The sequence below is a fragment of the Nycticebus coucang genome, chromosome 5, assembly GCF_027406575.1.
Source record: "Nycticebus coucang isolate mNycCou1 chromosome 5, mNycCou1.pri, whole genome shotgun sequence".
NCBI lineage: Eukaryota > Metazoa > Chordata > Mammalia > Primates > Lorisidae > Nycticebus > Nycticebus coucang.
Genome location: NC_069784.1, coordinates 112,161,337 through 112,233,425, shown reverse-complemented (window position 1 = coordinate 112,233,425; position 72,089 = coordinate 112,161,337). Strand labels below are relative to the sequence as shown.

The 72,089-nt window shown below is 41.4% G+C and overlaps 1 protein-coding gene across 2 annotated transcripts; it reads right to left on the bottom strand.

Moving 5' to 3' along the window:
* Positions 1 to 23,174: 23,174 nt before the first annotated feature.
* On the bottom strand, positions 23,175 to 61,774 carry MYB (MYB proto-oncogene, transcription factor). 2 transcript variants are annotated; one of them, XM_053592570.1, is made up of 16 exons: positions 61,537 to 61,723; positions 57,475 to 57,592; positions 54,849 to 54,920; positions 53,169 to 53,261; positions 52,701 to 52,921; positions 50,536 to 50,770; positions 48,893 to 48,973; positions 47,545 to 47,649; positions 45,877 to 46,131; positions 44,597 to 44,959; positions 42,022 to 42,164; positions 40,635 to 40,749; positions 40,424 to 40,549; positions 39,495 to 39,605; positions 38,124 to 38,231; positions 23,175 to 24,519 (listed from the first exon to the last, which is right to left on the bottom strand). In XM_053592570.1, exons 1-16 carry the CDS (start codon positions 61,557 to 61,559, stop codon positions 24,403 to 24,405), a joined length of 2,286 nt encoding a protein of 761 aa, XP_053448545.1. In that variant the 5' UTR covers positions 61,560 to 61,723; the 3' UTR covers positions 23,175 to 24,402. The 2 variants fall into 2 exon arrangements, with proteins under 2 accessions (XP_053448545.1, XP_053448544.1); XM_053592569.1 differs by lacking the exon at positions 44,597 to 44,959 and having other exon boundaries at positions 61,537 to 61,774.
* Positions 61,775 to 72,089: the final 10,315 nt, after the last annotated feature.

The window sequence follows — 72,089 nt, the reverse complement described above, 5'->3', positions numbered from 1 at the left end:
TGTCCTAAAAGCTATAATGGGAGTGAATCTCCTCACACCTTGAATCTCTATGACTTCCTCTTCAGCTACTGTCTGGAGAATATTCTCTGACAGGTTAAGGTGACCAGTAGACTCCATTAAGGGTAGCTGACCTTGGCTTGGTGCCTGTAGCTCAAGCGGCTAGGGCACTGGCCACATACACGGTAGCTGCAGGTTTGAATCCAGCCCAGGGCCGTCAAACAACAATGACAACTACAACCAAAAAATAGCCGGGTGTTGTGGTGGGTGCCTGTCGTCCCTGCTACTTGGGAGGCTGAGGCGAGAGGATTGCTTAAGCCCAAGATTTTGAGGTTGCTGTGAGCAGTGATGCCACAGCACTCTACCCAGGGTGACACCTTGAGACTCTGTCTCAAAAAAAGAAAAGAAAAGAAAAGAAAAAAGGGTAGCTGACCTGGGACTCGAGTTGCATCTCCAAAATCCTTTCATAGCAGTACCTAGATTTGTGTTTGATTGATTGAATAAGCCGGGCCCAGGAGCTCTGTAGGGGGCATCTTTAGAATTCTGCCAACCACAGCTACCAACGTGGAAGCACTTTGCCCCTTCTGTGGGTCCCGGATGACAGTCCCATCTCCATGCTCCTGGTTTCTCCTCAGGAGACTCCAGCTTTGGGGGTTAACTTGGTGCTTGCTGTTTGGAATTTGTCTGCCATGCTCTGTTGTCATATTCTTGGTCTTCTTTGAAAGGGAGGCTTACAGATTCTTCCTACTTTCTTGTGAGGTTAAAAATTCTTTAAAAAGTATGTTTATTGAAATTTATACAGGATCTAGTTATATGGGACTGGGAGGGCATTTGGGAGCACATCAGCTCCTGTAATGATGGATTCAATTTCAATGCCCATGGATGCTTTACTAAGTAAAAGAATCTGTCTGTCTCTCCCCCCCCCTTTCTCTTTCTGAATTTATTTAATTACAAATGACAGTGTGACTATTCAACAATCAAAATGAACACCAGGGCCGAGTTCAGTGGCTCCCTCCAATAATCCCAGCACTCTAGAAGGGTGAGGAGGATGGATTCCTCATGTCAGAAGTTTGAGACCAGCCTGAACAGGGGCAAGACCCTGACTCTACTAAAAACAGAAAAACACTAGCTTTGTGGTGGGTACCTGTAGTCCCAGCTACTTGGGAGGCTGAAGCAAGAGGATTATTTAAGCCCAAGAGTTTGAGGTTGATGTAAGCTACAACACCCTGGCACTCTACTGAGGGTGACAGAGTAAGACTTTGTCTCAAAAACAAACAAGAAAAATGGACACCAACCACAAATGTGCAACACCAAAAAATAGCAGGCCTGTTGGGCTTCGATATGTAGGAGTTACTGTATTAAGTGCTATAGGAGATACAAAGGCGAGAACAAAAAGAAAATCTGACATAAAATTCTCGTGAGGAAGATGAAGTGTGTATTTAAACAGTAATGAAAGATACAAATAAACTGCTTTTTCAGGTCAGAGAAGGGGAAAGATTATTTATAGTTAAGGAGTCCAGAAGATTCCATGGAGCTTGGAGTGAGGCCTGTTGAGACCAGACATCCGAGGCTGTTCATGTGTCAGCCAGAGAAAAGCCATTTGTCAAGACCCTACTGTCACTCCCTCTGTAATATGCAAGCTAATGTGCTGCCAAACAGAAAAGGTACTTTCCTATCTAATGTAAGAGTAACTCTGTCTTCTGAGTCAGAGCCAATTTAAAGTATTTCAGAATAAATCATGACATCCAGACATCAATTTCATGGCATTTCATGTTATCAAGAGACCCAGAGACTAGCCGACAGATTATGTGTTGCTATTTTATTCTCTATCCAAAGTAATATTATACAAAATATTCAGATATTTTCATACCAGTTTTCCATCTGCTCCTCAGATTTCTTTGTCTCAGGCCTCTCTCCTTCTGATGGGTGAGCCTGAAACGGAGGTTCTGTTTCCACAGGGCATGAAGATGTGCTGACCTTCTGAATGGCCTCTTTCAAGGTTAAGATGATTGGGGTGATGACTGCTTCAAAAGACTGTTTGCAAAAATGGCTACAACTATTCTGGTCCTTCCACAGAGTGACTTTGTAGCTCCTCCCATCAAAGGTGGAGTCTGTTTCACCTACTTTCCAATCTCAGCTGATCTGTGGCAAAGCTTAGAGGGACAGAATGCAAAAGAAGTGACACTGTGTCTCGACGCCCGTACCGCAGTGAGTAGGGCGACAGCAAGGGGGATACAAGCCCAGCCCAGCCTGCTAAACAACAATGACAACTGCAACCACAAAATAGCCAGGCTTTGGGGCAGGCACCTGTAGTCCCAGCTGCTCGGGAGGCTGAGGCAAGAGAATCGCTTGAACCCAAGAGTTTGAGGTTGCCATGAGCTGTGACGCCACACAGAGACTCTGTTCCCCACCCCCCAAAAGAAGTGACAATGTGCCTGTTCTGAGCCCACGTTTCCAGAGACTGTGCACACTCCTGCCTTCTTTCTGCCTTGGACGAGCCATGTCGAGGACAAGCCTAGGCACCCATTTGGTTGAATCCAGAAGCAGTTGCTTGAGAGACGCCAGTTGAGATCAGCAGAAAGAATTAATAGTTGTTTTAAATTTATTTTTCAATTAAAAAAAATGTTTAGAGACAGGTTCTCTCTGTGTTGCCCAGGCTGGTCTCAAAGTCCAGAGATCAAGGGATCTTCCTGTCTCAGCCTCTCAAGTAGCTGGGGCTACAGGCATGAGCCACCAGGTCTAGTAATGTCTGTTATTTTAAGACCCTAAATTTTGGGTTGCTTTGTTCTATTATTGTAGTTCCATTTCTCTTCTAAGGCAGGTCAAAAGTGCAAGTCCCACTCGGTTTTTTGCAGCAATATTAAATAGTAACCTGGGACAAAGATTTCTCATAGGAACTTCCATGGCATGTTATATTCCATTTGTTCAAATAATGTAAAAATTATCTTTCCGGTAAAGGTACATACAGATTTTGTGCAATTTACTTAGTTAAAAGTTACAGTATTTATTTATTTTCTAAGAGAGAAAAAAAATGTATGTTGAATTTCAGATACTTCACACCGAAAGAGGGGGATTTAATTGAGGGTCTCTGGTGGTGCCATTCACACAGCAGCGGCCAAATTTGGGAGGACCTGTCTGAAGCAAGTGGATGACAAAAACGTCTTAATTTTTAAATTCTTACATTTGATTTCTTTTCATAAGTAATATTTATCAGCTACTTTATTCTTTAGAGCATTTAAACCTTATAACTTTAAGATGTAGGTATTATCGTCTTCCCACCCCATTTCACCCTCAGAAGACTGAGGCTCAGGGAAATTAAGTCACTTGACCTAATGGAAGAGGCAGGGTATGTTACCATCTGACCCCTAAACCCATGCTTTTTCCACATGTAAATGAATGATCAGTGGTTTAGAACTTCATAGTATGTTTCATTTAAGGTCTTCAAAATGTTTTTTTTTTTTTTGCAGTTTTTGGCCAGGGCTGAACCTGCCACCTCCATCATATAGGGCCAGCGCCCTACTCCTTTGAGCCACAGGTGCCGCCCAGGTCTTCAGAATGTTCATCACTTCTCTTCTTGTACAACATCTGTCTTTAATTTGGAAAACATTGAGTAGAGAAATCATTAACATATAACAATAAACCATTTAATTATTTTTAAAAACTTACCTCCATAGTCTTACCCGTATGCTCAACTTTCAAGAGTCTTTAACCCGCTAACCTCACTGCTACACTGTGTTTGCCATTTTTTTTTTATATTTTATTAGGAGTATTTTAAACACCAGAAAAGTTTGGAGATTTTTAAAGCAAACACCCATACACTCAACTGCCAAATCGACAATTAACATCATATTGTCTATCCATCCAGCCATTGCTATCTATCCATCATTCTGCCTTCACCTTTAATCGGATGACAAAAGACTGGTAAGTATTTGCTTTGTGAACAAAAGTTTGTCACTTCACCTTGGTACCAGGTTCTGCAGACAAAAACCACCAAAGATCTGAAAGTCACCTTCAAAGGAAGGATGCCAATAAAAGCAGCAACTGCAGTGAGTTTCAAAATGACTTACACAGTCCGAATGGAGGCACCGCCTGCCTGCTCATTGAAGAGCTGGCCTGGAGCATGCTCCTTTACTGAAGCTCTAATTCTGAGTCATATTTCAGCTTTTTTTTTTTTTTTTTTTTTTACAAACTCCTGAGTCTTTCCTCTCAAAAGTGACACAAACAATGATTAAAGATAAGATGGGGAATCACAGACTAGGGAGATGTAGAAGGGCAGATTACCGCCTGGCTCTGCTGAAGGACTCAGGGGTCAAGGGTAAAGGTGAGCTCCCCTGAGTACAGAGAGATGTGGAGAAGAGGCAGAATACGTCCAAGAGAATGGTCTGTGTAGATGTCAGGAGGAAGAGCTGTCACCCGCTGCAGAGGTCTGGAGGGGGGGCCTGCAAATATTCCACTACTGTTTTAAACGACAATAATGTCCACTTAGTCTTATAATTGAGTTTATTTTCCCAGCACAGGCTAATTAGTATTTTCAGTCTGCTCACTTAATACAGAAATTAAACCAAAGGGCCCAAGTACTATAAATGGATTTGAGACTTATGACTTAGGGAGATCCATAGATTTCAATATATACTGATTATTGGGGGTGGGGTGTAGTCCCATGACTGCTCCCACTGCTAAAGCCACAACCACCCAACTTGGGTGAAGCAGATGTTAAAGAAATGTTAGCACCTACCAGAAGAGTGCTCAGAGAAAAGCAGCTAGAGGAAAGAGAGAATTGGGAGGAACACAGGTAATGCTCTTGCAGTAGGGGCCCTCAGGAAAGATTCTACTCCACCAATCTGTTACTGGTGCAGTATACTATTCATGGATTTCCTCATGGACAAGATTACTTGGACCTTGGCCTGAAAAAATAAGGGCCTCTGATAATAGTAAAAAGAAAAATTCAAAAATTAATCCCCAAAATTAAGGATGTCAAAAACAACATGTCATCCTTATTGGTTATGGAGATCTCAAAAATTAAGGATGTCAAAAACAACATGTCATCCTTATTGGTTATGGAGATAATATGAGGCTATAGCCATTCTGAGAGAGAAGGCGGGAGCTTGGAGGGGGCTCTCCAGAAGGGCCTGCAGAACCAGAGGGACAGCAATTGAGTCTTGGGAATGAGACTAGATGGAGATTACTGGGCCATCAGAATTGCCATGGTATCCCCCATAACCCTCCAGCCCAACACCTGAATATTGCTGCTGCCCAAACTGTTTTTGTTTCTTCCACACTTCTTTTTGTGTCCTTACAGAAGGGCTCTGGTGGCCTTCAGCGAATGGAGCTGAGGCCACTTGGGTCTGAATATGTCTGTGGTCTTCGCAATCTTAAGTAGCTCAAACAGCTGGAAATGGAGACTTCTCCCATTCTAAGGTGTGGTAGTGTTCTGCAGGTGTGTGTGTGTGTGTGTGTGTGTGTGTGTGTGTGTGTGTGTGTGAGGGAGCTTTTCAGGTGATGCAAGTATGTAGCTGAGATTGGGAGCCACTGAGGCAGCTGGAAGACTACAAACGGAATGGGGAATTGAAACTTTCGAAGGAAGCCAGAGCATCAGGCTGAGTCACATGAAGCTGGCCATGTATTTGTAGGTGTTAGCCTACAACGTGTTCTTCCATATAGCTCCCAACCTACAGCAGCCAGGGTGTGTAGCCAACACAAAATCATAAGCTCAATTAGTCTGTTTCACTGAAGCAGAATTTTTATCATTAATATTGCTATTATGATTTTTTTTTTATTGTTGGGGATTCATTGAGGGTACAATAAGCCAGGTTACACTGATTGCAATTGTTAGGTAAAGTCCCTCTTGCAATCATGTCTTGCCCCCATAAAGTGTGACACACACCAAGGCCCCACCCACCTCCCTCCTTCCCTCTTTCTGTTCCCCCCCCATAACCATAATTGTCATTAATTGTCCTCATATCAAAATTGAGTACATAGGATTCATGCTTCTCCATTCTTGTGATGCTTTACTAAGAATAATGTCTTCCACGTCCATCCAGGTTAATACGAAGGATGTAAAGTCTCCATTTTTTTTAATGGCTGAATAGTATTCCATGGTATACATATACCACAGCTTGTTAATCCATTCCTGGGTTGGTGGGCATTTAGGCTGTTTCCACATTTTGGCGATTGTAAATTGAGCTGCAATAAACAGTCTAGTACAAGTGTCCTTATGATAAAAGGATTTCTTTCCTTCTGGGTAGATGCCCAGTAATGGAATTGCAGGATCAAATGGGAGGTCTAGCTTGAGTGCTTTGAGGTTTCTCCATACTTCCTTCCAGGAAGGTTGTACTAGGCTATTATGATTTTTAATTACTTTTCTTCTAGGGCTTGGATCACAAACTTGTTCTGTAAAAGGCCAGATAGTAAATATTTTAGGCTTTGCAGGCACCATGGTCTCTGCTGCAACTATTCTATCTCTGCCATTGTAGCGGAAAACCAAGCATAGACAATATGGAAGTGAGAGGGTGTGACTCTGTTCCAATTAAACTGTATTTACGAGGGGGAGACAAGATGGCGGACTGAAGCCAGCTTTCAACAAAGGCTCCCGTCCAGAAGGAGAGTTAAGGGACAGGAATTTAGTAAGTATCCTGGTGGACTTGAGCCTCACCAAGAGAGAAGGCTGAAGAACGCACATCAACACCGCTGAGGCAAGTTGTGATCACAAGGACGCAAACAAAAGGTACAAAATCCACCACCAAGCGGACGGGAGTCCCCCTCCCCCATGAGACCGGCTCTAGAGCCCCATAATTGAACAAGCGGGCAGAAATTAGAGCCCTTTAATTTCCACGGTCTCTCCACGGGAGAGACCTTCTAAAAACTGGACCTACCTCCCCTACTAGGGTGCCGTGGCGTTCTCCTGCCGGACATAGGGCTGAATAAAACTTTGGGAATCCTCTGCCGGCAACCCTGAATCCCCGGCGCTCCCCTCCCGCCCACTGAGGTCTGGAGGCCTGTCCCCCAGGACTTCGGATCCTTGGGTGATTTCTCAAGGGGAGTGGACAGTCCCCGAGTTGCGACTGGTCAGCATTGACTCTGAGGCGCGCGAGTGAGGAGAGGGCACCGGGCTGAGGGGAGTCACGCCTCGCGGCACTTCCCTGCGGTGCAGTGCACCAACCCTCCCCAGGCATACGGGGCCCAAGACTGAATCAGACTCTGGCCTCCCCGCTGAGAGCTGAGAGCCCCTACTCTCACTCGGGGTCTGAGGGCCTATCCCCCAGGAGTTCGGCTCCTTGGGTGATTTCTCGAGGGGAGTGCACAGTGCCTGAGCTGCGTCAGGTCAGCGCCGACTCTGGGACACGTGAGCGAGGAGAGGGCACTCTGCTGAGGGGAAATCAAGCCTTGGCGGCACTTCCCTGCGGTGCAGTGCAGCAACCCTCCCCGGGCATATGGGGCCCAAGACTGAATCAGACTCTGGCCTCCCCGCTGAGAGCTGAGAGCCCCTACTCTCACTCGGGGTCTGAGGGCCTATCCCCCAGGAGTTCGGCTCCTTGGGTGATTTCTCGAGGGGAGTGCACAGTGCCTGAGCTGCGTCAGATCAGCGCTGACTCTGGGACACGTGAGCGAGGAGAGGGCACTCCGCTGAGGGGAAATCAAGCCTTGGCGGCACTTCCCTGCGGTGCAGTGCAGGAGCCCTCCCCGGACGGTAGTATTGCATGAAACTGAATGAAACTCTAGCTTCCCCCCGCCCCACTCCCAATCGGGGTCTGGGGGCCCATCCCCCAAGAGTTCTGATTCTTGGGGGATCTCTTAAGGGGTGTGGACCCAGCACAAACTGCGGCCGCTCAGTGCTGACTCTGGGGCGTGGGACAGAGGAGAAAAGGGTCGCCTGAGTGCCCACACCAGAGCAGCAGTTCCCTGGAGGTAGATCAACAGCAGTTTTTTCTTTAACGGCAGAACGCTCACTTCTGGATATTCTGAGGCCACACCCCCTGTCTCCCTGGGCAACCAGAGGAGGCCACCGGTGACACGGCTCACAAACCCGGAAGCCTCCAGGGCGGGGCCGACCCAGAGAGGTGTTCAGACGCAATTCTCCAGCAGCAAAGACGTTTGAACTCAAAACAGCCCGTCTCCTGTAGGCGACGACAAGAACAGAGACAGAACCTCACAAAGTTGTCTGTTCTGTTCTGTTAGCAGCATGCATCAGGGACGGGGCTAAGCCTGAGTGAACACCTCCTTCCCATCACCTGCATCAAACACTCAAAGATGTCAGGCCCCATCTCCTCCTGCTAGATAGCGGCAGTCTGCGGGGGCCTGGCAGACTTCCTTGCGATTCAGGCAGGTGCAAACCCCTGGAGTGTCTGTTCACTGCAGGCAGCTGGGTTAGCCATCTGCAGAGATACCAGTGACTGGGTCCGATGGAGGGGCAAAGTGGGGAAGGAGACGTCAACCTTCCCAGACTGCTCTGTTTGCTGGGTGGCTCCTCCTGACTCCACGCTGCACTGGGGTGAGCCGTGTCAGAGGAGTCACCAGGCCCCTGTGATCCAGTTCCCAGAGACCTCTTGAACCCTTCCACCCGAGACAAGTGCTGATTGAGACAGTTGATTCGGACCTTTTGAACTGGGCTAATAGACTGAGGACTCTTCAGGCGGTGCCCTGGGTGTGCGATTGTAGGAAGGTTTGATTCTCCTTTTCCAACTGGGGCCAGAGGTGGGCAGGCGGGGTGACTTAATTGCTGATTTTTCCACACAGCTGAGACTTCAAGCCAGAGTAGAAGTTGCAATAGGATCGAACAGAAACCAGCTGAAAACAAGACAGAACCACTTTGCTCCACCACACCAGACAGGGCCCCAGTTTCTCAGGCCACAACACTGTACGGGCCCTCGATAAAACCCCAGGGGAAAAACCAAAGGGAGTAAACCATGGGGCGGAATCAGCGGAAAAACTCTGGTAACATGAATAACCAGAATAGATCAACCCCCCCAAGAAAAGATACGGCAGATGTGATTGAAGATCCCATTCATAAACAACTGGCTGAGATGTCAGAAGTCGAATTCAGAATTTGGTTTGCAGACAAGATTAATAAAATGGAATTAGGAATTCGAGGAGAAATTCAAAAATTGTCTCAAGAATTTAACGAATTTAAAGACAAAACCACCAAAGACTTAGACACACTGAAACAAGAACTTACAGCCCTCAAAGATATGAAAAATACAGTAGAATCCCTCAGTAACAGAATGGAGTAAGCAGAAGAAAGGATTTCTGACATTGAAGATAAAGTCTTCGAACGCTCCCAATCTCTCAAAGAGGAAGAGAAATGGAGAGCAAAAACGGATCACTCACTCAGAGAGCTCTCAGATAATTCGAAAAAAAACAACATAAGGGTTTATAGGAATTTCGGAGACTGATGAAGTAGCTGCCAAGGACACAGAGGCCCTTCTACATGAAATTATGAAAGAAAATTTTCCAGACATGCCTAGAGAATCTGAAATTCAGATAGCAGACAGCTTCAGAACCCCAGCACGATTCAACCCCAATAAGCCATCTCCCAGACATATCATAATTAGCTTCACTAAAGTTAACATGAAAGAGAAGATTCTCAAAGCAGCTCGGCGAAAGAAAACTATAACGTACAAAGGTAAGAATATTAGAATAACTGCAGATCTCTCTGCTGAAACTTTTCAAGCAAGAAGAGCCTGGTCATCAACTTTTAATCTCCTAAAGCAAAAAAACTTTCAACCCAGGATCTTGTATCCAGCTAAACTGAGTTTCATCTATGATGGAGAAATTAAATACTTCAATGAGATTCATATGTTGAAAAAATTTGCCATAAGTAAACCAGCTCTTCAGGATGTTCTCAGACCTATCCTCCACAATGACCAACCCAATCCTATACCACAAAAGTAAACTCACTCAGAATCTTCGGATCAAACTCCAACTTCCACACTGGCGAAAGGATTAAAAATGTCCACTGGACCTTTGAAAAACTCGATACCCAAAATTCCACCAGACTTATCAATACTCTCCATCAATGTGAATGGCTTAAACTGTCCTCTAAAGAGGCATAGGTTAGCTGACTGGATACAAAAACTCAAGCCAGATATTTGTTGCATACAAGAGTCACATCTCAACTTAAAAGACAAATACAGACTCAGGGTGAAAGGATGGTCATCCATATTTCAGGCAAATGGTAATCAGAAAAAAGCAGGTGTTGCAATTTTATTTGCAGATACAGTAGGCTTTAAACCATCAAAAGTAAGGAAGGACAAGAATGGTCACTTCATATTTGTTAAGGGTAATACTCAATATGACGAGATCTCAATTATTAATATCTATGCACCCAACCAGAATGCACCTCAATTTATAAGAGAAACTCTAACAGACATGAGTAACTTGATTTCCTCCAGCTCCATAATCGTTGGAGATTTCAACACTCCCTTGGCAGTGTTGGATCGATCCTCCAGAAAGAAGCTGAGCAAAGAAATCTTAGATTTAAACCTAACCATCCAATATTTAGATTTAGCAGACATCTACAGAACATTTCATCCCAACAAAACTGAATACACATTCTTCTCATCAGCCCACGGAACTTACTCCAAAATTGATCACATTTTAGGTCACAAGTCTAACCTCAGTAAATTTAAAGGAATAGAAATTATTCCATGCATCTTCTCGGACCATCATGGAATAAAACTTGAATTGAGTAACAACAGGAATCTGCATACCCATACAAAAACATGGAAGTTAAATAACCTTATGCTGAATGATAGCTGGGTCAGAGATGAGATTAAGAAAGAAATCACCAATTTTTTGGAACAAAATGACAATGAAGACACAAACTATCAGAACCTCTGGGACACTGCAAAGGCAGTTCTAAGAGGGAAATTTATAGCACTGCAAGCCTTCCTCAAGAGAACGGAAAGAGAGGAAGTTAACAACTTAATGGGACATCTCACGCAACTGGAAAAGGAAGAACATTCCAACCCCAAACCCAGTAGAAGAAAAGAAATAACCAAAATTAGAGCAGAATTAAATGAAATTGAAAACAAAAGAATAATACAACAGATCAATAAATCAAAAAGCTGGTTTTTTGAAAAGGTCAATAAAATAGATAAACCTCTGGCCAACCTAATCAGGAAAAAAAGAGTAAAATCTCTAATATCATCAATCAGAAACAACAAAGACGAAATAACCACAGACTCATCAGAAATCCAAAAAATCCTTAATGAATATTACAAGAAACTTTATTCTCAGAAATATGAAAATCTGAAGGAAATAGACCAATACTTGGAAGCACGCCACCTTCCAAGACTTAACCAGAATCAAGTGGAAATGTTGAACAGACCCATATCAAGTTCAGAAATAGCATCAACTATACAAAACCTCCCTAAAAAGAAAAGCCCGGGACCAGATGGTTTCACGTCAGAATTCTACCAAACCTTTAAAGAGGAATTAGTACCTATATTACTCAACCTGTTCCAAAAGGTAGAAAAAGAAGGAAGACTACCCAACACGTTCTATGAAGCAAACATCACCCCGATGCCCAAACCAGGAAAAGACCCAACAAGAAAAGAAAATTATAGACCAATATCACTAATGAATATAGATGCAAAAATATTCAACAAGATCCTAACAAACAGAATCCAACAACACATCAAACAAATTATACATCATGACCAAGTTGGTTTTATCCCAGGGTCTCAAGGCTGGTTCAATATACGTAAATCTATAAATGTAATTCAGCACATAAACAAATTAAAAAACAAAGACCATATGATTCTCTCAATTGATGCAGAAAAAGCTTTTGATAATATCCAGCATCCCTTCATGATCAGAACACTCAAGAAAATTGGTCTAGAAGGGACTTTTCTTAAACTGATAGAGGCTATCTACAGCAAACCCACAGCCAATATCATATTGAATGGAGTTAAATTGGAATCATTTCCACTCAGATCAGGAACCAGACAAGGCTGCCATTGTCTCCATTGCTTTTCAACATTGTAATGGAAGTTTTAGCCACCGCAATTAGGGAAGAAAAGGCGATCAAGGGTATCCATATAGGGTCAGAAGAGATCAAACTCTCGCTCTTCGCAGATGATATGATTGTGTATCTGGAAAACACTAGGGACTCTACTACAAAACTCCTAGAAGTGATCAAGGAATACAGCAGCGTCTCAGGTTACAAAATCAACATTCATAAATCGGTAGCCTTTATATACACCAACAACAGTCAAATTGAAAAAGCAGTTAAGGACTCTATCCCATTCACAGTAGTGCCAAAGAAGATGAAATATTTGGGAATTTACCTAACAAAAGACGTGAAAGATCTCTATAAAGAGAACTATGAAACTCTAAGAAAAGAAATAGCGGAAAATGTTAACAAATGGAAAAACATACCATGCTCATGGCTAGGAAGAATCAACATTATCAAAATGTCCATACTACCCAAAGCAATATATAATTTCAACGCACTCCCTATTAAAGCTCCACTGTCATATTTTAAAGATCTTGAAAAAACATTACTTTGTTTTATATGGAATCAGAAAAAACCTCGAATAGCCAAGACATTACTCAGAAATAAAAACAAAACAGGAGGAATCACACTACCAGACCTCAGACTTTACTACAAATCGATAGTGATCAAAACAGCATGGTATTGGCACAAAAACAGAGAAGTAGATATCTGGAACAGAATAGAGAACCAAGAGATGAATCCAGCTACTTACCGCTATTTGATTTTTGACAAGCCAATTAAAAACATTCAGTGGGGAAAAGATACCCTATTTAACAAATGGTGCTGGGTGAACTGGCTGGCAACCTGCAGAAGACTGAAATTGGACCCACACCTTTCACCATTAACTAAGATAGACTTTCATTGGATTAAAGATTTAAACTTAAGACATGAAACTATAAAAATACTAGAGGAGAATGCAGGGAAAACCCTTGAAGAAATTGGTCTGGGTGAGTATTTCATGAGGAGAACCCCCCGGGCAATTGAAGCAGCTTCAAAAATACACTACTGGGACTTGATCAAACTAAAAAGCTTCTGCACAGCTAAGAACACAGTAAGCAGAGCAAGCAGACAGCCCTCAGAATGGGAGAAGATATTTGCAGGGTATAACTCTGACAAAGGTTTAATAACCAGAATCCACAGAGAACTCAAACGCATCAGCAAGAAAAAAACAAGGGATCCCATCGCAGGCTGGGCAAGGGATTTGAAGAGAAACTTCTCTGAAGAAGACAGGCGCAAGGCCTTCAGACATATGAAAAAATGCTCATCATCTTTAATCATCAGAGAAATGCAAATCAAAACTACTTTGAGATATCATCTAACTCCAATGAGACTAGCCTATATCACAAAATCTCAAGACCAGAGATGCTGGCGTGGATGCGGAGAAAAGGGAACACTTCTGCACTGCTGGTGGGAATGCAAATTAATACATTCCTTTTGGAAAGATATATGGAGAACACTCAGAGATCTAAAAATGGATCTGCCATTCAATCCTGTAATTCCTCTGCTGGGCATATACCCAGAAGACCAAAAATCACAACATAACAAAGATTTGTACCAGAATGTTTATTGCAGCCCAATTCATAATAGCTAAGTCATGGAAAAAGCCCAAGTGTCCATCGATCCACGAATGGATTAATAAATTGTGGTATATGTATACCATGGAATACTATGCAGCCTTAAAGAAAGATGGAGACTTTACCTCTTTCATGTTTACATGGATGGAGCTGGAACATATTCTTCTTAGTAAAGTATCCCAAGAATGGAAGAAAAAATACCCAATGTACACAGCCCTACTATGAAACTAATTTGGGACTCTCACATGAAAGCTATAACCCAGCTACAACTTAACAATAGGGGGAAGTGGGAAGGGGGTGGGTGGGTAGAGGGAGGGGAATCGGTGGGATCACACCTGTGGTGCATATTATAGGGGTATTTGCGAAACTTGGTAAATGTAGAATGTAAATGTTTTGGCACAGTAACCGAGATAACGCCGGAAAGGCTATGTTAACCACTGTGATAAAAATGTGTCAAATGGTTTATGAAGTGAGTGTATGATGCCCCATAATCATATCATTGTATACAGTTATGATTTAATAAAAAAATTAAAAAAAAAATAAACTGTATTTACTAGAACAGGCAAGGGGTCAGGTTCATATAATTCCCCCACCCCTATTCTAGGAAATTGATTTTTTATAAGAGTATTAGAAAGTAAATTTAAGTTGTCCTAGATTTTTATAGAATGAAACAGCTGGCTAGTTGGCCTGTGATACAAATTAACCATAAGACACACAGAAAGCTGTATGATGAACAGCTTTTCAGTGACACAACAGAGTGCCACTCGGTTCTCATTTAAGTAGCAATTGGGAGGCTTGGGGATAGAGGTGGGAGGAGAGCTAAAGTGTTGGAATGCCTTTTCCTTTACTTGGGGTTTAGCAAATATTATCAAAGTCATTACCTTCTTGAGCAATATACAGTTTCAACAAATCTTCTAAAACCACTGTAGTGGGCGGCACCTGTGGCTCAGGGGGTAGGGCACCAGTCCCATATACCGAGGGTGACAGGTTCGAACCTGGCCCCCGCCAAACTGCAACAAAAAAAAACCAGGCATTGTGGAGGTGCCCGTAATTCCAGCTACTGGAGAGGCTGTGGCAAGAGAATTGCCTAAGCCCAGGAGTTGGAGGTTGCTGTGAGCCGTGATGCCTCGGCACTCTACTGAGGGCAGCAAAGTGAGACTCTGTCTCTAAATAAATAAATAAATAAATAAACCACTGTAGTTTCCAATTTCTTAATGACTTCGCTTACTCAGAGATAGTTAGAAGCTGGGAGGAATCTACGGCTGAGCAGATCATGTGTAGCTAAGCAAACACAGACCCAGAGAGATGAGGTGGTTGACCATAGTAACACAGGTAGGGCAGAGAGGAGGCCAGTCAGGGATCCTAACTCACTTTCTTTCATTGATTCTTCTGGGTGTTTATTGAGCACCTACTTCATGTTGGGTATTAGTTGGAGATAAAAGGAGGCCTGTAATCTGCAGAAGTTCAGCCACACACTGGCCCAGGGGCATAATTAAACCTACTCCTGGAGAAAGTGGACAAAGTTTTTGGGGAGCAGAGCACTTGCTGGTTTCATTACTAATAAAAATCTAGGGGTCCTTTCAGAAATGTCTCCTGGTGAAGTCCATGTTTTTCCTTTATTTCATGATATGACGAACTCCAAGACTCTATGGATTTAATGACAATTTTCAAAGAAATAAAAAATTAGAACATGTTAAAGACACAGCCTGATGTCAGAAATGTTAAAACATGAAAACATACATTTTAAAGAAATGTAATTATTAAAAAGGCAAATCTAATATGTATGTTTAAATCTTTTTCTTAGTGTTTTTGAAGATACTCAAGGAAATATTACTCTGCTAGTAATTTATTTATTTCATTTATTTATTTATTTATTTATTTATTTATTTATTTATTTTTTTCCAAGACAGAGCCTCAAGCTGTTGCACTGGGTAGAGTGCCCTGGCATCACAGCTCACAGCAACCTCCTACTCCTGGGCTCAAGCGAGTCTCCTGCCTCCGCCTCCCAAGTAGCTGGGACTACAGGCACCCACCACAATGCCCAGCTATTTTCTGGTTGCAGCCATCATTGTTTGATGGGCCCGGGATGGATTCGAACCTGCCAGCTCAGGTGTATGTGGCTGGGGCCTTAGCTCCTTGAGCTACAGGTGCCAAGCTTATTTCATTTATTATTTTTTTTTGAGACAGAGTCTTACTATGTTGCCCTCGGTAGAGTGCCATGGCATCACAGCTCACAGCAACTTCAAACTCCTGGGCTTAACTACAAATTTTGGTTGTGGTTGTCATTGTTGTTTGGCAGGCCCCGGGCTGGGTTCAAACCCACCAGCTCCGGTGTATGTGGCTGGTGCCCTAGCCACTGAGCTACAGGCGCCAAGCCCTCTGCTAGTAATTTAATATATATGTATAGTAATTATGTTATATATGAACTATTTATATATAAACATATTTGTTACATATATATGTAATATTTGTATTTAATTGTTTTGAATTCTGTCTTGCTTGCATGGGAAATACTCAAATATTTTTTGAGTAAATGAATGAGTTAGGTTCTTCACAAATAATCTCCTGCCTATTTTCTTTGATTTGCCTATTTATGCCCCTTATTTCCTCCTTAATTATCATTTGGTGAAATTTCTTGGAGTGCCATTAATGCATGGCTTCAATTAACTATATTTAATTGGAATATTTATTTCAAGAGATTTGAAATAGGGCAGGGAAATGAGTTTGGAAGGATCAGAGTACGGACAGTGTCCAAGTTACAAATATCCTACTTATGTACAACTCACACTTACGAACAGAAGCTATTACAGGTAATAGGTAAATGTACCTGTTCCAACTTGCATACAAATCTAACTTAAGAACAAGCCTACAGAACCTATCTCCTTTGTAACATGGGGACTGCTTGTAAGGCCACACTACCCGATGATCTTGGTTCCAGGGGGCTTCAGGCCATGCACTGGGCACAGCTTGCCACAACGCAGAAACTGACCAAAGAGGGGCAGGGGTATCTATTCATCATTACATATCTGGGATCGTTTCAGAATAGGTGAATGAGTTTACATTCTCCAGAAAAGTGACTGAGTGAAAACAAATCCTGACAATACCTTGACATCGGCCCCAAACATAGGCTAAGGGTGATTAGTTAACTTCCAAGATCATTTGAGAGGATGTTTTCTACAGGAAAACCTCACAGTTCTATCCTAAGTACTCCAATGTCTTTGGGCTACTCAAGCTTTCTTTGAATTTTGTTTGTCTTTGATCTAAGGCCCTCGTGTGCTTTGTAACTATATACAGGATTAAATACTTCCTCCATTTAAACAGAAATCCCAAAGCACAGAGGTGTAAAGTGACTTGAGCGAGGCTTTTCAGCAAATTCATTGAAGAATGGTTTAGAAACAAGGACTTTGGAATGAAAAGTTTTTTTAATTTTGTTTGGTTTACGTGCTAAACTTCTTGAGAGATATAAATTCCCTTTTGATAGATCATGTGAAATAGAACTATATTATTAAAGGGGTTTAGATACATGGTAAATACAATTATGCTTCCCCACATACTATAAAAATCAAACAAAAGATGGATCAGAAGGTCAAGGTTAACCTTAAGTACCAACATCTGGGACAAAATAATTCTATGGAGTTAAGAAAATCTACTTATAGAAAGGGTCTTAATATTTTTCTAATATTCTATAGACCAATGGGCATTTTAATTAAAATTTTGGGCTCCACGGGGATAGAAAGCTACTGGGAAGTGTTTAGAGGAAAAACACCATGTGAGGGAATAAAGTTCTTTCCTAAAGTAGGGTTTGCTACTGTGGTCCTCTCAGACAACCTGTGTTAGAATCATCTCCAGGCTTGTTAAACAGTCCCAAGGCTACACCTGACTCATAAATCAGAATCCCAGAGGGTGATGTCAAAAATATCCCCTTTGGGCAAATTTCAAATGTGTTTCTGATATCTAATAAAGTCTGAGAACCACTGATTATAAGAATACATTCTAGATTGAAAAGTAAAATAAAATGTAAAATGAAGCTGAAAACACCTTTAAGAACAAATGTTGGCAGAATTCTTTAATGGCCAAAACATAAAAATATAAATATAATCAAACATTATTTCATTTAAAAAAGTCAGTGAAAGATTTGGCTTTTGAAAGTGACCAAGGAAATTTTAGATAAATTGTTGGCTAGAAATATTCTGCTCTTAAGGGAGAAAAGTATTTTATGCAACTGATTCTCCCTGAACTAATTACTTTATGGACTATAAAATGTGAAAACAGACTTTATGAACTTTGGATCAAAAGATATTTTTCCAATAAGATTTTCTGGGATTACAACACATTCCTTTGAAATTAAGACGCAGTAGGAAATGTGCTATGTAAAATCCGATTAACTGAGTTTAACATTCAGACCCTGCCATCATTTTGGTCCTCCCAATCTGAGGTTTGATTTTACGCTATCTATGAAAATGAAAACAGAATTATTTATATAAATCAGATATAAATTAATCATTTTATTTCCCTGCCTAAAACCATTCAATGACTCTCCATATCTCTACGGACAAAGTTCGAACTCTATTTACACTCCTCCTTCGCTGGCCCCATATCTTTTTTCTCCAGATTTCCCTTTTAGTTTCTCAATATTCTGACCTCTCAGATATCATTAATATTCTTCTCTCAGCCAGAAACCTTTCCTCTCTCTAATTTCTTCCCTAGCATATTGTAAGCACTTCACAAATACTGTGTCATTACAAATAATATCATTACATTTGTCTTAAAGGGAGAATATTCAGGTTCTTCTGAGCACTTGGGTGTAAAGGGAGAAATCAAAGATGACACTTGTGCTTTTGGCTTGAGAAGTTAATTAATTAATGGCTACATAACTGCAAATGAGAAAAACAAAAACATTTAAGTGATTGTGAGTTCTCGAGTTCTGTTTTTTTCATACTTAAGATGCTTACATAGGGAAGATGTTAACACAGAATATGCTACAGGAGTCTGGAATTCCACACAGGGTCATGGCTGAAGATAGAGATGGTATTTGAAGCAACATCACTTAGGAAGAATGATGGAGACAGAAAAAGGAGAGGGTCCCTTGGGGGCCAAGCTGAGGAGGAGTAACAAAGGAGGAAACCAGTGAGGATGGAGGAGTCATGACAAAAGTTGAGAGAGGTAAATGGATCAAGAAAGTGGGGTTGGCAATTCTGTTGATGAGTGTAGCCAAGTGAGGCCTAGGAAGTGATCACAGGGTTTGGTAAAATGGATTCTTTAGTCCAATGACGAGGGCAGGCATGGTGGAGGTGGGGGGATGGAAGTTCATATGGAAAGGACTGAGGGAAGGCAACATGAAGGTGTGAGAACCCACTGCCCAAGAGTCTCTTAAGCAGCGTTGCCAGCAGAGCAGATAAATGAGGTGGTATCATGGAGCAAGTAAGGGGAGATTATCTTTGCTGCTGGGAGTTGTGGAGCTTGTTACTATGATGGGAATGACCCAGGAAAGAGGAAGACATTGATGAAGCAGGAGACAGAGAGTATCTGCAGGACAAGGCCTTGAGGATACAGGCAGATGGTAGGCAGAGGCCGTCTCACCCATGTTAACCAGAGGGAAGGCAGAGCCCTGCCCTCTCCTATTTTCTTATTTGTGTCTGAGTCGAGGTTATCTGGTAGGAGCTTGATAAAGATGGGAAGGGCTGGCTCGGCGCCTGTAGCTCAGCGGCTAGGGTGTTGGCTACATACACTGGGGCTGGTGGGTTTGAACCTGACCCAGGCCTCCCAAACAACAATGACATCATCATCAACAACAACAACAACAAAAATTGCCAGGGCTCAGTGCCTATAGTTCAGTGGCTAGGGCACCAGCCACATACATTGGAGCTGGCGGGTTTGAACCCAGCCCAGGTCTGCCAAACAACAATGACAACTACAACCAAAAAAATATCTGGGCATGTGGTGGGAGCCTGGAGTCCCAGCTACTTGGGAGGCTGAGGCAAAAGAATTGCTTAAGGCCAAGAGTTTGAGATTGCTGTGAGCTGTGACGCCATGCACTCTACCAAGGGTGACGTAGTGAGACTCTTGTCTCAAAAACAAGCAAACAAACAAACAAACAAAAAAGATAGGAAGGGCTTGGCAAGGAAGCAGAATGAAACGGATGGCCAGAAAAATGAAAACTCTAGAGAGAGCATTGCCTCAGGTAGTGGAATTGCTTGAGTGCTCAATTGCAATGCATCATCAGGAATTTAAAGATAACTCATTATTTCTGTGTTTTTCTCCAGCAAATTTCAGAGGTCACCCCTTACCCTACTGCCCTGTCCAATGTCTTCCCCCACAGTTGCCTGGCTTTATGTCTCAGGCCTGCCTAGATGCCATTTCTGTGGAAAACTTGCCTTGCTCCTCTGTGTCTAAATCAGGTGATCTCCTATGGTCTCTGTTTTCCCTCTTCTGATCATGTTGCAATTAACCAATCACCTGTACTCCCTCCTAGCAGAATGTAAGTTCCGAGAGGGCAGGGATTTTTAGCTATTTTGAGTTCTAACCCAACTTCAAACATAGCATCTGGCTCAACACATACTAGTGAAATTAAGAAATACAGCCCATAAGGCAAATATCAATCTCTTCAATTTCCATGTTAGCATCAAGATTATTTGTACTGAATATTAATTAAAAATAACTCTTACTTATTTTTATCAATTCAATTCAGTTCCCTTTTGCGGCAGATACCAAAGTTACTATGCATAACTGTATTTAATAAACTTCACTTGTAAAAAGGTTTGCCTTTTAGCAGACAACCTGTCCTCAACTAGAGAGCATTGTCTCAGGTAGTAGAATTGCTTGAGCGCTCAATTGCAATGCTCTTGAAAAACAGTGAATAAGAAAGAATTTAGTTAATAATAGGAATGGTTAAAAAAAGTAAAATAAATCCCAAACTCGTAAGTATTTTGAGTGCAGTATAATAGATGTGCACATCCCATTTTACCTGCCAAATAGTTTTCTTTTTTGGATTAGCAATCAATAAGGTTAAGCAAAAATATGCCCCATGAGAAAGATAAGCATACATTAAAATATGCTAGAATGATTACAGGTATTTTGAGAAGATACACACACACACACACACATAGATAAATTTCTGAGGCAGGATCACTCTGCTGCCCAGGCTGGAGTGCAATGGCCTAGACCACAGCTCACTGCAACCTCAAACTCTTGGGCTCAAACGATTTTTCCATTATCAACTTGCTGAATAGCTGGGACTACAGGGTAAATTAAAAAAGATTTTTTTTATTAAAAATGAGGTCCCACTATAGTGCTCAAGCTGGTCTCAAATTCCTAGCCTCAAGAAATCCTCCTATCTTGGCCTCCCAAAGTGCTGGGATTACAGGTATGAGCCACCATGCCCAGTCCAGATTTAAAGTTAGCTTTAATGCAGAGAATAGATTTAACATACAGTCAGGGACTTGGACCTCTGAGGTATTCACTGTTCCATCGCTGGGTAACAGACATTGTTTTTCTCAGATTGATCATAAGTCCTTATAGTGACTCATCTAATCCATAGGCACTGAAACATTTTACAGAGATGCAGGAATGCATTTGTGATCTCATGTAACCCTCACAATAGCTAACAACCTTAACAACCTGTATTTCTATCTTCAAAATATGGAGCTTAGAGAGATTCAGTGAAATGCATACAAGTTACAGAGATCATGAAAGGCAGAGATTGATCATGTTCCAAAAGTCATTTTCTTTCACTAAAGTAATTCAGGGGGCCCCTTATTGGGAGCCTCTGTTAATATCTAAGTTTCCTTCAGTTCTAATATTGTATAATTTCTAAAGAAAGAAAGAAGTTTTTCCCTCAACTTCTCTTTCTGCTTGAACTATCTGTTCCACCTAGAGGTCAGAAGATACATCTGTCTTCTTAGGGTCTCTCCAATCTCTGATGTACATGTGTAGACACAAGCTTTATACATGGTAACTCACAAGGATAACCTTTTGTTTGAGTGGTACATAACACTGTTTCCATTTACTCTACTATCTGAATTCCTGCTGTAAAGAGTAGAATGATTTTTTGTTTTTTTTTTTTTTTTTTTTGAGAAGAGCCTCAAGCCGTCACCCTGGGTAGAATGCTGTGGCATCACAGCTCACAGCAACCTCCAACTCCCGGGCTCAAGCAATTTTCCTGCCTCCGCCTCCCAAGTAGCACCAGCCACAACTCCCAGCTATTTTTTGGTCCTGGCTATTTTTTGGTTGCAGCCATCATTGTTGTTTGGCAGGCCCGGGCTGGATTCAAAGCCGCCAGCTCAGGTGTATGTGGCTGGTGCCTTAGCCGCTTGAGCCACAGGCACTGAGCCAGTAAAATGATTTTTTAAAAATATATCAGGGCAAATACATGTTGGGAAATGCTTATAAAATGGGTGTTATGTGATTGTATTTGGTCATAACATCTATATGAACATTCCTTTTCATTAGTTTTTAGTCTCTAGTTATTGGGTTATATACTTACTGGAAAAGTAAATATCTATTTTAGTTCTATATGATATTGAGTTCTCTCTTGCCATGAATTTATTTTAATAATTACTTTATAATGTGACCCCTAAGTTTAACTCTGTAATAGGCAAGGCACATTACCAGCCAGATGGACACTTGACACACTACAAGAAGATAATGGAAAGCACAGGTAATAACTAACCCTTGGACAGTGCTGTGCTTAGTGATTTGTCCAAGTTTAAACTGCTGGTCAGTGGCAGAATCAACACCTGGAATGACAGATACTCTGAGAGAGCATGAATATAAAAAGCTTCCTATGAGTAGAATGATGTATTATCATCATCTATCAGCAGGACAATAAAAGGCCACAAAACAGCATTAAAGAGCAATAATTAGGTGTAACAAATCCTTGGTTATACAAATACCAAGGGCACTGTGTTTATGAGAATGCTAAGTCTGAGCTGGAACAGAGCAACAAAAGGAAATTGAAAGGGAATTTATGTCGAAGGGGTATTAGAACACAGTGAAATGATCATAGCTGAGAAATGGAGCCAGTGGAGATTCATGGTTAAAACAGGGTTGTTCTCAGTGAATGTTCTGCCAGTGAGGACCCCTGGGTGGAGATGGAAGGTTTGGTGGGAACGATGTTAGGGACTACCCTTGGCTTCCTCCCTGTGAGGTCACCTTGAGTGGCAGTGACTTTGGCAAAGGTATCGTTCCTCTCAAGGGCTGCTGCTTTCCAAGACTCCCTCCTCCAGTTACATTTATACCTATACCCAGATGAACATGCTGCTCTGTGGCTCTCCTAACTCTGTCCATGTCCTTGTTATCAGTACTTTGTAAATGAACTCTCTTCACATTATCCCAGTGCAAATGCCGCTGGAACCCTGAGTGATACATTCTGGAAGATTCCTCCCGGTTGTTGCTGTGATTATTTTGTGAATAATTTAACTTGATTTGCTTGTTCTTCCTTCTCCATCATAATGATTCTTGACTTTTTCCCATGAAGTTCAGGTGGTGTGCAAATTATTAAGAGAGGAAAGTGCTTTGAGTTTGCTCCATTTTTTAAGAGAATGACTTATCATCCACAATCACAAGTAAGAGAGAAGCCAAAAGTAAGTAAAATAAGGGAACAGCTTTATTTTGCTACAAGGCAGTACGTACAACATCACACGAGTCCAGTGCTGGCTATCTTGCACCAAATGCTCTTAAGGCAGAAATGGTCTATGAACCCCCTACTCTGTCCACCAGCTGCAATTTGCTAACCATAAACTTAAAGACCACAGGAATGCTGAGCAAACTCAGATCCCGGACTTAAAAAAAAATAAAAAATAAAAACAGGCTGAGTTAGAAACAGAACACAGGACATCAACAACATAGATCTCCCAAAAAAGAAGTGCAACACATGCTTTTACAAAACAACAATAATAAAAAAATAATAAAACACGACAACAAATGCAAAAATCTCCCAAACAAGTTTTTCCAATGTATAACAAAAGGAAAAAGGAAAAAAGTATATATTTTTTTCCTTACAAAAGGAAAAAAAGTATATGCATTTATGTAAAAAAAATTTTAAAGTCTGAAATACTAGTGCATAGTCAATTTCCTAAAACTGAATTTCTTTTCTTTCCACCCAAGCTCTACTGCTCCTGATACTAGCAGCATGTCTACAGGCTAAGACCATAGCAGCAAAACACATTTTTTCATTTGGCATTTACAAAATTAAATTACTGAATAAAAATATAATTTTTTTATAAAACTATTTCATACAGTCATATTTTTTGAAGCAAGCTAACAAAAAAACTCATAAAATGGTTTGGTACAATAAATGTACCTCTGATGGTATTAACCAGAAATGAGCATTTACAATCCTAATTGATATTTTTCCCATGGCATTAAGTCAACATGTATAGTAATGCTTTTACTGATTTTGTGAAATCTATGTATACATTTAGTGATTGAGAAAAGTGAAATACTGGAAGTACCTTTTTGTGTGTAAAATTTCAAAAGAATTCATCACAGGAAGAAAAAATACTGATCTGTTAGAGCTTCTATAATACAGATAAATCATTTTATGTTTTTTAAAAAATCTCCATTAAGATATTAACAACTGGCTACAATTCATTACCTAATAATTTAGGTAAGACTGTTATTTATTTATTTTTTAAAAATACTTTTAGTTGGGTGAAATCTTCTTCAAATCCAAGAAGATTTCACCCAACTAAACGCACTTGGTGCTGCTGCTCTTAACTGTTGTACCACAACAAAATAGGTTCTTCTCCCATTCATGAAAAGTCTCATGTTGAGGAATGATATATCCCCAGTGAACTTGAAGTGTTCTGAAAACCATAATGCTTTTCTGGAAACGTCTCACATGACCAGTGTCCGGGCTGAGAATGCATTCACGTATTTATGAGCCTGACCAGAGGCTGTCATCTGCTCTTCCATCTTCCCACAGGATGTGGGTTCCCAGGCACCGCTGCAAGGCTGATGGGGAAAGAGAGGGAAACCATGAGGCCAGACCGGGAAGACCATACTGTAGTCCCCAAAGGGATCCCCACTCCCAATGGGACCAGCATATGAAAAGTTGAGTAAGTGGTTGACACCAGGAAGCCTTCTTCAGATTCCCTAACACCCAGAAATCCAGCATTCTTAAGAGATACCAATTATCAGAAGGCGTTTACCATTAACAGGGAAAACCCACTCCAATCAGTTTCATAAGATACGATCTCATCTTCATTCTCTAATGCCTTGTCTATCAGGTCATTTTATGAAGCAAGAGACAGAAATCAGCATAATTCTCCAGACACCTGGGGTGTGTGGTGGGCATCTTCTCACCAAGGAAACTGGTGAGTCCTTGAGCAAAGAAGCTCATGTAGGTGCTGGAACTGATCAACTTCCTCTAAGAGTCATATGCATTTTTTCATCAATTAATATCTGTTTATCAGTATGGCTTAACTTTTAAAGACACACTGGAGGATACAAGACAAAACTAATATCTAAGGACAGCATTTCAATGCCAAGGACAGTGTTTGGCACATCACACACACATACATATTTAGATAGTCTGGAAAACAAAGCTTCAGAGTAGAGGTAACTTGCCCAAGGCCACTCCGCAGGTAAGTGGTGCAGTGGCTTTGGACCTTGCTCTGTCTCTGGCTATGTCTCTGTGTCGCCTCAAGCAAAAACATATACTGTTTATGCCTCATTTGTTTCCAAAAGGATTTAAGATGGTTACAAAAGGAATATAAGACCATAGGGTTTTCAAAGTGTAGAATGCAGGGCCACAGGGAAACAAATATGAGCACAATAGCAGACCCTTTGTATGTTAGAGTTCTACATCTAGGGGTTCACCCAAAGCTGGATCAAAAATATTTGGGAACATGGCTTGGCTCCTATAGCTCAGCAGCTAGGGTGCCAGCCACATACATGGGAGCTGGCGGGTTGGAACCCAGCCTGGGGCCTGGCAAACAACAATGACAACTACAACAACGAAATAGCTGGGCATTGTGGTGGGTGCCTGTAGTCCCAGCTACTTGGGAGGCTGAGGCAACAGAATCTATTAAGTCTAAGAATTTGAGGTTGCTGTGAGCTGTGACGCCACGGCATTCTACCAAGGGTGACATGGTGAGACTCTGTCTCAAAAAAAAAAAAAAATTGAGAACAAAATTGCTGTTTACTGAACATGTACAAACTTTTTCTTGTCATTATTCCCTAAGTAATACAGTATAACAAACATGTCTATAGTATTTACATTGTAGATATTATAAGTAATCTAGAGATGATTTAAAGCATACAGGAAGATGTGCAGGTTATACGCAAACATTATGCCATTTTATATCAGGGACTTGTGTATCCATAGATTTGGGTGTCCTCAGAGATACTGAAACCAAACCCCAACAAATACCAAAGCACAAATGTAATATGAAGATGGATGAGATTTGCACCCAAACACTTACTCTGAAGCACAGGGCCTCGGCTAGACGTGAGCCCCCCATGTGACTGAGCTCTCTAGCAACTGATGCAGAAAGGGAAACAGAAACTTAGACAGGTAGAAGATTTGGTGCCCATAAGCTCTAAACAAAAGCAGTGGTTTAAAAAAGTATTATCCCTATCTATGAGAGACTACGTTCCATAGGACAAAAGAATAAGAAAGGCCTTTGCTCTTCAGAGCCTAAAGTGTCACAAGTAAAACAGACGGGACAGTAACAGACAGTGTGCGCAAGCTCACAGTGGAGTGAAACAGACGGGACAGTGACAGACAGTGTGCGCGAGCTCACAGTGGAGTGAAACAGACGGGACAGTGACAGGCAGTGTGCGCGAGCTCACAGTGGAGTGAGACAGACGGGACAGTGACAGGCAGTGTGCGCGAGCTCACAGTGGACTGAGACAGACGGGACAGTGACAGGCAGTGTGCGCGAGCTCACAGTGGACTGAGACAGACGGGACAGTGACAGGCAGTGTGCGCGAGCTCACAGTGGACTGAGACAGACGGGACAGTGACAGGCAGTGTGCGCGAGCTCACAGTGGACTGAGACAGACGGGACAGTGACAGGCAGTGTGCGCGAGCTCACAGTGGACTGAGACAGACGGGACAGTGACAGGCAGTGTGCGCGAGCTCACAGTGGACTGAGACAGACGGGACAGTGACAGGCAGTGTGCGCGAGCTCACAGTGGACTGAGACAGACGGGACAGTGACAGGCAGTGTGCGCGAGCTCACAGTGGACTGAGACAGACGGGACAGTGACAGGCAGTGTGCGCGAGCTCACAGTGGACTGAGACAGACGGGACAGTGACAGGCAGTGTGCGCGAGCTCACAGTGGACTGAGACAGACGGGACAGTGACAGGCAGTGTGCGCGAGCTCACAGTGGAGTGAGACAGACGGGACAGTGACAGGCAGTGTGCGCGAGCTCACAGTGGAGTGAGACAGACGGGACAGTGACAGGCAGTGTGCGCGAGCTCACAGTGGAGTGAGACAGACGGGACAGTGACAGGCAGTGTGCGCGAGCTCACAGTGGAGTGAGACAGACGGGACAGTGACAGGCAGTGTGCGCGAGCTCACAGTGGAGTGAGACAGACGGGACAGTGACAGGCAGTGTGCGCGAGCTCACAGTGGAGTGAGACAGACGGGACAGTGACAGGCAGTGTGCGCGAGCTCACAGTGGAGTGAGACAGACGGGACAGTGACAGGCAGTGTGCGCGAGCTCACAGTGGAGTGAGACAGACGGGACAGTGACAGGCAGTGTGCGCGAGCTCACAGTGGAGTGAGACAGACGGGACAGTGACAGGCAGTGTGTGCGAGCTCACAGTGGCACTTGGAGGAAGAAGGGATGGGGCACTGGGGAATTGCCAGGCAGTGTTGCAGGGAAAGAGCAAGAATATGCAGGATTGAGAGAGAAAGATGTTAGCAGGAGTGTGATGGGACAAGTGGGAGAGAGGGGAAAGAGTTGAGTCAGGAGGCTGTAATTTGTACATGGCTGATGCGAGGGACAGGGGAGCCATCCAGCGAGGAAGGGTGAGTTAAATGACAACATTTGACAATCCTTACTATGTGCCATCCTGCTTCTAAGTGCTATTGGTGTCTCATCTCATTTAATTCTCACATAAAACACCTGTGCCACAGGTAGGATTCACTGCATCTATATTACAGAGCAGGTCAACTGAAAGAGAGAATTTAGGCAACATGCTCAAGGTCACCCAGCTAAGAAATGATGGAGCAAGAATATGAACCCAGGGCCTATGGAACAAGGGCCCAATCCCCCCATCAGTTCATGATGCTACTTCCATTTAGCATTCTCATGAGGAACAAGGCAAGTAACTCTGTGGGAAATTGTGTGGCCAGGACATCAGGGCCTTGGAAACCAGGAAAAAGTGTTGTGATAGGTCCCGAGAGTCACCAGACTTTTTACCAAAGCAGTGTGATAATTGTTCTTTGGTAAAGTGGTGGTGGTGGGGGGGGGTTCCTCGCCTAGGGGCTGAATCAAAATTTCAGTGACATAAGGTTTGCAGTGCCATGTTCTACCTTTAAACTTTCCTAGGACACAAACTGGGTTTCTTAACTTGTGCCATCTCCCCATGGATGTAAATAGCACTGCCTAAGTATACAAATGTTTACTTTGAAAGCTCAGAGGTTCAACAAAACTTGAAATACTACATAGCAAGATGGATTATCTTAATATTTCCCAGGAACTGAGTCTCACAAAAATGACAAGATAAAGATGACAGATATTTTGAGTTGACTTCTGACACACTGAATGTTATCCTAAACAAATTCACCACGTTAATTATAGCATTTGAGCTAGTTCTCAATGAATGATGTTCCCCTAGTGTATTTCACTGGTGTGTATCTGCCGTATGTAGTACAAATTCCATATTTTAGTTTAACTGACCGCTTACATGTTGATGCTAAAAATTTCCAGTGTAGCTTGGAGCACTAGATTGATACAAGAAATATGGTGGATACCTACCACAAAGTACGGTGCAGGGCTTAGAAGCATAGATTTTAAAGAACAAGTGACAAATGAGGAAGCAGAATTTTTTTTTTTTTTTGAAACGGTCTCGCCTATTGCCCTGGCTAGAGTGCAGTGGCATTATCATAGCTAATTGCAACCTCAAACAACTGGAGTCCAACAATTCTCCTGCCTCAGCTTTCCAACTAACTGGGACTTCAGGCACCCAACACAGACATAACACCTGGCTAATTTTTCTATTTTTAGTAGAGATGTGGTCTGGGTTTTGCTCAGGCTGGTCTGGAACCTAACCTCAAGTGATCCTTCTGCCTTGGACTCCCAAAGTGCTAGGATTACAGGCATCAGCCACCGTGCCCAGCCATAATGGAATATCTTAAGATGTTAATAACTTGTATGTAAACTTAACATTTATATAAAGACAAACACAGAAAATATTTGAAACAAATGTAGTACAAAAGGGAATGAAAATAAGAATGGAGACAGAAGCAAGGACCAAAAAGAAAGGATTCTTTCTGTTTTTCTCTGGCTAAGAATTTTTCCGCCAAGCACAGTGGCTCACTGGACTCCAGTCCAAGCAATAGAGAGAGACCCTGTCTCAAAAACTAATAATAATAATAATAATTTCTATTTAGCTGGGCTTCAATTAATTTAGGATTAATTTTCTAAATGTGCAAATTAAGTATATTAAAACTCTACGTTAAAGAATCGTTTGCTTGCTTTTACTACAAGTCAAGTTCTAATTCTTTGTAATATACATAGTACTTACGCTGACTCAGAATTCCCAAAGATCATTCAGGAGACTCTAATACTAAATATTATCAACTTAATATAGTTTCAGCTTACAATTTGGCTGTGTTCTTGTTAGATCCCCTACATGACTCCTCATATTATTCATTATTTGTCTCTTCCCCCAGGATCAGATAATAAAACAAGAATTAATATAAAGAAGGTACCACATATTTTCCATTAGTATTTTGAGAGACCTTTTCATACAGCATAATCAGATTCTCCCAAGTCAGAAGAAAATCTACCAAGGAACAAATCAAAATGACTGAAACATCCAACATCCAGAAAGTAGTATTTTGGAGGCATATATGCCCTGAAACTCAGAGCCTCAGGTGGGTGAGATGACTTGGAACACCTGCTTCTCCCAGTATACACAAACACCAGGATGCCGCAGCCACTGTGTGTAGGAGGAAAAAGGCCAGCAAGGGTGAGCCGGGCAGCTCCTTCCTGCACCAGGAGAGCACAAAGCAAGCACACCTCACAACAATCAATGAAACGAACCTTCAGAGCAGACGCTCATGGCATGAATGGAAAAGGAGACCACAGGTTCAGTCTCTAATTAAAAAAAAAAAATCCTTCCTTCCCCTATTCTTACCCAAATCCCTGAGGCCCTAAGCCAACTTTTCACATAGATAGGACAGTTTTGACAAAAGGTTAAACACTTTTTTATGCTGGAAGAACAATTTTTAAATACTGTAATATTTATCTTGTTTCCCTGTCCGTAAACCTGAGGTTCATTTATGCTAAAGAATGGACAAGAATTCTTGTTAAATTACTAATCTGTTGTGCTACTGCAGACACGTCGCTCCGTCCTAACTCACGTGAACACTAGTAATCCTACCGCACATGCTCCTCCCTTGGCCAGCGAGGCATCTTGGAGGCATCTTGCTCATCCCATAATGTGCCTTTAATTGCCCCTGGGCAGAAGTGCACTACAAACAGTCTGTTAAAGCTTTACCTGGGATATCCTGCTAAAAGCACTTTAAGTAAATAAATATTCATCAGTGTAACTGGCTTATTGTACCCTCAATGAATCCCCAACAATAAAAAAAAAAAAAAAAGAAAGATTAAAAAAAAAAGTAAATAAATATTCAAAACTTTTGTAGAAAATGAGAATTAAAAAGAAACAAGACCACGCCCACAGGTGGTTTTCTATCAAAATTAGATTATCTTCAGATTTTTGTTTAGAATATAAATAGTTTTTTTTGTCATGCTGAACAATTACTACTATTATTCATGTTAAATTCGTATAGCAACTTCACACAGTATCTGCTGACATCAAAAGCCTTGTCAATTATGTTTCACAATCTGCAGACTTAATAAGACACTTGTACAAATCATAAAAAAAAAAATTTGTAAAGCCCAAGCAACTCATGAGATGGTCTGATGTCTTTTTTATGTTTTGTTTTAAAATGATAATCAGGTATACATGGTATTCAAAAGAATATGAAATAAAAATTCTCTGATTATTCTGTTGAACCCATCTGAAAAAAAAATAAGCTGGACTTTTTTAAAAAGTCAGAATTCGTCCCAAAGGGATATGTTTTTTAAATGGATCAGTTAGAATAGATAAGGCAGAAATCTTTAGTTGTCTCTCAGAGGTCAGGGATGAATGGAAGCTGAAATGTTGCTACGATAAGGATACGCAATTGTTCCCACAAGTAAATGCTTCCTTTGGTCAGCACAAATCAATCCAATGCCTCCAATTTAAAAATAAATAAATAAATAAACAAATACCTCCAACTTCAGAGTTGCTAATTTTTCATAGAAAAGATTTTTCAAAGTTAGGGGATTTAATGTCCAGATGGTGACTGGAAGTTGTCTCATCTGCCCACGCCTCCACTTACCAAGTCCAAATTCACCACCGCTAATGTGGGTGGACCTTTCTCAAATTCGAAGTTTGTCCCAGTTGTCTCTATGGGTCTCTTGGTCTTACATGTTTATAGACTTTCCAACAGTTTATATCACATAGTCTAAGGTGTCACAATTTTTTGGAAAAATATCCTTTTCCTTAGTCACATAGGAGTTCCAAATTATTAAGAACAAGACCAATGCCAAATTGCTCTAAAGCAGTTCTATCTTTGTTGGCTCACCCGAGGAAGATTCTATCTCAGAGTGTTTATCCTCTCCAAGTGTCACCAAACAAAACAAATAAAAAATCCATGGCTTGTCACATCTGGAGCAGGATGCCCTGACTCTGAGCTCAACATATCTTCCCCTTCACTTAGACTCGGTTCAACTCAAAAGCTATACACACACACACAAAACTTGCTTCATTTATAACAACCAGTGAAATCAGGTCACTGAAATACTTCTGACAGTTACATGAATTTTTCCAGGGTAGGTGGAAAAAAGTGACCAAAAGGGAGAACCAAATGAGTGTTCACACATCCAGAGGAGCAGGTCAGCACAGCACGCGAGATTAAAAGGGCTCAGAAAGATCTCTATCACATGCACACTGTTTCCACCTCTGTTTAAGTGTCAACAGAAGCAGCAGAAAAATAGAGAAAAATCAGTAAATCAGTTGTTTCATCTCCATAACACTGAGAGGTTTGACTACTTTTATTTCCACAAATCAGTTGAATCAGCTCTTTCTTTTGGTGACCCACTGACACAGTTCTGCAAGAGTGGAGCAGGGAATAGCATGCTAGAGAGGAAATAATATAGTACAGAGCAAGAAAGCCTAGTCCCGGTTGAGGGTTGCTGGCCCGTGTTTCCAAGCACCGCGACTGTGCACAGGCTCTTCCTGATGATAATACCATCCGCACACTCTGGTGAGCATGCTGCCTTCTTGAAAACAGTATTATTTCTACTTGATCTTCACGGTAACCTCATGGGAGAAGTGGAGGATATGCTATGGTCCCCAATTTATAGACAAGAGCAATTTAATTCACTTTATTTCATTCAGCTAATGAATTAAAGTCATGCATTTTGAAAATGGTGGAGTCCAGACTGGAACCCAGGTTTGTTGTTCCCACGCCAGCTTATTCCCCCTCTCAGCAATGCCTTTCATGCAAAAGGGGTCTGCCTTATGTTTTGAAAAACATAAAATTCCCATAAACAGGGCAGCGCCTGTGGCTCAGTGAGTAGGGTGCCGGCCCCATATGCTGAGGGTGGCAGGTTCAAACCCAGCCCTGGCCAAACTGCAACAAAAAAATAGCCGGGCGTTGTGGCGGGCGCCTGTAGTCCCAGCTACTTGGGAGGCTGACGCAAGAGAATCGCATAAGCCCAAGAGTTAGAGGTTGCTGTGAGCCGTGTGACGCCACAGCACTCTACCGAGGGCGGTACAGTGAGACTCTGTCTCTACAAAAAAAAAAAAAAAAAAAAATTCCTATAAACAAATCACATAAAGATAGGACCAATCTAAAACACACTGAACCAAGAAGATGAGGGAGAAAGTGAGTTTTAATACTAGCCATGATATTTTAAAACTCTTTGATGCTATACAAATGTGTTTAAGTAATAATGGCTTGAGAAATTGACTTATATTAAACTCAACATTTTAAAAACGAAGGCCATGACAAGCCACGTCAGGAAACTAAAATTTAAGGCTGTCATCCTGTGGTTACAAAAAAGAGGAAAGTGAGTGAGTAGAAAGCATATGAACACATCTTTTACACTTGGGTTTTAAATAGGAATAAAAGGAAATTAAAATTTAAGAGAAAAATACAGAAGTTCAGGCGGCTTATAACTTAAGTATAGTTTTGCATCTACCAACAAAAATATCTATCTTAAGAAAAGTTTGTTAGCATAATGTACTTTGTTCAAAACGTAAAGCAAATTGAAAGTCCACGGAAGGAAACAGGTCTTTTCTCCACGCTGAGGGGGTGTGGTGTGAGCATGTCTGCCCTGGTCTCTCTTCGGGTAACTATCGGATGGCACAACCCAGTAGGCTTCCAGTGACTATGACTTTCTTGCCCCAAACTGTAAGCTTTCCAAGTGGACTATTTTTACTATTTCCTCATTTATGATCATTTTATAAATTTATCGACCCCAACCTCTATTCCACATAATGTGGGTAACGGGCTGAGTCCTGACAATAGTACAAGGTGAAAATCTCATATATTCTGAGCCACATAAAAGACACAAATGTCAAAAATGTCTCAGTCTTGGAAGGTGCCGTGCTTCCAAGTATTGGTCAATTTCCTTCAGATTTTCCTATTTCTGAGAATAAAGTTTCTTGTAATATTAAAAAAAGAAAAAATGTCTCAGAACATTTTTATTTGAAGAATACCCCATTTACTCTTACAATTTAACATTCATTCTACTTTAAAAAGAAAGAAAGAAACCCAATAGATTGTGCAGCTGCCACAAATTCCTTTCGGAAAAAGATCAAGAATAAATAATTTAAAAAATATAAGCTTCTATTTAAGCATTATAGCTTATAAATGAGGGGATAGATGGCGAGTTCTGAGTTATTAAAATGCATTGTGTCTCAATGACAACCCACACAACACTGGGCATATTTAGCACCAGATTTTGGTCTCTGCAAACCATTTCACCCTAAAAGGATTCAGAGCACCATGGGGAAACGGTTGACCTCAAGAAGAGAGTTAGGAAAGGTGGCTGTTAAATTGAAGCAACTTAAATTCATTAAAATTAAAAATTTTGTTCCTCAGAGGCACCAGCCATATTTAAGTGCTTAATAGCCACATATTACTAGTGGCTGTCATGTTGGAAAATAGTGCATTCCCCCTGTAGAAGTTCTATTGAACAGCGCTGGTCTAGAGATGAAAAGAGATTTAAGAGACTTAGCAACCCAATGCAATATGTGAAATTGTTTCAGTTTTGATAAAACAAATAATAAAAGGATTCTTTTTTTAATTAATGGGAAAATTTAAATACACTCTGGGATGTGCTTCCACTTAATGGGCACAATATAAGGGTATATGGCACAACTCTGGGGTGCAGGACACAGTTACAAGAGGGACTCTACCTAACAAATGTAAACATTGTAAACTAGTTGTTTGTACCCTGACATTAACTTGAAATTTAAAAAAAGAAAAAAATAAATATACCTTGGGAGTGAGAATGTTAAAGAATTATTGTTAATAAAAATGTGTGATAATGGGATTAGGTTATATATCAAAATTCCTATTTGTAGAGATACATCTGGAAGTATTTTTATATATAAAAAAGTAACATTTTATATTATTTGGACTCTACCTTAAAATACTTCATAAAAATAAGAGAAGTATGGTAAAATGTTAATAATGGCTAAATAGAGAATGTAGTATATTTTTTGTACTTCTATGTGTATTTAAAATTTATCATAAGAAAATGTCAATGTATCGTATTTCTAATTTTAGAATATCAAATTTAATTTACACAGATCTATGTGCATTTTTACATGTACATTTGAAGCAAAACCATAAAGGCCCAAACAAATGGGCCTTAAAAACAATAATAATTGCTGTCTTAAATATTATTACCATAATCAAGCCACAAATGATTAAAACTGAACCAACAAAACGCAGAACGACCCAGTTTTACAGTCTTCAATAAATTGTTCTTGAACCTAAGTAAAGTATTTAGACAATTAGGTGGATAGACAATCGATTACCCCATACAAGTGGCAAATATTTTACATTTAGAAGCACCTGAGAATCAGATTTTGTTTCAATTAAAAGAACTATGACAAAAATGTCTAAATAGTTATCTACTTCATATTCAGTTTATTATAAGTACAAATTATGTACCCTAAGTCAAATAGATCATTTAATAAATGCACAATATAGTCAATAATGCCTGGTGTGAGCAATCTGCCTGATTAGGTAAAACTGGATTACCAGTGGAAATATACAGGGTGGCCATAAAGTTAGTGTGTAATTTAAAATTGCACACGAACTTTATGGCCACCTTGTATATAAAATGGCATGTTATAAGCAAACAAAATTACCAAATTGCATAGAAACATATACACTGTTGAATCAGGATTATATGAAATGCTGGGGGGCCAAACACAGCCACACACAGATCCTTTTTCCTCTTCTTCTTCCTCCTTTCCTCCTAAAACAATGACGCAAAGGATCTGGCTAGCCCACTCCCTGAGAAGTCTGTGTCCAAAGACCCTACCTTTCCAGACAAACTGTGGAATTTGCCCAGCCCCCATTGTCCCATATAAAAAGGGGCCTCTAATTGCCCCCAGGGAGCAGATGCCTTCTTTGCACTGCCCAGGTGGGTCACCTTCCCTTTTCAAGAAACATGGCCTGAACATCTCTGCCGCCTTGTCTCTAGGCACCGCTATTTACACATTTTATGATATACAAGCAGTATATGTTTAAATATTTAGAATCACTTGATACATTTTCCAATATTTATCAAAAAGTTTTAAATATTTTAGAAATTATGTATTTCTATGGTATCAGAAACTGGATCTCCAGGACACAAAGGAAGGAGATACTTGGTGTATAGCATTTATTCATTTAGTGAATATTTCTTAAAATCAGTCAGTTATCTATTACAGCGGATTACTAGACTATATTTGATCAGTATAAATCAAAAGACCATATAGTGTAAATGGAAGCCTAAGTCACAATTATTCAGTTTGGTGGAACTGACAAATATTGCCTTTCTCATGTCACATGCATAGATGACAACCTCGGTATACAAACATTATAATCTAGAGAATGTCAGATATGATTCATTAATATACCAGAAAATACATATTAAAAAGCAGAACCCCTACTTAATTTTGAGTTTCAGAAATAATATAGATATATTTTTGGAGACAGAGTCCTATTATGTTGCCCTCGGTAGAGTGCTGGGGCGTCACAGCTCACAGCAACCTCAAACTCTTGGGCTTAAGGGATTCTCTTGCCTCAGCCTCCCAAGTAGCTGGGACTACAGGTGCCCACCACAATGCCTGGCTATTTTTTGTTGCAGTTGTCATTGTTGTTTGGTTGGTCCAGGCCAGGTTTGAACTCGCCAACTTCTGTGTATGTGGCTGGCACTGTAACCACTGTGCTATGGGCACCAAGCCCAGAAATAATATTTATTTTAAATAAGATATAATTATGTTGATAAAATTCCACTTTGATTATGTTTTGAAAAATGTACTCACAGTAAAAACTCGGTGGCAAAACATTGGGCCTTTTTCTCATAAATACTGAGGTGCTCAACCAACTTTTATACCATATAAATTGTATATCAGTACCATGTTCTATTCTAAATGGTTTGCATACAAAATATAACCCAATTATAACCTAAGAATATGGGGAAGGGGGAGATGGAGGGAACAGGATGGGCGGAGGGAGGGTGATGGGTGGGACCACACCTAGGGTGCATCTTATAAGGGTACATGTAATGTAGAATGTAAATGTCTCAACATAATAACTAAGAAAATGCCAGGAAGGCTACGTTAACCAGTGTGATGAAAATGTGTCAAATGATACCATAAAACCAGGGTATGGTGCCCCATGATCGCATTAATGTACACAGCTATGATTTAATAATAAATTAAATAAATAAATAAGAATAATAAAAGCCATTAGGATTAATATTAGGAAAATAACCAGGGTTCTTCAACTTATGTAATGATAAGGCTCAATATATATTTATATGTTTGCTATTTAAAATGCACTTTTTTATACTACTATAAGTATAGATAAAACCTGGCTGGGGTACAAAATATACATATAACTTAAATCTGTCTTAAAGTACTAATAGAAATAGTCAAATTCTGTGCTATGGAAACCAAGAGCCAAATAACTTAGGAGGGCAGAGGAAAAGCAAAATGAAGAAAGGATTGACCTTCCGGACCCACGTCAGCTCTCAGGAAAGTTTTTAAATGGCTGCCCTGGGACTGGATGGCTTCACAACACCTTTTTGTGTTTATCCTATGTTCTCTTTATTTCTCAATTCTCTGTGATATTCTGGGGTCTCTTCTACGGGGCCCGCATAAGCCTGATCGACTCAGGAATTTCTCCAGATTTGCCCCAAGTACTGACCTTCCCCACCCCACATTCCAGTCCACAGACATTTCACCAAAATAACTACTGTCAGAGGCCACGCAGGAAACAATCAAATTGAATAAATAAGCAAAATGTGCCTATAACCCTTTCAGTCATATTTGTAATATGTTTAAAAAAACACTAAGTGTCACAAATACTTTAACAGAGGAAGTTTTTAGATTCTCACAATTTAGAGCCAGAAGGCACATCACAATGATAGGAAAGTCCTTTAAGGGAATGGGCAAGCTCTCAAAGGCTGCCATCCCATTACTGTACCTTTGAACTCACAGCATGAAATATGACTTCCAGCTTTTGAATCCAAGTTCTCCACCTGCCCCGGGGGTTTATGAAGTTTCCCTCCCAGTAGCACAGGAATGGAGGGGAGGGCTCTGCAGGTGGCTGGGTATTGGGCTATTTAAAGTTGAGAACTACTTTAAATAATTTGGGGGAGAACATTTGCATTCTTATTTACATTTGGCTCAGGATTAATTTGAAATTTGTTGTATTTCATCAACGTACACCCACTTCAGGGCTACAGGGGAAATCTCTTTTGATATTAAAACCTGACTGCAGATGGCCAGCTACAGATTAGCCACAGAACATTGACAGTTGACTTTCTTATTCTGATAGTCAAATGATCTTAGTCCCAGTTACAGTAAGAAATGTTTCATTTCTTCATGCTTTCAGAATCTGCTCTCATAGAAATTTCTAGCATGTGTCATATGAGCAGCAACGAGAAATTATAAGAATATTTTAGACATTGAGAAATTGTTTAAAAGCATCGCTCCTCTATGTCTAAAATGTTAAAAAGCACTACCAGCACAAGATGACAGTTTTTCATTAAAAGAATTTTAAGATACCAATGTTGGAAGAGCAATTACCTGTAAAGGACTTGCCAGGCACCTGTTTTTAGGTACTGTAAATGCTTTGAGAACATTGTCTTCATCTTCTGACACTGGCGTCATCAAAATGGAACTTGTAAGAATATTCTAAAGGGAAGAGAATAATTTGAAATTTAAATGAGTTTATGTAACATGACAGCCAATGTTATTCTAACACTCGAGAGAGTAGATTACTATGAGATGATGCCTATTAGTATGAAAAAATGCATGTATCTGCCAGAAATTCTCTTCCTTGTAATCTAAAAGAACTCAGCTACATACGAACCCTAATCCCATGGTGGCAAACATCATCAAAACAAAATGCTTCTTTGGAGTCCCACATATTTGTAGGCATGTGGTAGGCACTCAAAAAACATTTGCTAAATGAATAAATATGTGCTTTTAAAAATAGAAGATTTACTAAGCTTGGGGAGAGGACTCTTTATTTTCCTATGTTGGTACAGAACTATGTAGAGCTATATAATGTTAAAAATGGTGAAAAGTAGGTTTGGTGCTTGTAGCTCAGAAGCTAGTGCACCAGCCACATACACCGGAGTTGGCAGGTTCGAATCAAGCCTGGACTTGCCAAACAACAATGACAACTACAATCAAAAAATAGCTGGGTGTTGGCGGTGCCTATGGCTCAAAGGAGTAGGGTGTCGGCCTCATATGCCAGAGGTGGCGGGTTCAAACCCAGCCCTGGCCAAAAACTGCAAAAATAATAATAATAATAATAAAATAAAATAAATAGCCGGGCATTGTGGTGGGCACCTGTAAGTCCCAGCTACTTGGGAGGCTGAGGCAAGAGAATCGCTTAAGCCCAAGAGTTTGAGGTTGCTGTGAGCTGTGATGCCATAGCACTCTACTGAGGGCAACATAGTGAGACTTTGTCTCAAAAAAAAAAAAAAATGGTGAAAAGTAAGGAACTTAATGGTGGTTACCAAAGCAATGCCATATTGGGTATAACATGGGCATCTACTGTAAGCATGTTAGGTGCTACCTAAAACAAGTGACAACTTAACAAGGACGGCCTATCATGCTTGGAAGACAAATAAAGGAAAATATAAAGATTAACATAGTTTATGGGAATATCTGTGTAGTGTAATTTTTAAATGGCAAGAACATTCAAATAATAAGAAATAATGAAAAAGTCTGCAATGGAACAGAATCTGTTTCCAATGCACAAACAAAATCTCAACTTTATAGTCTATATTAAAAATCGTCTAAATAATCACATGCAAGAGAGTATTTAGAAATAAGATGCACTGAAGAATGAATGCTGCAACCACAGTAGCCCCACATGCCAGACCCAGGGCTCAGTGAGGCACCAACATCACATAACAAGTCGAGGGCTTGCGTGCAGGTACTTACTGGTGCATCTGCCAGGGGCGATGTCTGCGTGAACAACTGAGTATTCAGACTCTCCCCTTCCCAGTGGTGTGAACAGAAAAAGTTTCCTGCCTTATCAGTTGGAGATTCCACCTAAAAGCAAACAAAGTGCTTTGTTGTTTTTAGAACTAAGAACTTCCCATGAAACATTTGAGTCATAAAACATTTATGCTCAAAAGTATATTTCTGGATAATCCTTCAAACACTTATCTTTTTTTTTTGTGGTTTTTGGCCGGGGCTGGGTTTGAACCTGCCACCTTTGGCATATGGAACCGGCGCCCTACTCCTTGAGCCACAGGCGCCGCCCTCAAACACTTATCTTTATATGAAAGCAAACTCACTGTATCTAACTATATACACTATGTCTCACCTGTTGGAAATGCCTCTTGCCAACAGACTATAACTTTGATCCTTGCAGGTTAGCTTCCCTTTCTTGTACACTACATGGATCACTAGGAAAGTTTTGAGACAGACTGTTATGGTCCATTATTTCACTTACAAGAAACACAGTTGATAGTGTTTCTGATTCACCTGTACAAGTTTCAACTTGTATGAATTAGATACTAATGATTTGAATTCCACTTCTCCATGATATCGGAAAATGATCAATCTGTCTATCTATCCATCATCAGAGATTTGAAAAGGTATTGTGAGAAGCTGCCTTCCTCTCCTCCCTTGGCCTCTCTAGCGTGACTTTTCTCCAAACATGAAGTCGACAGAAAGAGGGTAGCTTCCCCAGTGACAGACCAGTGCCTACATTCTGGCAGTGGCTTTTCACTGCATTCTGTGTGAAAATCTTGTATGAAAAAGTGGTGTTACAGAGTGCCAAGGGCAGGCTCAGCAAGCTTGCACGTAAGGAACAAAGGGAGCGGAGTTCACAGTTTGCTCCTTCCGAAGGATCTCAGGTTTACCTCTTGTTTGATCTTCTTCAGTAAGGGAGGTCCACTTTCTCGAAACTCAGGAACCATTCCAGATTCATCAGATTCCTGTTTGATCACATCCTGCAGGTCTTCTACTAGATGAGAGGGTGTCTGAGGCTAAAGGGAAGAATGTGCATTTATACATCAGAGGAAAACTCCTGTCTGTAAGCCAACTAAACCCAAGAACCTTTCTAAAACTTACTAGCATCTTCAGGGGACCATATTTAATTTCTTGAGCTGCAAGTGCATGTTTGAATGGTGTAGGAGTTCTTGGAGAGCTTTCTAGGATTGACCTTTTGATAGCTGGAGTTCTAAAACTTTAAAAAGAAAACAAACAGTGTCTCAATGTAAAAGATCATATGTCCCTACATTGCTGAACCTGCTATATTAAATATCTTTCCACTGAATATAATAAATTCTATCATTGATATGGTTTTGGAATGGAATATTGGCCTTGGAATTTTGAAATGGAATATTGGAATATATGGTATTGTTATGGATATGGTATAGGTATGGAATATGCTGATTAAATCATATTATTCATTAAGAAAAATATGTATATCACATATTTTCAAATATTTCAAAATATTATACCTCTAAGGCCAAGAGAGTGTTACAATATTTTTCATCTTCCCTTAATGGTTCTGAAAACACATGCAGTGCTCTTTGGTCTATTAGATGACTGTACGTAGATCTCATATTATTTACAAATGAATTTAATCTATCATTATAATAGAGTCCACACTCAAAATACGTTAATCTTAGAAAATTTTTTCTTTGTACTTGGGAATAATAAGAATGCACTTCTTGGCTTGGCACCTGTAGCTCAGTGGCTAGGGCACCAGCCACATATACCCAGCCCGGGCTTGCTACAATGACAACTACAATCAAAAAACATTTTTTTGTTGTGGCCAGCACCTGTAGTCCCAGCTACTTGGGGCTGAGGCAAGAGAATCACTTAAGCCCAGGAGTTTGAGGTTGCTGTGAGCTGTGATGCCACGGCACTCTACCTAGAGCAACATCGTGAGACTCTGTCTCAAAAAAAAAAAGAAGAATGCACTTCTTTTAAAGGTTTCTTATCATTGACACTGACTTTCTCTGCTATTTCTTTGGCCTGGTTAAGCCTTTATGGAATAAAAATGATTTCTTAGTCACCCCTGGGCTTCTAATTATGTGATATTCCTGGGGATTCAGAAGATACCTTATTTACATATGTTTCCAAAAGAGAAAATAAGATTAAAAAAATGAATTAACTAAAGAATCATATTCATTCTGAAACTTAGAGAAGAAAGGAGGTTGAAGATCTTATTTTCAGTGAGAAGAAAAGCCTTATGGAATGAACACACTTAATGAAAAAGTTATATGAAAACTAACTCTGTAAATAAAGGACATTTTGAAGAGAACTGCAAAAGATAATTTAGTTTATCCTCCCACACTATACCTCTAAAGACCTGTAACACGCCCAGGATTCAATGCAGGAACACACATAATTACATATAAGTGGCCAATAATAATATGTACATGAAAGTGCATCAGTCACTTGGGGTCTATGTAAGTAAATAAATAATATTTTTGAACCAAAGACTTACATAGTATTTTCCTTTTGAGTTTTCACAGTCTGGTCCCTATGAAATGGTGTTGTAACAGTCAATTTGTGGCCATTGAGAGGGGTAGAAGTTAAAGAAGGCATTTCCAAGTCTAAGCTTTCGTGGTTACTGGAAGTATTCAAGAACTAAATATGGAGAGAAAGAAAAAAATTACTTAGATTAGCCAGTGATACTTTATTTTGCCCAATTTAAAAACTACACCTTGATGGCAAGCAAGTATGTTTTACTGACCCAAGATATAAAATAGTAAAGATGTTAACAAGGGTTGGAGAGGGAATTGTTTTATTTCAATTTGGCACCCAAAATTTGGAGTGTGGTTTCCAAGAAATAAAAATCTAGGCTGGGAGGCCGAGGCAGGTGGATTGCTTGAGCTCACAAGTTTGAGACCAGCCTGAGCCAGGAGCAAGACCCCTTCTCTGAAAACAGCTGGGCACTGTGGCAGGTGCCTACTTGGGAGGCTGTGGCAAGAGAATCACTTGAGCCCAAGTGTTTGAGGTTGCTGTGAGCTCTGACACTATGGCACTCTACTGAGGGTGACAAAGTAAGACTCTATCTCAAAAAAAAAAAAAAAAAATTTAGGCTGAAAAATGCTGAAAAAGTTATAAAATCCTTTAAAAATAGTCTCAATAAATGACACTTGCCAGCCAGCTGTGGTGGCTCACACCTGTAATCCTACCACTTTGGGAGGCTGAGGCAAGTGAATTGCTTGAGGCCAGGAGTTTGAGACCATCCTGGACAACCTATTGAGACACCATCTCCACAAAAAAGAAAAAAATTAAGTAGGCAAGGTAGCCTGTACCCACTATTTGGGTAGTTGGAATGAGACAAAAAAATAGAAAAAAAAAAAAAAAAAAAAAAAAAAAGCACATCTCATTCTGTTTAATGGAAAATGTCTTTTTTTTTAACAGAATCTCGCTTTGCCCAGGGGCTAGAGCACAGTGTCATCACCACAGCTCACGCTAACCTCAAACTCCTGGGCTCCTATAGGGGGCAACAAAGCGAGATTCTGTCTCAAAAAGGATGAGTTGTGGGGTTTTTTTTTTTAGGAGACTGGGTCCTACCCTTTTGCCTAGGCTGGAGTACAGAGGTACGATCATAGCTCACTGCCTCACCACAGCCTCAAACTCCTAGGCTCAACTAATACTTCTCCCTCAGCCTTAGGAGCAGCTGGAACTACAGGCATTACTACCATGTCTGGCTAATTTCTTAAAGAAAATTTTTTCAGAGATGGGGAGCTATGTTGCCCAGGCTGTTCTTGAACTCCACGGCTCAAGGGATCCTCCAGCCTTGGTCTCTCAAAGAGCTGGGATTAGGATGAGCTGCTGTGTCCAGCCTCACATGTGCTCTTTATTAACATTAAAAATGTTAAATTGATTTTTGGAAATTAACAATTAGTATTTTTCTTTCATATTTTGTTTTCTTTCATTAATAATCTATGAACCAAAACTGTTATTATAGAACATTTACATTTTGTGGAAAACTCTTGAATAATAAACTATGTCCCTCAGATCACCAGTTTTCCGGAAAAATAAAAATGTTCTTTACATGACTCCAAGGTAAAATAAATTTGGGAAACAGAACCTATCATAATCTCCTTCTGAAAATTCATAATGCACAGTATATTAATAACTCTGAGAAGTCCTGAAGTAAAGAAACCAATTTTTAACTTTGTTTGACTCAGTGTTTCCCAAACATCTATACTTACGTATTTAAGGTTTTTTTCTAGAACATATAAGAAAGTCTTCCAGAACATAGTTTGAAAACTACAGGAAAAAAATATATAATTTTATACCTATCATTTATCCACACTTAAAAGTTTTTCTTAATGGATATAATTGGAAAAATGTTTTAAAGTGCCAAATTATCTATTAATTTTAACTATTAACAATTTAGAAACACAAGTCTCTGATAAGAATTAAACTTCTATGCCTTAAAAACATTATGAAATAAGAATATTCGTGGCAAAAACTGCATCAGTAAAATATTCTGACACAAGTCAAAAGAGAAAATAGTGAGAAACTGAAATTAAAAATAAGTTATTTTCCTCAAGCATTTGTTCTTCATCCTTCTTCCTAAATATTTCTGCTTAAGGATGGATTGGAACCTTCCAATTTTCTAGTAGCAACCCAAATGTTACAGAAACAAAATTTGGTTCCCTCATTTCCTGGGTCAGTGAATCACAAAGTAATAAATGAAAAAGAGGCAGAAATGGTGTTAAAAAATTTAAAAGGAAGAGATCAGATGGAAGAAGAGGAAGGGTCAGAAATGTTAAATCTAGTTGCTGAAAGAAATAAAAGCACATCTCATGCAACTAACTACCTTTTAAACCACCATAAAAGTCAAAGAGAGAGAATTATGACAAAATCATCTGTCAGCCTGCAGACAGCCTGAGCTTTGGGAGACAGCACAACTTAGCAACTGCTAGATTCAGCAACGGAATGAAATCAGCCGGGGCAACAGTAATTAGTCATTTGTTCCAAAGGATTAGTTTCTAGATTATTAAGGTTCAGGTGTCTGTTGAAAATTAGTACCAGCTGTGCAGACAGTGGTGCTCTACCTGCGAGGGTGAGAAGGGGAGGCTTTTGACAGGGGAACGCTTGGGAGTTGAACTGCTGACGTCAGCAAATATGAAGGAGCTAGAGTCTCCAGTGGCTAAGGGTCTGGCCTGGCCCCGCCTTTTTCGAAGGATGATCAGTGGAATTGTGCTGTGCCTTGCAGGAGGAAAGGCCTTGGGTGGGTCAAGTGAACCCTCACCCAACAGGCGTCTGTTCACCCTTGGGCTAGGCTCTCCTGCAGGCCTATTCCCATTGCCCTCTCTCTGCTGAAGCCGTGGGGCTCTGCCTGTGTGATGTTGGCTAGGTGAAAAATCTGCTTCTTCAAAGAATTCAAAACTGCTGAGATCACACCATGATGAAGAATCCTGAAACAACGTGGGAGGCACAGAACTTTGAGACAGTGTGTGCATAGTGTGCCATCGTCACCTGCAACACGGCGCTGAGGGAGAGATGCTAAATGCGAAGCAAACCGGGGCCCGTCTGTGGGACTTCTTGAGAAACAGCTTCGGGAGGAACAGTGGTTCCCTTACATTACATTCGAGTGGTCTAGTGTGTTCCCTCAAGGCTGGTCCAATGCGTGGGCTTCACAGACATCCCAGCACCCTTATCATTTGCATGCAATCGAGAGCAAAAAGAAAACCTTCTCTAGATGGCACATTACAGCAATATTCATCCTGTCTGGTGGGTACGCAGTAAGTGCTTTTTAACCAACTGGGAAACCGAGGAAATGAACCAAGTGTCTGCTCAGGACATGCTGAACTCAAATCTGTTCCCCTAAAGATGATTCATCTCTGTGAAACCAATGGGACTAGTAATCCATAGCCAGTGTTATTGATCATGGAGAAAGCCATGAACCACCACGGAACTGTCACTTCACATACATTAAAAGACTGCTTTCAGCTCTGAATGAACAAAACCTTGATGTGCTATCCAAAAGCAAAGCAAAATATAGAAGCACATAAAAGTAAGCAAAGTAAAAAAAAAGTTAAAAGTAACTCAAACACTATCCCCATAATCCAAGCTCTGCTTTGTAAGTCATCAAGTTCACTATTTTTTAAAACAAGTATGACTTTTAAAGGAAAACTAAGCTAAATTTTGTCTGGGTAGCCTACGAAACCAGATCTTTGAAAAAACATTTTCACCAAGACTAAAATCATCTTTTTACCTTTACATTAATGTATGTTATTAATATATTTGCTATAGAAAATAGCAATGATTTAAGAAAATGGGTTTTCTTACTCCTCGTCCAGAAACATTAACTTGCCTTAATAATTCTACTTACAGAATCTATAAATTGAAGTGTTTCTGCAAATTCTAAGAGGTTCTTAACATTATCCAGAATTGTGCCTTGGTGGACGATCATGCACCTTGCTGGCGAGGCACTTTCTTCAGGTAGGGAGCCAGGATCCACTGGCAGAGATGGAGTGGAGTGGTGTTCTCCCAAACAGGAAACAGGTGCACTGTCCCCGTGAGGTCTGGTGTGGTCAGCAATGGTGGTGCTGTGCCACCCGGGGTAGCTGCATGTGTGGTTCTGTGTCTAAGGAAGAGGGTAGAGTGTAGAAATAAAGCGAGAGGGAGAAGAAAGGGAGAAGGAACTTAGCAATGATGTTGCACAAGGTATCAGATGCTGTTGGAAGAAAGATAAAAGTAGTTGCATCATCTAAAACTTAGGCCTATGAAACAGTTGTCAAGATGTTTCCTTTCATCAATGCAAGACTCTGCTTTTGAAGACTGCTGTAGTTTGTACCTCCACGATTACCTTAATTATCATTTTGTTAAAACTTCAAATCATGGGGCAGTGCCTGTGGCTCAAAGGAGCAGGGCGCTGGCCCCATATGCCGGAGGTGGTGGGTTCAAACCCAGTCCCGGCCAAAAACTGCAAACAAACAAAAAATTCAAATCATGGGACTATATTGTATCATTACTGTACAATTCTCATACAGAGTGTCTTAAAAATCCAATTTATTATGATTTTCCAAAGGTCCATTAATGTTTTCTGGGAGTTAAGAATTGCCCCTATCTGTATCCTAACCTACAAAAAGGCTGGAGGATTCAGGAGTTACAGTTGCTTTTATCTGCTCATATTCTTATTGCTTCTGTACTGTCCTAATGCTACAGCTTGCACAGAGGCAGGGAAGGGGCAGCCAGATCAACGTGGTCAAGAAAGCAGAAGAGCAAATTAACAGAAGTCTCCTTACAGCATGACCACACAACAGGAGAAGTTGCAAAACATTCACTAAAGTTAAAAAGTGGTTGAGCTAGCATGTGCACATAATTGCTTTATTATTTAACAAAAAAGAAATTTACCCCTAACAATCTCTCCTGGGTATCACTTCTCTTTTATTCCCTTTGTTGGTGAACTCCGTGTGTTACAAAGTGCAAGTAGCTTTCCATTTGCTGCCCAATTATCAAAAAAGATGCCAGAACTCAGTAATGGCAAGCACAGCTTTCATCCAGGCAAACAGAAGAGAGCAGCTGGGGTAACTTACAAAAAGGTTTTTATATACAACTTACATATATACATATATATGCTGAACATGCATCAAACCATGCTGGAAATAATAAAATATGAAAATACAGGTTAACAAAATAATAGAAAAGAAAAAATCTAGCAAATCAGTACCACCTGGATACACAGCTTATAAAAAATACACACTCTCATTCATTTTATCTTTGCTTGTCTTTAGATTGGTTACAGTCCTTCTGGAGGAAAAAATCAGTGATGACGATCACAAGTGGATGCTGTATTTCTACAGTAATACAAATAGACCCCTTCCAAGTGAGTCCACATGCACTCTGACCAATCACACCTCATTACAAGCAACTTCTTGTGTTGAGACATTGTGAATGGACACAGGGAGCTGCAGTGAGTGAACTAGTGAGGGGGCGCTGAGGCCCACTGAGGTGAGGCTGCTGGCCTCCTGCGCAAGCACATGATAAGGAGTCTTACTGGTGGCATCTGCTGCCCTTTCAGCTCATTCTCAGTCGACATGAGAAGCAACTCTAATTCCTTTATTCGCTTTTCTTTCTCAGGGTCTTCATCATTATAGTGTCTCTGAAATAATAAGAGAAGAAACAAAGTCCAATGGGAAGCCATAGCAGACACAATGGCAGGAACTATAGTTGTGAAGTGCCACAAACACAGCCCACAGAGCCTCGGTGTGTTACCCGGCCGTCAGGCGCCACAGACAGCCCACAGAGCCTCGGTGTGTCACCCGGCCGTGAGGCGCCACAGACAGCCCACAGAGCCTCGGTGTGTCACCTGGCCGTGAGGCGCCACAGACAGCCCACAGAGCCTCGGCGTGTCACCCGGCCGTGAGGTGCCACAGACAGCCCACAGAGCCTCGGTGTGTCACCCGGCCGTGAGGCGCCACAGACAGCCCATAGAGCCTCGGTGTGTCACCACGGCCATGAGGCGCCACACACAGCCCACAGAGCCTTGGTGTGTCACCACGGCCGTGAGGCGCCACAGACAGCCCATAGAGCCTCGGTGTGTCACCCGGCCGTGAGGCGCCACAGACAGCCCACAGAGCCTCGGTGTGTCACCCGGCCGTGAGGCGCCACAGACAGCCCACAGAGCCTCGGTGTGTCACCCGGCCGTCAGGCGCCACACACAGCCCACAGAGCCTCGGTGTGTCACCCGGCCGTGAGGCGCCACAGACAGCCCACAGAGCCTCGGTGTGTCACCCGGCCGTGAGGCGCCACACACAGCCCACAGAGCCTCAGTGTGTCACCACGGCCATGAGGCGCCACAGACAGCCCACAGACCCTCGGTGTGTCACCACAGCCATGAGGCGCCACACACAGCCCACAGAGCCTCAGTGTGTCACCCGGCCGTGAGGCACCACAGACAGCCCACAGAGCCTCAGTGTGTCACCAAGGCCATGAGGCGCCACACACAGCCCACAGAGCCTGAGTGTGTCACCACGGCCATGAGGCGCCACACACAGCCCACAGAGCCTCAGTGTGCCACCAAGGCCAGCTGAATTTGGCTCCTACAGCAATCTTTCCAAATTTCATTTCAGACTTAAGGGAGCCATGTGAAATTTGAGGCGAAAGCAGGTGCTTACTGATATTTCCTCTTGTAACATCAGAGAATTGGAGAATTCCAGAGCAAACGCACTCTAGAAGCCAAGAATGGTAGATGGTCAGGCAGGACTATGTTCTCCTCTCCACACTCCCCTTTCTTTTTACTTCTGTTTCTCGTGTAAAAGTTAAACATTTGAATAAGAGAAGGCAGTCATTTCTTAAAAGTGGTGCCTGCACAGCAAATGAGTTTCTTTATAAAATGATCTTACCTGAATGGCCGCGGCCGCTGGCTGAGGGACATTGACTATATTTACATGTAATGCTACAGGATATGGAACATGACTGGACACCTGGATGCAAAAGACAAAGGCCTCCTCGTTAATGGTTACATATACTTCAGGGGACGTGGCTTCCTGAGGTTTTGCTCTGGAACTGAGGGAAAAAAATAATTTACTGATAACATTCTCTAAACAACTGTTTTTCGAACCAGGCCTTTAAAATTGGCTAAAGAGCTAAAGCAACAATGAAAGAAATTTAAAGTACTCCTCAATCCTGGCAGGAAGTATTCTTTTTTTCAAGAGAGAGTGTCACTCTGTAGCCCCAGATAGAGTGATGTGGCGTCATAGCTCACAGCAACCTCAGACTCTCGGGCTCAAGTGATTCTCTTGCCTCAGCCTCCTGCGTAGCTGGGACTACAGATGCTCACCACAATGCCCGGCTATTTATGAATATGTTTTGCATAGGGAATTATTCTTTTTAGGTGAAAACACATGGAAAATAGAATCTTTTGGGGGGTAATTTTTAGAGATGGGCGTCTCACTATGTTGCCCAGGCTGGTCTTGAACACCTGGCCTTAAGTGATGCTCTCACCTTGGCCTCCAGAAGTGCTAAGACCACAGGCGTGAGCCACTGCGCCCAGCCAAAAAAAAAACCTAAAATACATTTATAAATATATGAAAGAGGTTTTCATGGGAAAAACTGATGGCACATGCTATTCATAAATATAAATATTTGTCTTAGAATAATTATGAGTGTTAATAAAAAGCATAGAACTTCTTATGATAATTCATTCACTTGAGACCTTTCTGTAAAGTCTGTAGTCAAATGCATGGAACAGATAGGAAAGAGTAAAAACTATTTTGAAGATGTTTTGCATAAAATTTGCATCTGAGCTTTGTATTCTTAGGTAAGTTTCATCATTTGTTAGTGTTAGATTTAAGATTAAAATTTCTTGGCATATTCTTTTTTATTCTTCTTTTTCCACCCATTATGAATTATTTTTTCTCTAAACATAAATAGCCAGAAATTATCTTAGAAATTATCACATTGATCCAAAGGAAGATAAAAGGAGAGGTCAGAGGATCAATGGTACCAAGTTCTGCTCCTAGCTCAGAGTAAGAAGATAAACATTTACTGAGTGAATAAAGACATTTCTGCTAGATCACTACCAGAATCGAACTTACAATTAACTATTGAATTTCAGGGTCAAACTATCTCCCCTTGAAATGCAATATTACCTTTACTTTTCATTTGGAAAAATATTAGACTACAAATGTATCTCCATTTTCCTATTCTTCAGAAGTGTGTTAAGCAAATTTAAATAGTTCAAATTCAAAAGCTAACTTCAAATTAGTTAGAAGCAGCAAGTTAGAATCAACCAAGTTGGATTCTAGCCAGTGGTATGTCTATGAGCTATGTAACTCTAGATGAATCACCTACCATCCTAGTCTCTCCATATGCAAAGCAGGGACAACACTACCACCCCTATCTGCATCCAAGGGTTTAGGTGAAGATTGACCATGAGCATGCTTATGAAAGCTCTCAGAAAAGTACACAAATGCATGGTGTTCTTATTACCTGGAGCTAAAATAACTACTGCTCCCATGAAACTAAACTCTCAGGAATGGCTTACATTTTGTGCTTCAGAAATGTGGTAGTAGGAATAGTCATTGGTAACGGAGGGCTGGCCAGCTGGAGGGAGTTGACCTGTAGGTGGAGCCTGAGCAAAACCCATCAAATGACTGTTCTTCTGGAAACTTGTGGCCACTGCTGGCTGGCTGGCTTTCGAAGACTCCTGCAGATAACCTTCCTGTTCGACCTTCCGACGCATTGTAGAATTCCAGTGGTTCTTGATAGCATTATCAGTTCTGCACAGAAATATATCACATAGAAATTTCACAAACAAAAATTTCAATTTGCACTCAAGTGAAATGACAGAAAACTGTTTCTAACAGAGATCTTTTCTTTGGGACTATGAAAAGTTATTTTCTCTTTTTAGTTGTCTTCTCCACTACCTGAGATCATGTTTTCCCCATTGCCTATTTTGAAATCTATAGATTTCTTTTAATTAGATCATCTGGAATGTATGCGGTTTTCTATAAATTCTAATACCTGTATGTTTCCGTGACAAAGGAGAGTATTTTCTTTTCCTTTTTTGAGATAGAGTCTCATTATGTGGCCCTTGGTAGAGTGCCATGGTGTCACAGCTCACAGCAACCTCCAACTCTTGGGCTTAAGTGATTCTCTTGCCTCAGCCTCCCAAGTAGCTGGGACTACAGATGCCCGCCATAATGCCCAGCTCTTTTTTGTTGCACTTGTCTGTTGTTTAGCTGGCCCAGGCCGGGTTTGAACCCTCCACCCTTGGTGTATGTGGCTGGTGCAGTAACCACTGTGGTATGGGCACGGAGCCGACAAAGGAGTATTTTCAATTTAATAACCCTTCTTGTTTATTCTGACCATTCGTGATACAAGACTTGAATACAACTTAAAGATTTAGCCGTCCTAGAAAAATTAACTATTTTGAGTGGAGTGCAGGGAAGCTGCCATGGGGACTTGAGCGAGTTGCAGAAGGCTAATCTCATGATGCTGCTGCTGCCCTATTGTTCACTGTCATTAGTGAGAACTTTTGAGTCAAACAAACCTCCCAGCTTTTTAAAACCACCCAGTTGTTCTTGTAATCAGATAGAGGTGAGAATGGAAAATGGGATCCCCAAAGGAAAGATGCTAACCTCCAATATAATTTCAAACTGCAAAGCATTTTTACTAAAGTCTTTCCATTCTCAGGAAAACAGTTTCTCAATTCAAAAAAACCGTTTTGAGCTCCCTTTTACTATTTCAATGGGGGTGGGGGAATGTATGCTAAAGAAAGAGGAAGTTCAATTGCCCCTTTAATTTTTAGAAAAATCAACAGTGTACTTTCTCTTAGACCATACGGGAGAAAAGGCCGTGCTTTACCAATTTCTTGAATTTTCTAAGCTTACCCTGAACCCTGAGCATGAAAATGCTTTGCAGCATCACAAGAGAATACTACATAAATCATTTTTGAAACAATCCTTTTTCCTGGACTATGAAGCTCAAAAATAAAACTGTTCTTAATATTTTGTCTATTTCATTTTTATGTAAAAAAATTAATAAAATATTATTTGCCAAAGTAACAAAATCTGTACATACTACGTAAGTGGGGAAAATGAGATAAAAATGATGTTCCATAGTTATACCTTACAATGAGGTAATTTTTTTGCCTTGTTCATTAAAAAGAAAGTATTACACTAACATTTTTTAAAAACTTGGAAGCAGCATGGTAATTCTAGAAATACATTATCCTTCTATTCAAAGAAGAAAAAAGTAAACCAAATGGTATAATAAAAGCTCTCCTGAGAATTGTACCTGGGTTTCTTCCAGTCACTTAACCAATTGTGTGAACTCAGACTAGAAACAAACTATCTTTGTTTTCCTTTTGTGTTTAGAGATTTGTAATACAAAGTGCTTTAGTATTCATTTTACTTGATATTAACAGTGACCCTGGGAAGCAGTTTATTTTTCATGTTGCAAGTGGGGAAACTGAGGCTGAGGAAAGTTAGATGAGTTGGCCCAGGGCTTACTGCTAGATGGATCCTGAAAGTCCCCACCAGATAAACTCCAAGATACCTTCAATTTCTAAAAGCTATGGATCTAGTTTATCTAATGACACACTTATGACTCATGGACTATAATTCACTCACCATACATTTAAAACAGAATGTTCAATACCCACTCCCTCAGTCTTCCCAATCAATATATTTTTTGACATATTATTACCGTCCAGGCAGTAGCTTTGCGATTTCTGCCCATCTGTTCCCCAGTCTCTTGTGTGCCTGGTAAATAATTCTGTCTTCCTCTTCTGTCCAGGAGGTTTTCTTAACTTCTGGATTCAAGTGGTTATGCCACCTCTCCCTACATTGTTTTCCAATTCTCCCCTTTAAGTGCTTGGCAATAACAGACCAACGTTTCGGACCGTATTTCTGTACAAGCTCTATCACCTTCAGATAAACACACAAAAATAACCTATGTTTTAATGTTACGTAATGAGTGGGTGTAATCATTCGTCAGGGTTACAAGATCTTTAGAAAATTTCTAAAATTGGCTTTATTCATAGGAAATACGGGATTGGAGTCTATTACTTCCTGCTTACCCACTTACCTGCTTCCTCAAGTTGGGAAACATCCAACAAAGATGTGTGGGAATATTCTTAGTTATGAGTCACACACCAGTGAAGAAAGAACTTACTCTTTGATCTTCTTCTTTGGTCCAAGGACCCTTGATGAGCTCTGGGTTTAGTACTTTCTGCCATCGGTGCTGGCACTGCACATCTGTTCGATTCTAGACAAATAAAATAAAAATATGTGCCATCATAAAGATATGATGTGATAAGCATGTGAAGACTTTGTTGTAATATGAATCATATATAGGCAATACACAGTGAAAACATTCAAGAACATTTTAGGGCATGTTTAAGGGCCCACCTAGGCCACATTACTTATAGACTACAGACAATGCAAATAACACAACAAAGTTCCATCTAAAATTAGAAGCTCTGTCTCCTGAGGTAAATAGTCCCGCCATGTGAACTAAAGAACCATCCCACAGCACATGTGCCTGCCAATTGAACTTAACCTTAACCTCAGTCTTGTTGCACGTGGGAGCACCCAGATGGCCTAAGACTTGTCAGAGAGTCCATAGTGTCAAGCTTTTGTGGAAACTCACCCTAACTGACTAAAGGTTGCTTCCCATTTGAACTAAGAGATGTGCTTCAATTCAGGACCACAGTATTTATGTTGTAGGAGAAACTATGATAAGTAAAAGATGGGCCCTACCTTATAGAAGCTTATAATCTTCTAAGAAGAAGACAAATATAAAATTATCTGTAACAAAAGGGTGAATTTTATTTACATGGAAGAAGAGACAAAGTATAATGATATTGAAGTGAGAAGACAAGCATCTCCGGGGGGAAGAAATTGTTCCTCGGGAGGTATCTGCAAAAGCTCTTGATGTGCACTTGGAAGGATGGACAGAATTTTAACTGATAAAGGGAGAACATTCTAGGAGGTAGGATCCCCAAGAGGAGAAGGGAAAGCAGAAATGAATCCAAGCAAACCGGCTTACAGAGAGGAAGTGGGAAACAGAACTGGAGCTGTAAGTTGGGGCCAGACAGGAGGGCCCTTGGGTGCTTGGTGGAGGCACTTCACTTGTGGGATTGTAAGTCATTGTCATTGGTTTTGAAAAGATAAGGTACAGCTACATCTCAGGAAACTCCATCTGCCAGGGGTGTTTGGAATGGACAAAAAAGCCCAAAGCTACAAGTGGGGAAGCCAGTTAGGAGTCGTCCAGGGGAGGCAGGAGCCTAACCTGCCACACAGTCATAAGAACAGAAAGGAGCAACTGCAAAGGAAGCCCAGGGTCACCGGAGGGATGGAGGGGAGGGAGGGATGAGCTAAGTCAAAAAAGACTCCAGAATCTTAAACCCAAAGTCGAGTCATTGGCAAAAATAGGGAATTCAGAAGAAACTGACCTGGAGTTTCATCATCTACCATGTAACAAGTCATCAAAATGCTAATTTGTGTTATCCTAATAAATGAAAAGATAAAACAAGCAATTGTTTTTAAAAGGTTGTCGAAAATTGCAAGAGGGACTTTGCCTAACAAATGCAATCAGTGCAACCTGGTTTCTTGTACCCTCAATGAATTCCCAACAGCAACAAAAAAATGTTGTCAAAATCCTTTAATAATCTATTTAGAGTCCCCAATCATATGCATTATAATATAAAATATAAGTTATGAACGGAGCATCTCCCCCCACATCTCCTATCTGAGCAAATATGTAATATCTTAATAACTTCTCCTAGAATATTTTATATAAATCTTTGGTAAGGAGCTTTCCTTTTACAAAAAGAAAAAATTACTAACTTACCGGGAGATAATTGGCAATAACTTTCCAGTCATCTGTTCCATTCTGTTCCACCAGCTTCTTTAGTTTTTCATCCTAAGACATTTAAAGGTAATCCTAGGATATCAGTCACTTACTGTACAACTATTCAAGTTAAATGAAAAACAAAACCAATCCAATAACACAACACAGAAAAACAAATCTCTCAAAAGTATCCAAATACAGCAGATATTAATATAATGTACTGGTTTGGGAGCAAAGATTTATTTAGAGTCAAACCAGAGTTCAGATCTTAACTTGACTATTGATCAGTTGTGTTTCTGGACCTAGTCATTTATAAAATGGAAATGCTGATATCAACTGGGTTATTTGAGGAATACATGAAGTAATTATGCAAAACATTTAGCATCATGTCTGGCACATACTGAGTATTTAATATATGGTAACTGTTTTCCTCTGTGGGGAAAAAATGAATTTTAATTTTAGATTCAGTAGACACTTAACCATGGCAATAGATAGGAGCTGGACTAAGAAACAATATTTCCAGTTAGTTCAACCTCTTTCTTATAAAAGAAAAATGGAAAGTCACTCTTTTTTTTTTGAGACAGTCTCACTTTGTCACCCTGGGTAGAGTGCTGTGCTGTCATAGCTCACAGCAATCTCAAACTCTAAGGCTCAAGTGATCCTCTTGCCTCAGCCTCCTGAATAGCTGGGACTACAAGCATCTACCACAACACCAAGCTATTTTTTGAGAGGGGGGTCTCGCTCTTGTTCAGGCTAGTCTCGAACTCCTGAGCTCAAGTAATCCACCTGCCTCAGCCTCCCAGAGTGCTAGGATTATAGGCATGAGCCACCATGCCTGGCCCAGCAGGTCACTTTTTAAAGTAAACTTAAGGCTTGTATAAAGTAAGAAAATCATTTAGTTTTTGTACCAATATAGTCACAATTTAAATGAAGTCAAATGTATTAGAACACAGAAGACACTAAACATCTGTGGGCAACTGTTCACATACTGTACACAATCCTACCAGTTCACAAGTATCTTTAAAAATGTATTCTTTCTACTCGGCGCCTGTAGCTCAAGCGGCTAAGGTGCCAGCCTCATGCACCAGAGTTGGCGGGTTCGAATCCAGCCCAGGCCTGCCAAACAACAATGACAACTACAACAAAAAAAAATAGCTGGGCGTTGTGGTAGGTGCCTGTAGTCCTAGCTACTTGGGAGGCTGAGGCAAGAGAATCGCTTAAGCCCAGGAGTTGGAGGTTGCTGTGAACTGTGATGCCACAGCACTCTACCTAGCACAACAGCTTGAGGCTCTGTCTCAAAAAAAAAAAAAAAAGTGTTCTTTCTTCTGTTTCTGCAAAGGTAACATTCACACTTGATGCAAGTCCCTGGCACAATACAGACACAGGAACTAGAACACCAATATTAACAACAGAACTTGTGTATCTTAAGGATCATCCAAGTGCACAAACTCCAAACATAAAATATGCATTTCCTATGGGCTTCCCTGGGAATCCTGTCTGTCAACAGTGGGTCTGGTTTAAATGAAACAGAGTATAGTGAAAATGAAGAAGATGGAAACCTTGTAACATCAAATGCAAAACTGAGAACATTAAAGAAAAAAACCTTTTCTCATGTCAATAATTTGTTTTCCGAAGTATTTTTCTTTTTTCTTTATTTTTTTCTTTATTTTTTTATTTTATTTATTTATTTTTTTGTAGAGACAGAGTCTCACTGTACCGCCCTCGGTAGAGTGCCGTGGCGTCACACGGCTCACAGCAACCTCTAACTCTTGGGCTCACGCGATTCTCTTGCCTCAGCCTCCCGAGTAGCTGGGAATACACGCGCCCGCCACAACGCCCAGCTAGTATTTTTCTATTCCTACAAAGATTAAGCTTGTGATTAGCTGGTGGAAAAAGGAAGATGGGAGGCAGATACATCTCCATCCATTGTTAGATATTTTTAGGACGCACCTTCGCATATATGGCTCTGTGAAATATCATGCACCCTATAGCAAGTCTATTGAATGAATACATTATAGCAAAGAGTTCTGTGTTTGGCTTTATTCCTTTTTTGTTTGTTTTTGGAAATAGCAATTCATTCATTTATTCACAGGAACATTTATTAACACCCTACTTGGTGTGAAGCAATTCTGGGGTCAAGAAACACAAAGATGAACAGACATTGAGGACATTGAGCCCTGACCTCAAGAAATTTTGCAGTCTGCTGGGAGAGGTGTATATGTCACAGCAATGATAAGGCAGAACATGCACCTGTTCATGGGGCCACAGGAGGATGCCTCCACCCCTATCTTGGGAATCCAGGGATGGCCTCACAGGAGAGGTGATTTCTTTATAGGTAAGGAAGAAATAAAAAGAAATGGTGAGACAAAAGAACAAGGACTCACTAGGCAGAAGGAAACACAGAGGAAACCTAAAGTGAGAAGGAGAGGACATTCTGTAAAAGATTGGGAAAGGAATGGCACAGTGTCCACGTGGGGAAGTGGTCAGAGGGGAGCACAGGCAGATTAGGATAAGATCTCAAAGAGCCTGCTGATGAGTTTGAACACCTGCAGTTTAGCTGAAATTTTGTTTTTCATGAATTATACACTCTACATTTTCCCCATCTCTTAGCAAAGTGATTAGTTACCTCTTCCCGGGTCCATCTAGTTTTTCCCAAGTGACGCTTTGCAGACTTGGGAAGCAGCCCATCATAGTCATGGTCACACATCTCAAAGTCGTCATCCTCCTCATCACTGCTGTATATGCTGCAGAAATAACAATGGGCATTATGTGGGCTGAAATAAGAGGATTTCAACTACGATTGGGTTACAAAACTTATACAAAAACTCCTCAACAATCTTTTCAAAGGGTACGAAGAGAAAACTTTAAAAACTTGCACAACAAGACTGTTTTCTGAATTCTGTTGCTCTGGGATGTAAACTGGTTCTACTGTTATTGGTATCCACAGATACAGCAAAGGACCTGGCACTTTCCTCTTGCCCTGCATGTTTAAACCTGCTGTTACTGTTAGACCAGGAACAAGTTATACATTTGGCAACCACCCAACCAATGAAGGTTTAAGTTTAAATCTTAATGTTAAGGACAAGAAAAGGAACAAGAGCTCATGTCCTTCATGTAAGAACACACTCAAAATCCTAGGCATATTGTTTAAATAAAATTTCCCAAACACAATAAACAATTCAATTACATTATTTCCATGGGGCTTGTGTTTTATTAAAAGAAAAAAAATCAAGACTACCCAATAACATAATTACAGCCATCCCTTAAAGATTAGAAGATTAGGAGATCCTAAGAGGAAAGGATTTTAAAACCTGACGAAGGATAATACCACCAAGTGATCATACTGTTTTGTAAATAACATTAATATCAAACTACACAGAAATCAGGGCCTTGTTGATCCAATTTGCGGCCATGTTTACAATTCTCAGTTTCCAGAGTAACTAAGTGAATAATTAGGCTACTTGATGGAATCTTACTCTTGTTTTTTCTGCCTCTGACTGAACGGTGTTTGAAATATAAAATATTCAAGACTGAGGGATTCACACAGAATAAATCCATGGGCTTAAAAAAATACATTACTGTTTTCAAAAATGACTTTAGTCTTTTAATTAGTTGGTCAAATCTAAGAATTTTGATGACATTTGAAGTAACTCTGTACTTAACGTTTATTAATCATACTGGTTAGATGAGAATAATTTTACATAGTTTACTGTTAGTTATAATTTTTTATAAAACTTAGGAAAGCTACTACCTTAGAAACGTCACCAAAGTTTATCATTGTAATACAGACAAATCCATCAAACTGAGATCAATACAAATAATGACATAAAGCACTATCACGATGCAAGTTATGATTTTTATAATTAAAATTTATTTTCGCACTACGTTTTGTCCTCCCAAACTAATTCACAAATGTATATTACCAAACCTTACAAGTCACCCAGAGGTGCTTACCAAAAATTCTGAATTGGGATTTTTTTAAAAATATAATTTAAAACCATTGATTTCTACAACAATCTGATGGTCCAGCTTGTATGGTGAGTGGACGTGACCCAAAGTGAAAACACCAACAGCATCTTAAAGCCCCCAAGTGCAGTAGCCTCTTTGGAAGTATGAGGGACACCAAGAAAACCAGAGCAATCTGAAAGCGTAGTCACAGATTCTGCTCAAATTAACTTTTGAGGTTTGGCTGGTCATATTTGCAGAACTGAGGACGGGCATTTCTCTAACTAGTGCCCGAGCAACAGTGCAGCAGCCCAGGAACAAGCAACACACTCAGCCGCCCGCAGGGGGCAGCCCACGGCAGGTGAGAGAGAACCGGACTCACACCAGGACCAGAGTCCCGGAGGCAAAGGTGCCCGTCCCAGTTCTGCCTCCACCTCGCTGTTTGACTTGGACAAATCACTTCCTCTCTCTCAGGACCTCAGTTCCTCGCCTACACATAAGGGCTTGGATTCTATTTCTAAGGTACTTTCCAGCGCTAACAAATGACGATGGCATGTCCCGCTGGCCTCTTCAAAGTTAAGGACCAAGGTCGAGAAGTGCCAAACCAAGGTCTTTGGGCGAAGGTGGTGTGTGACTTCTGCAGGTCCTGAAGGGTCCAGCAGGCATCAGGACCACGCCGCAGCTGCCCCCGCGCGGGGTCCCGGGTCGACCCGCCAGCTCGGCGTGGGGCTCGCCTTTGAACTTTGCATGCGATTTCCTTGCTCTCAGCCGTCCGGGGTCGCCTCAGTAGCATGATTAATTTCTACTTGGGACCTGAAATAACTTTTCCTTTATCTGCTCTGACAAGATCTCAGACCTAACAGTAAGAGGACTTTCAAAGGCTGACTTCAGGCTTGATGCACTCGACTCCCCCCACCTGCTAGACCCGATGTGGTTACAAGAGTACAACTATGAATACTACCTTCTGTCAAGGAAACAAACCGTGCAAAGAAACGAAAAAGAAAAGAGGTGCTGGGGGCTGGGAAAAGGGAGGGGAGCGGGAGGAAGTGCCTTGTGGCCACTACCGTGATTCTAGAAATGGGGTTCAGACTCATTTAGCTGACCTGGTTAATAATCTCTGCCAAATCGACTCTAGCCCTGCAAGAAACGGCTTCAAGCCCGCAGCCGGGTTTCTCTTCCCCCTGAGACAAGTTCAAGGTTCCCGCCCCTCCCCGCCGCCTCCCCTCGGGGCTACCTGGGAGCCGCGGGGAACCTGCCGGCCCCGCCCCGCCCCGCCCCGCCCGGGGAGCCGAGATCTCAGGGCGCGGAGCCTCGGCCGCGCCTCTCCCAGCACCCCTTCCCGGCTCCTTCCACCTGCTGCTCGCAAAACAACAGGTGACCCCCGCTGCTCTACTAAGTCCCAAAGGCAAAAGGTGAAACCTCTCGAAGAGCAGCGCCCCGCTGCGTGGCCAGGCCCCGGGTGTAGGGAGTCCTGGGCTCTCCAACTCGCCCCCTTTTCCTCCGGCGCCGAACCCGTCCAGGATTGGGTAGTGCTGCTGCAGGGCCCACATCCACGCTCTCTGAGACTTCCCAGCCCCCCGCAGGGACCCGCGCCCGCCAGTGCAACAATAAATAAGCACCAGAAAATCAAACAACCGGAGGAAAAGCGGATGGATTTGCTTTGGATCCACTGACTCTTATCCAGAACTCCTTTGGGTCGGTGGGGTCACCTAGCCTCTGCCCAGGCGACCTAAGTAGGAGAGAGCAGGGTGCAGGGAGGCGCGGCGACCTCAGCGGTGTCCACGTGTGCGCGCCGGGCCGAGACCTCCTGCCCAGTGAAGCGCCCGCGGGCATCGCGTCGCGGTTGCGCAGCAGCGGCCTCCGTCCCTTGGCGAGGAGTAGCCACTGAGACAGCCGCCCACTCAACTACTGCGCCCGCGGCTCGCAGAGAGCCCCGGAGCATTCAGTCCAGGAGGTCCTGAGGCCGGTGGTAGCTGGAGAGCCACCAAATGACAGTTCAGACGAGTATTTCCCTCCTCTCCCTCTTTCCCAACAGTTCGGCCAAAATGTTAGGATACTTCACCCATCATCCGAGCGAGCCTCCCCAAGTGCGGTGACATGTGCGGAGCTGGCGCATGTGGGCGCGTGTAGGAATAAAAGCCTGTCCAACAATAAGGGTTCGAACCTCCAAAACCGGGGCTTAAAACAATTTGCAAATGTAGAGACCCGTTCTTCCCCTAAAAGCAGCTTTCCAGCCGCCTGTCAGCTGACACTAGTCTTCGCGTCCATAAAGAATGAATGAAATTCAAACGAACTACCTGCAACTACTAAACAATCCGGCATTTTCCCTCTATCTGCCATATGCTCTCTACCTCCAAGTCCAAACATAATCTCAATGCTTCCAGCAATTATTCTGCGACATCTGCAGCATCCAGCCAGGAACCTGGTGGGCTTCCCGGAGCTGCTGGGCAGTGCTCTGTCCCTGGCTGGAACCTCCTGCTTTCCCCCCTAAAGAAATATGTATTCCCCGTGCAACTTGCAAAATGAGCCGCGGGGCGTGCTTCCCAAGGTCCGAGTACGTTCCCGGTATAGACTCTTCCATTCATCAGTCTCCCAAGCGGCTTCTGCTGCAGAGGCAGGGGCTGCAGGTCCGCGTAAGATCTGACAGCCCCGCAGATGATCCAAGATCGAATTCCCACCTGTTCTCCGGCGCCCGGCACCCCGCGCGTCCCCGTCCTCGGCCGCCCGCCCGGCTCCCAGTTACCTGTGCCGGGGTCTCCGGGCCATGGCGCGGCGGGCCCGGGGCTCTGCCGAGAGCCGCGGGGACCGCACCGGGCTGCCGCCTCCCGCCGCCCGCCGCCTGCCTTCGTCCCTCCCCGGCTGCGCTGCGACGCTCGGCACCACCGGGGTGAAGTTTCTCAGGAGAAAAAGGAGGAGGAGGAGGAGGTTAGGGAGGAGGAGGAGAAGAAGGAGGAGGAGGAAACAGGTTGATATTAAAGTGTAAACTCTGTAAACAGAGATGCCATCAAACAAAGAGCTTTGGACACTCCCCCTCCCGCCAAATCTGGCGCCCCTGCAGTGCGCACGCGCCCTGCCCGCCGCCTCCGCGGTCGCCCCGGCTGCCGCCCGCCCGCTGCCGGGCCGGCCGGGCCGCCGCTCCCCCTCGGTCTCGCGCCGCCGCGCGGTGCCTGGCGCGCGGCGAGGCTCGGGTGGCGCGCGGGCGGGAGCCTGGGCCAGGGAGGGGCGGCCTGGGGCCGCGACGGCGCCTTTTCCTGCACAAACCCCGCGCCGGGTCGGGCTGATGCTGCCGCGCTGCGGGCGCCCCCCTCGGCGTCTCCGGGGCATCCGAACCTGAGCTGGCCCAGCTGGACTTACAGTCGCGGGGAGGTACTGGGCGGGGGCACTCCCGCTCCTTAGACTGGGTTTTCAGCAGAATTTAAAACTCAGCTCTCTGGAGATGGGGGATAAGGGGTGGAGGAGCAGGGCATGGGAGCGTGTGTTTGCACAGGATGTGTAGCCAGGTCTTTTTTTTGTTTGTTTTCTTCAATAAAGAACATCCCTAATTTAACTTGATGACAAAGAACAATTAAATACGACTGGAGCTGTGGCTGTCATTATTCACAAACGAGGCACCCTGACGCAGCTTTTACTCGGCTCCCAGATCCGACAGCCGCCGTCCCATGTCATACGTCCTTCGCTCTCTCCCCGGCACACACCCGGCCCCGCCCCGACGGCGCCCCCAGCACACCTCTGCCCCCGCCCTGCGCAGCACGCGCGCCCTGGATTGCACACCTGCAGAAAAATCCACGGGGTTCCAAGTAGAACCCGCCCCTAGCAGAACTCAGGAAACCCCACGTTTGCATGCTTGGTGTTAGAAGTTAAACAGTTTGTGACTATGGAGGTCTGTGTCTGTGCTTAGTGTCATTTGAGGGCTCTAGTTTTTGAGAGAAAAGTCAGTGTAAACTTTGGTGTTCATTTAACGAGGGGTTCCAGAGAAAGTAAAGAGTGAAGATAAGTGCTGAATTTATAAGGATTGCTATCTGGGGGGATTTTAGGGGAGTTTTAGTTTTACTTCCGTTTATAGATTAGTACCATTGGGGATTTTTTTTTCATTCTCTGTACACACTATTATTTTTCCTTTAATCTTTTAGGAGGTTGAGACTTACGCTGACTGGGTTTGTGGGTGTCCCATGTGCCCCAGCAGTTCAAACTTAGCTCAGAAAGTGTATTTCTTACTGAAAAAGCATGTTCTTACTAAAATGAGTCATAATTTTATTAAATGGTGAAGCATGCTAGGTTTCAACACTATCTGGTGTTTGTTTCTTTAAATTGTTACATAGTTTAAATCTTTATCAAGAAAAGTGAGTTACTAGTAAGGTTTGAACATTCCTTTATTGCTGAAAAAAATAAGGCTGAAGCAAAATTATTGTTAATCTATTTTAGTTCACACTTCTGAAAGACAAGTCACTTGCAAGGTAGTATGTTTTTAAGGCCAATATTTATTTCTAGATTCCAAAATAAAGTTTCGTTCTCCACATCAAAAATAAACACAATTTTAAAAAATCTAAAACAAACATCTAGAAACTACCCCTAAAGGAATTGCTTTGTGGCTTTGGGATAACTCTAGTAACCTAACTGGCATGATTCCCAATTGCTGAACCTCTTAGACACAGTGTGAATATTTGAGCTCTTTGTGAAGTGAATTCATAGCCTCTTTCCCAAGATTCTTAGGAGGTGGGAGTACTCTATGATTCTTAAACTCCTTTTAAGTAGAGACACTAAGTTCAATTTTCCTTTATTTCTTTTGCATATTTTCCTATGCATCTTTTTGAGAATTTATAATATTTTCATTCCCCACACATTTTGGGGTATAGTTTTATATTTTCCCCTCATTTTGTGACAGTAACATGCTTGGCAATATACATGTTTCAATAAAGAATATGCATGCAATAATTTTATTGGGCTAATTTGGGATATATTTGGGATATAGCCATCTGACAAGTTTATGGACAGACTAAAACAAATGGTGTTATCAAAATTCTTGCATGAAAGGGCTAAACTGCAATTTGGATGCTACCTAACAAAAGCAAACAATACAACCTAATTGTATGTACCTTATACATACGCATTCTTGCATGGTTGAAACTATAGTTTTAAAGATGTTAGAGAATATTTACTATAATTACATTTATACATTTTCTCACCTTACTTTAAAATTTTCATTCCCCAGACATGTTGGGGTATAGTTTTACATTTCCCTCTCATTTTGGTGACAGTAATATGCTTTTCCTATGCATCATTTTGAGAATTTATAATATTTTCATCCCCCAGACATTTGGGGGGTATTACAAATACATTTTTAGTTGACAACTTTACATATTTTATCACTCTTTAAAAAAATATCTGCTACATGAAGTTATTTTAGCTATGACAGTACTAGGCTAGGGGTAAATACAGATATAGCCTTTTATTTGCAATGCACCAGATGGGGGTCAGAAAACTTTTCTGTAAAGAACCAGATAGTAAATGTTTTAGGCTTTGTGCACTGTGTTGCATTGTCTTTTATGTTTCTTTCCTCCTTCTTTCTTTCTTTCCCTTTTTTTTTTTTTTTTTTTTGGACACATTAAAATTTGCTTTAATACTTCTTTGGGGAAAAAAAATCACACTTGTAGTGAATGAACAAGAAACATTTTTACACTATTATTTGTCTCTACCACGCCATGAATTCATAGGGGAAGAGGTTCCAGCAGCTCAGGGAGGCACCTTGCCATTGAATGTGACAAAGTGTTGATTGACTTTTGAATTCATGGGAAATAGGTTCCAGCACCTTGTATCACTGTTACATGGGAACTATTGGTTATCTTGTGGGCTATGCTGTACACCTATTATGCCATGAGCTCATGGGGAATAAATAGGTTCTTGCACCTAAAAACATGGGTCCACTGGTACTCCTGTGTGCTATGTTACATGCTTATTATGCCGTGAATTCATAGGGAATGGGTTCCAGGAGCTCAGGCTGCTTTCTGTTAGTTCTCACAAAGTGGGCTTCTCTGGGTGGCGCAGGCTGGCGCTTCAGTTGAACCCAGGTACCTTTCTGTTTGGCTTCCTTCTTTTTCTGATCATTTTCCTTCACATGTTTCAGGAAGCTATCTCGACTCTTGGCTCTTAGAGTGCTTAATATGCTCTTCGTGAGGATCTTGCCCTTAACTTGTTTGTTTACAACAATGTCAACAGCATGCTGTGTAACATTGTAGACTCTTCCAGTTTTGCCATGGTAACATCTGTGTGGCATGCCTTTTTGAACAGTACCCATTCCTTTGATGTCTACAATATCATCTTTCTTGTACATTCGCATATATGTGGCCAAAGGAGCAACTCCATGTTTTCTAAAGGCCTAGAGAACATGTATCGGGCGCCTCTCCTCTTTCCCTTTGTGTTTGTCATTTTGGTGAATTACTAGAAGATGGTGTCTCCGGCCGAAAGGGCTCTTTCTTTCCCTTTAAAAAATGTAAAAACCATTTTTAGCTCTAAGGCTCTCTCCAGCCTACAGGCCATGGTTGGCCAGCACTAGAACAGAGATCCTTGATCTTTAGGGTATATGAGAATCTCTGGGTGTACCGGTAAAACATGTGGTAGTCCCAGGTTATCCCCCTAGGGACCATGATTCAGCAGGTCCAGGAGAGGGTGCAAGGTAAAAATCTGCATCTTTAACAATTGTTTTCATGGAAGAGGTCGCCAGCCTGCTGGTTGATAATCTCAGAATCATTGGGAAGGCAGGCTGGTTTAAGATACTTTTGCCTTTACCTCCTTCCCTAACTTTGTTCTTTTTTACCTTTCCTGGGCTAAGGAGTCATAAGCCCAAATAATATAACTCTGTGGGGAAATTGGTGCCAGGAACCAAAAGGCTGTGGCAGCCTATTCCTTCTTCCTTTACTCCTTGACTGCCGAACTCCAGCCTCAACTTGAAAGAAAAGGAATCACTTGGTCACTCACTGATCATCATTATGACTCTCCCCTTACAAAAGCTAGCACTTGAGACATTTTGTTTTACTCTAACATCGGGGGAGGGCTGAAGGGAAAAAAGGTGTATAAAAGACATGCATTCCAGCTTTGGGAAATCTTTGGCAGTGGTGGACCTTTAATACTTACAATAAATATCCCAAGGATGAATGAGGATTTTCAGTGGTCATGACAGCTGAGGGTTCAGGGGCTTCATGTGCCTACCACCCACATTCTCCCACGCCTTCACCCCAGTTGACTCAGGGCACTAAGAGGGAAATAATTACAGCAAATGGTTAAAGTACAGACAATTCTTAATCATTTCAGTTAATGAAGAACAGCTGTAGCATGTATAATTGACATCCATCCAAAGGTTTGAGATAAACCTCATGCTGCTCCCAGCAAACCTTTTAATAATAACAATAGGCTAAGTGCTTCCTTAGTGCAATGTTTCACAGTGCTTTCATAAGAGATAGTGACCAAATGTTTATCTTTAAATGACTGCTGAATTTGGCACTTCTTGTTTGTTTCCACTCTCCAGATTCTTATCAACTTATATATTCCTATGACAACCGATATATTTTTGTTACTATTTGAATGAGTCTTAAATAAAAAGGTATAAGTCTTTCAATATAGAGGGAAGGACATTCTAGAGGAAGGGAAAAGTGTGAGCAAAATCACACTTATCAGAATCCATAAGACATATTCCAAGCATAGGGAATAAGGAACTGTCCAGATAGCCCAGAGTGGGGAGAGCTTTGAAGGCTGGAGTGTGTGTGTGTGTGTGTGTGTGTGTGTGCGCGCGTGCGTGTGATGTTGACTTATTTTTGGAGCTTTGAATTTGGAATATTAATAGAAAAGTATTGGCAGATAAGTTGGAGTGAGAAGAAGCTAAAGGAGAAGAGGCCAGTTAATTGCCTGGACCAGAGAGTGGAATGAAAGGGAGGTGGCAGACCCGAAGGACACTGCATAGGCAGAGCCTTCCAGACTCAGCACCTAATTGAGTGGATATTGGAGGCACCATTAATAGAAATAGGGAAATCAAGAGGGGAAGAGAAGTGTGCACTAGGAGATTCAAAGAGGAAATTGTGTTTAGATTTTGGTATGTTAATTTTGTGGTTTCTTATGGATGAGATCTGGTAGAGCTATTCAGCAGGTGGTAGACAGTGTGGGATCTGGGCCTGCTGGAGAGGCCAAGCTGTGTCAGTGGTGGGCTGGAGCTACATTTGTGAACCGGTCGTTAGACACAGCCATTATTAAAATGTACGTGATATAGACTTACAATCAAATATATTTTAAAAGATGATAAATATTCAAAACTCATCACTTCCTGTTTTACTACATCTTCCTATTGTCTACATGCTTGAGGTTACTTATGTCTGTTGTATCTGCACGGAGACATACTGTAGAATGTATGCTTCAAGCATCTCTTTCCAATTTCATTTAGCTTGCAGTTAGCCATGGTTGTAATATTTACACTATAGGAAGTGACAAATGAGACAAATAAGGGTTTCCCCTGCCCCAAAACTGATTGTTAAACATTTCCCAGCACCATATCAAATAAATGCTATATTTAGAAATGTGTTTGCATGAAGGCAATAACTACATGATATCACAGATTTGCTAAGATACCCTGTTTCCCCAAAAATAAGACCTACTTACAGGAAAGATAAGACGTCCCCTGAAAATAAGACCTAGCGCATCTTTGGGAGCACACCTTAAAATAAGACACCGTCTTATTTTCGGGGAAACAGGGTACATTTATATAGAGAAATATCAAGGGAAAGTCTTTTAATAAGATTTAAGAAGTTAAAAAACACAGCTGAGGGGTGGCACCTGTGGCTCAAGGAGTAGGGCGCCAGTCCCATATGCCAGAGGTGGCGGGTTCAAACCCAGCGCTGGCCAAAAACCAAAAAAAAAAAAAAAAAAAAAAACACAGCTGAGGCTAAGTGGGAGTAACCTGTGGTGCAATAAAGTTTTATGAATACATATAAATAAATGATGTTTTAAATTCTTTTAATATAATTCTGCATTTTGTCAGTTGATTTTGAATCAATTTACTTTGAGGAAAAGTCTTTATTGGGCAGTAGCTTCCAAATGTTCTTGTATATTGTGTGTGACTCACAACATTACTTACCCCTGACTACCAATCATGCAATCCAATATGTTCTATTTTATTCTAGTCTACTCTACACACATTCTGATCAAGAGCCCTACACTGTTTTTGTGCCCGGTTTTAGGTGGTGAACACTAGTTTGAAAAACACCACTGCAGAAGATAAAGGGCTTTCTACATCTTTCTGCTTTAGAAAATCTGTTTTATGGAATAGCTAAGTTTTCCCCAAGTGACAGTCCTGTCTTTTTAAAGCTTTGGGGGAAGTCCTCAAAACCAGTCTACAGAAGTAACTTTTCTCCCGTCTCTTCTCATAACTGTTCTTAGTCAATGCCTCCTCCTTCTCCTCACTTCTCCCACATGTTATAAATGTAAAATAGCAGCTTTCAAAGTCAGTCAACAAAATAGAAAGCTTTTGTTAGTAGAAATTCTAATAGAAACAATAACAAGAAAAGGTTAGTAACATTTAGGGGCTTATTGGAATAAGAAAATGACAAGGTGGCTAAGTCAAGTTTATCAAATGTACTTCTCTGAGCCTCATATTGCAAACCGTGGAAGTTGCATTGGAAATCTTTAAATAGCCTTTTCCAGTCTTTGATATTCTGTGTCACCCCCAAATACATCTTCCATTTTACTTTTGTATCCCTGACAGTGTTTCCATAGTTGCTTATCATTGATAAACACACATATTTACTCACTCACTGTCTGACACATGGGCCTACAGAAGTAAAGAACTAGGCCTTTTGCTAGATGATTCTTACACATTCAAAGCCTCTTTTCTCTTCCTATTGTCACTACCTTCTAGTAGGTTACTATTACTTCACCCTGAATTACTCTAACAGCTCCCTAATAAATTTTCCACCCTGCAGTCACTTTCTCCCCGTCCATTCTACATCCCACTGCTCAATCAATTTCATTATCACCACTTTTGGCAGTTTAATCAACTGGCTCCCTAATGTAGACGAGATAAGATCTGAACTCCTTAACTTGGCATTCCCTGCCTTGAGTTTGCTCTGGCCTCTGTGCCTACACTAGCTTGCCTCCAGGGTGTTAGATTTAATAACTGGATTGGCTCCTGCATCCACCAATCAGAATGGGCCTGGCTCTAGACAACCTACTAGGCTTGACTGCAGCACACGGACCAAAGCCACTTTGCCTTGCAAAGCGCGCAACCTGCCTTCCAACTTTATCTTCTACCAGGCCCTCTTCATTCTGTTTCCTCCCCACAGAGACCATTGGCAATCTCAGGCCTTGCTTACACCATGCCTCCTGCCCATAACGCCTTCCTTCCTTCTCTCTGCTTACGTAAGTGCCACCCAGCCTAGGCCCTATCGAAGCCTAATTACCCTTCTGAAGAAGTCTTACATTTTCGTTTTTCTCTTCTTTTCTTTTTCCTTTTCCTATAGATAGGGTCTTACTCTGTCACTCAGGCTTGAGTACAGTGACATCATCATAGCTCACTGCAGCCTCCACCTCTTGGGTGCAGGCCATCCTCCACCTTCAGCTTCCTGAGTAACTGGGACTCCAGGCACCTGTCAGCATGCCTGGCTAAAGTTTTTTCTCATTTATTTAGAGATAGGGACTTGCTATGTTGTCCAGGCTGGCCTCCGACACCTGGGCTCGAGCAATCTTCCCTCCTCAGCCTCCGGAGTTGCTATGACCTGGTGAGCCACCGTGCCCAGGTTCTTCTCTCCTACCTGTGACTTGTGTGAAAGCCTACTTTCCTGCCTCTGATTGAATACAAAGCCTGTGCTACCTTTCTTTGCAATATCTCTATCTTTCTATTTATTTATTTTTTGAATGTGCCTTATCTCATCTGGAGTCTTGATTGTCCGCCAGAGAGAAGAGACAGTATCTTTTACCTTTCCACATACTCAGTTCCTGGAATGGGCTCTTGCACACAAGTAGGCATATAAATCTTTGTTGCACTGTCAACAATTTATGAGGAACTAGTTGGAGCTGCTTTTTTATTTAAGATGCTTAATATTGTCTAACATTTGGGTTTTAGAATTTATGACAGGCTGTGCCATATATTGCCTCGTTTAATCCGCACAGCAGTTAGTGTCTTTCCCCTGTACCCTCTACTCCATGTATTACTGTCCCTATTTCCAGGTGGGATAACTGAGGAGGAGACAGGCAAAATAATTTGGCCAAGGTCACACGGATAATAAATAGCAGAGGTGGGATAGTATAAACCCAGGTTTTTATCCCAAATCCTGGGTTCTTCCTCCATTTTACGGTAGCCTTCAACTTTTCATTCCTATGCCTATTATTCTTGTAATTCTCCTCAAATTGTGAATCCTTCCATGGATTCCATTCTGTCCTCAAGTAAAGGTTGATAACCTTGCAAATTATAGCAATGTCACAATTTAAAACTTTGCAGTAGTGCTTTATTTCTAAGATTTGTATAGATGAGACTTTGGAACTGTTTTCTTTTAAAGCATGTTCTTTCATGTACTAGTTTTCTGAATCTTATTTTTTCCTCTTCTACTTTGTCATTGTATATTTATCTGTTTGTTTACTTTAATAGACTTTCATATAATATTGAATTTACCTTTACTTCAAAGTAAGTTCCTTTCCCTGGAGGAGCCATCCATTTTGAAACTAGTCATAAAATCAATATATTAATGGGGTGCTTAATTCCAGCAACTATGAGATGCATTTTTTGTCTCTGGGAAAATAATTTGGTAAGAACTGTCATCTTTTCTAATCAATAGTTCTAATCACTAATGTCTTTCCGCATTTTTTTTTCAGTAAATCTGAACTCAGAGTCTTAAGTAAATGAAGTTCTTAACTTAAGCAGAACAAGGAAGAGGAGACTAGTTTAAGGGAGTTACTAGTTTTCTTTGGCCCTTAAATCAATGGACTACTTTATTTTTAAATGCTAATCATATTAGGACAAGGTATATCATAACTCTACTCTTTCCATTTAAAACTATTGCTAGAAATATAAAGTTTGTGGTGTGTAAAATCACAAAATTTTGACACCTATAGAAATTATTTATTATGATTTTCTTTTTAGTAAGGTAATGGTTCTACGAAAAATAAAAATAGTTGATTGGCTTATGAAAAAGATCACTTCCCAGAATTATCTTAATTTGGTTTAAATATTTGCGTTAACCAAACATTTTACTTTTTGTAATTAAGCAATTTCTAAGGAAACTATATTAAAGTATTTATAGTCCTGTGTATTAAATTTGACAAAGTTCCAAAGTATTAGCTCTGCTGGGAACTTGAGGAAGAGCTCTGATCCTATTTTAGTTCAGAGCCCGAAAGAGAGCACTTTTGTCCTGGAAAGACAATATTTGTTTGAAAAATGTTAGATACACCAAAGTTCTCATATAAAAGTTCTTATATATTTGTAATTGACAAATGATAAGCATATATATTTATGGGGCACAACATGATATTTTGACATATATAAAAGTTCTGGCTCAGCGCCTGTGGCATAGTGGTTATGGTGCCAGTCACATACACTGAGGCTGATGGGTTCGAACTCAGCCTGGGCCAGCTAAACAACAATCACAACTGCAACAAAATATAGCTGGGCGTGTGCTCGCTTCGGCAGCACATATAATAAAAAACAAATAGCTGGGCATTGTGGCAGCCACCTGTAGTCCCAGCTACTTGGGAGGCTGAGGCAAGAGAATTGCTTGAGCCCAGGAGTTTGAGGTTGCTGTGAGCTGTGATGTCACAGCACTCTACCGAGGGTGACATAGTGAGACTCTGTCTCAAAAAACAAATAAACAAAAAACAAAAGGAAGGGTTTTCAGAGAGAGAAACTATATGTAATCTAGATTAAAATATAAATTAGAACTTTTTTTTTTTGAGACAGAGTCTTACTATGTCACCCTCGGTAGAGTGCTGTGGTGTCACAGCTCACAGCAACCTCAAACTCTTGGGCTCAAGCGATTTTCTTGCCTCAACCTCCCAAGTAGCTGGGACTACAGGCGCCTGCCACAACGCCCGGCTATTTTTAGAGATGGGTTTTGGCTCCCGCTCAGGCTGGTCTCAAAGCTGTGAGCTCAGGGCAATCCACCCACCTTGGCCTCCCAGAGTGCTAGGATTATGGGCGTGAGCTACCGCCCCTGACTGAAAACCCTTTCAATACCTTTTTCATTCTTTTAAATAACTAGTAATTGAGGATATCCTTAGGGAACATTTAAAGAGCAATACATATGCAAAGTACTTTTAGAAAGAAGTTAT

Excerpts from the sequence above, each read along its gene's own strand:
- MYB (XM_053592570.1), bottom strand. The coding sequence starts at position 61,559 with ATGGCCCGGAGACCCCGGCACAG. Across the intron at positions 46,132-47,544 it reads AAGGGCAGCAGATGCCACCA|ACACAGAACCACACATGCAG; the intron begins GTAAGACTCCTT and ends CCTCTTCCTTAG. Across the intron at positions 40,550-40,634 it reads ATGGTCCCCTGAAGATGCTA|CCTCAGACACCCTCTCATCT; the intron begins GTAAGTTTTAGA and ends TCTTCCCTTTAG.